General features: G+C 37.1%; 1 protein-coding gene across 1 annotated transcript; it reads right to left on the minus strand.

The window, feature by feature from the left end:
* Positions 1–22402: 22402 nt before the first annotated feature.
* LOC145662210 (uncharacterized) lies at positions 22403–60603 on the minus strand. The gene is made up of 2 exons (XM_081727544.1): positions 60470–60603; positions 22403–22932 (listed from the first exon to the last, which is right to left on the minus strand). The coding sequence occupies exons 1-2, from the start codon at positions 60506–60508 to the stop codon at positions 22474–22476; spliced, it is 498 nt and encodes a 165-aa protein (XP_081583670.1). The 5' UTR covers positions 60509–60603; the 3' UTR covers positions 22403–22473.
* Positions 60604–60948: the final 345 nt, after the last annotated feature.

Consider the following 60948-nt stretch of genomic DNA (forward strand, 5'->3'; position numbering starts at 1 on the left):
TTTCAACAAAATATAGGGAAAGGGAGTAGAAAATGGCCAGGGCGGGTAAAGTCGTCGTCAGCACTTTTCTCGCCTGTATATATCTGACACCTACTGCAAGTAGACCCAATCAGTTGCGCTAATTGCCATTAGTTCTAGACGACAAAGAGACCAGACGCAGTTGTTGTTCTGCTTATATAAAGATAAAGTGTTTTCACCCACTGCTGGTCTAAGAGTAAGTACGGTATTAGTTTAACAATGATTTTCTCCCAAACTATATAAAACTTGACTATATAGACCTAATATTTTCATTATCATGAGTAATGCTTGTTAATAATTTTTCTATTATTTAGTAGTGTTTAGATTTTGTTGCTCAGAGCGAAAAAAGAAATGTATATAGTACGGCGTGGAATCGAGTCAGAAGCAGAGGCGGGTAAAGTAACCATCCGACTGTATGTGTATGTGGCCATTTCGCCCGACGCTTCCAATTGATTCAAATATTACTAAAGCCTGTGACAAACATCTGGGCATTTCAGCTAAACGAATAAAACGCAAGCTCTGGCGCGACGTTGCCAAGTGGTAAAGGGGTGTGGCTATGGCTAAGCAGACAGACTACAACGCAATCAGGTGACAGGGGATAGACATGGATGTGTACAAAATAAGTGTGGCAATACCGCTGGCCTCTCATTTGCTAGCACCATTTAAAGATAACTTGGAGCCGCGCCTTCAAATGCCAAGATGTTTGTCACGCTGTTTAAATTATTAATAAATTAGGCTTAATATTTTAATATTGAAACAGTGGTTAACCTATTATATATACTTGCAATGCTAGGTTCGCTCATTTAGGCTTAGGTCTATATTCTTGGTTGAAATAATATTGGAGTTATTAAGCTATTTTTTTCTGTTAACAAATAAATATATTTAAGTATTTTGAAAGATGTTTTTTTTTTTTGTACCTTCTATTTGAATTCTCTGAATTCAGTATTAGCTAATTTTCTTACACCTACAGGTAACCTAGTATAATAATAGTTTCTGTGAGTCTTTCAGATTAGGTGCACTCTTAATAGATGACTATTGGCTATAAAAAATGCACTTTAACGCCCTAAATTATAAAGTCAATTGTAGTCCTTGGGGCCGCGGTGGCTCAGTGGTAGAGCGTTCACCTCTGGTGCTTGGGGTCCCGGGTTCGATCCCAGCCCCCGACAAATGAACTTTGTGGTGAACAAACACCGTGTGCGTGGGTTTCGTCGGGGTTCTCCCGTTTTCTCCTACTTTCTTCATTCCACCATTTTCATTCATTACTCATCATCACCCTGTCCTTTAGCCTAACCGGCATAAACGTGGGACGTAAAACTCAAAGATTTCATTTCAATTGTAGTCCATAAATTCTCACACCGGATCATGGCGCCGCGAATCAATAAAAGGACATTTCAATATAGACCTAATTGTAGGTTTGTGGTAGGCCTATTTGGTCATATTGTTTTCATTTTTCTTATATATTATAGTTTTTTTCCTAAATTTCCTCCTATTTTCTACAAATAAAACTGTCTGTTATAGGCCTATAAGTTCTTTATTTATTGACTTCCTAAAGCCAGACATTGTGGGAAGCGTGTCCATTTTGCCTGACTAGGTCGGGTAAGGTGGACATTTTGTATGACTTGAAACTATCAATAATTACTCCGTAAAGCTTCTTCAAAACAGGTTCCTTTAAATATATCTTAAAACTTAAAAGGAAGACCATTGTTCATATGTTCTCTTTTTGCTCCCAGCAAACTAGGGAAAATAGAGTGGTAGTTTCCCGTTGCCTTCCACCCCGCAGTATCCCAGCCGTTAAAGTTACTCTGAGCACGCCTGGGACTAATGTCCAAGTTGAAGTACCAATCACTATGATTTCCGCCAACTTGGTTACTGAAGAACTGCTGCCTTCTCCCAGAACACTCTTCGCCTGGCTACTCCATTTAGACCAATTGGGTAGGGGTGGCCCTTCTCGTAGTAAACTACCACCGACACAGCTCTAAATTTCACTGTAGCACGCAATCCTCCCCACCCGACACATAAGTGTCTTTGTAAAGGTGGTGTTTATCAGGGAGGTTAAAACTTAAGGACGGAAATATATTATAAAACTTTTACCTAATTGCTAGCATGTTTCTATTGGACTGAAAAAAAATCTTTAGTGTGGCCGCTTTACCCATCTTTCCCCTATAAATGCATACTGAATTACGGAGTTGGAGGAGGTAGAACTGGTGCCTCTGTCGACTTTGGTAGAAATTCAAAATGTAAGAAAGAAACATTTAAAAAAAAGTTAAGTATGTTAGGTAGTTTCTTTTTCCTAATAGTGGTTAGCGCAATCTACCTGTAGGTTGAAGACCCAGATTCGATTCTAGATCCAGTCACTCAGTTTTAATTCTTTTAAGTTCATTGAAAAGATGGTGAACTCCAATAACAAATAAATTATGTTTAGTGTAATATCAATTCTATTAGTAATTCTGCATGGGGATAATTTTACGAATTACCTGGGGACAGGCAAGAATAGCCGGTGGTGAAGAAGATGTGGTGCTGGTTTCATAGGTTTCTATTATTCCACTCTCATAATCATTTGTGATTTTGTAATCATTAGCAAGCCTTTGTCTCTATCTGAAAAGTTTACATCTTCTATGGTTGTCAGTTCTTGACGTAGGAATGATCTCTTTTAATACCGTCTATAAACTGTAATCTCTTTCTGCTTCCCTCCTTTTCCTTCCAACATACTTTCTGTCACATCCATTACTGTATGTTCCTTATTCGATATTATTCAATCTCTTTCTCTTTCTCTTTGCAGATACCATCCAATAGTGTTTACCCTTTTCAATGCTTCCTTATTGACTCGCTGTTTGATCTGGCTAAATTTCTTACGCCTATGTAGTATTTAACAGGTATTATTCTGTGCCTGAAAAGACAATAAGTAATTCTAAAATACTTACACCTACACAAAGGGAGAAAACGTATGTGGCGTCCATAAAAACGACGTTACATGCGTAAATCCTGTAGTTTTTGAAACTTAACTTATGATTCCAATATATAATGCCACCCGGAGTTTGGGATAGTAGAACTTTTGAACCTGAAGCGATACACAAATAATGGTTATATCAAAATGAAGCCTTGTCCATGCATATATTTTTAAACTAGGAAGCAACGATTGAAGTACACTAGGAACCACACAGTGTTGGCAGATGTAACCGAAAATGTAACTTTTTTTTTTTTTTTTTTGCAAAACATGTAAATTGACTCATAACTCATACGTATCGATGTTCTGTCGTTAATTATCAGTTTGTTTAGTTGGAGTAGCTTGGAAACTATGGAGGAGAAAAAAAATAATTTTTCATTTCCACCGATAACTAATCGTATGTGGCCTCTGTAAGGGGGAACTAGGGAAATCGTAGTTTTCATAAATTAACACTCTGAATTGGCAACTTTGCTGATGTTACAGTGCTCAAAAGATGTGTTAAGAGCCTGCCTTACTAAAAATAACAAAAAATTTACGATTTTTGTTTTGCTTGTTTTTCATAAGTGAAAAGACATAGTAAAATGCAACTTACCACAATCATCAAAAAGTAGTTCACAGCAAACCAAAACAACACAATACGTAACCAAGTGCAATTGAGATCGTTTCTCTAGTTGCTGCCTTAACTTAGATTTTAGGGAAATTGTTATTCTGGCAACACTGTAATTTCTATGGATGGCAACACTGAAAATTCTTCAGGTTCATATTTTCTGTTGTAGAACAACATTACCTATGATTGTAGTAAATTACATTTCATTATCTCGTTTCACTTATGACTAAACAAGCAAAAGAAAAATGGTAAATTTTGCATTATTTTTAGTAAGGCAGGCTCTTAAGGATCTGTCGACATTATGCAATTCCTGAAAACAATGAAAAACAAACTTTGAAATTATTATGATAAAACGTTTACTTATATGCACACGGCAACACATTGGACACTCTATATGTACCATCCTGCAACAAACGGATAATTGAAAACATTTATGATTTTATATTATTTTCCGTATAAATGTTCAATCTATACGTATTTTCTGCATGAAAGACATAACTATACCTAATATTTTCCATAAGTAGAAGCCGAGGCTTTCGCAGGAATTGTTTAAATCAGAATACTTGAAGGGGATACAGTACTTGGCCAAGAGCCAATAACAAGCAAGATGTCTCAGCTCTTGTTTGTATATTAGAATGTACACTCATGTCCAAAATAATTGTCGCATGTCTATAAATATGTTGTTGTAGGAATATAATTTGATAACGAATTCGCCCGGTATTTCTTATAATGTTAGTATGTGTATAATTGGCAAAGACATGTATGTAGCAAATTTCGTATCAAAAGAGCAGTAAATAAAAACAATAAAACTAAAATAAAACTCTCTTCTTTATTTAGCAACATTTTGTTTTACTCACTCTAATTTTCGTATTTGTATTTCTTTTCCTATGAAATTTACCACAAATATTCATTTCCCGATTATACACATAGTATCAGTATTAAAAATGCCCTGTAAAATCATTATTAAATTATATTCTTAGAAGAAGACAGTTATGCGACAATAATTTTGGACATGAGTGTACATTTCTCCTGCATCTCATAGTATCTGATGAAGCCAAAGTGTTAGTTGGCGAAACTGTAGCACGCATGTAGTTTATTATGTGAATATATTGTTTTGCTTAGCAAATAGTTTGTTTGTGTCTAAAGAATTATATATACCTAGGCGGTTAAGGATCTCATATACAGATAGAAGTATGTAACATATAGCTGACGTATATAACACGTATACGTATGAATATGGGGAAGACTTTTTGATGTCAGACATTCTGCAGCGGCACGATGTGGCATCTAAGCGGGAAAAAAGGCAATACGTATGTAGCATATGAGTAACGTATTCTGCAAACAAATTTATGTAGTAAACATATGGATTCCGTATATTTGTATAATATACCGCTGTCCGGATAACGGATTTTTATCAGTGCATGTTTTTTTTAGAAAAAAATGATAGAGCTAGATTATTTTTATGAAGATAAAAAGTACAGAGAATGCGTAAGATCAAATTTTCATCATACATCAATAATTTTCCTTTAAACAAGTACAGTTTTATTTAGAAAGCAAGGGTGCCTATCAGGGGGCCAAGGTGGGGCGATGAACCCCCCTAAGAGGAAATTATACTTGGGAATATTGAAAACCCAATAGTATTTTTACATTAGTTACAGCAAAATTTGAAACTATAATTGAAATGTCGCTTATACTTGCCCCCCTTGGAAACCACAACATGGGCGCCCTTGTTAGAAAGTATACAAATGTATATTGAGTTAGGAAGTTTTGGGGGATTCGTACCCGGTTTACCTCCCGTGGGTCCGCCCCTGCTTCTTTTACGAAACACTTAAGGTTGATTTAAAGGGACAAGTTTTGCCGATAGATGGCACTACTGTCTTCGTCTCTGTCCCATGTGTTTTTTACCTTTCACGGAAATTCACGATTTCTTTTACAAATTTCAATCTACAGACTTAAAATTTTTAGCAAAAGAACTTCATAATCTATCGAATTCAATAATTCGTGCCGATTTTAATTTAGAATTTTCTTCATTGTTGAAATGACTTAATTGTTAAAATGGATATCGAAATCTTTAACAATGGAACTGTTTCAACAATTAAGAAAATTCTAAATAAAAAAAAACTGGCACGGATTGTTCTCTTTAATAGGTTATGAAGTTCCTCCTCTAAAAATGTGAAGTCTCTAGGTTGAATTTTTAAAGAGAAATTGTAAATTTTCGTAAAAGGTAAAAAATACATGGGAGAGAGAAGACTGTAGTGAAATCTATCGGCTAAACTTGTCCCTTTACACTAACCTTAATGAGTCAACTCAAAGATCTACAATAAGTTGTTCGCTTGCTAAACACCTCTACCATCGCCATTCCTGCCCCTGCTTTTATTTCACGTTCACTCTTCATGTATTCAGTAATAATACAACCTAGCTGTGTTGCACTAATTAGAGGTAACAATTAGCTTGTATCAAGTCTTTCTTAGTGAATACGTACTTTCCCAAGCTTCTCTTCCTTATAAAGTGAAAGCAAATCGTAACTCAAGATTCCATATTCGTCTTCCAAATTTTGACACCAAATCTAATAAGAAGTACATTAATTCCTTCTGTACAACCTTTACTCTGGGCTCATTAGACTGGTTCACGAGAGATCACAGCTCATGTTTCGTTTAGGAACGCCTTGGATGAACATGAATTAAATCAACTAATTAGGGAAGAACAGCACGAAGAAGCAATGAAGGAACAGAATCCATATGAAGTCACATTTTGATAATTTGCATAACAGAGAGCGCCGGAGGTTACAACGAATAGTCTGCCATCTGTAGGAGAGATGCAGTACTAAGATGTCTATCTTGCGTCGACGTTATCATGCAACAGTGATTGATTGCCTGCTTGCAACAATGAGCGATTTAGACGGTCTCAAGTGAACAGTTGAAAGAAGCACTTGAGAACATATCCTCTCCCTGACTCAACCTTTTAAAAATGATCTGGCTTCGTTTAAAAGAAAGAAAAAAAAAGAATAAAAAAATAAGACCAAGAATTGATGGGAAGAATATCTTAGGCGCTTTAAGATTAATCGCTTGAAATTACTTAGCAACAATGACCAATAGATGGCGCCTTGTTATATGCTTGTCAAATGCGGCATCAGCGATCTTTACAAAGGCCACAGACAGTTACAATCAATACTACAAGATGTTCGTTTGTCTTCTTTTTCTTTAATTTCATTGTGGAGAAACATTTCTTCTCGTTGTAACTTAATGATCTGAGAAAGAAACCATGTTCCTGTTGTTGATTTTTAGTCATATTAGCTATATATATATACGGTACCTAATTTTTATACTTATAAATTAGTTTTCTGTTTTGAACCAAAGAGTGGAATGATTTTCTTGTCATTTGCAAAATGTGTGATTTTAGGGATTGGGTCTTATCAAAATATTTAATGTTCAGCATCAGGGGCATCCCCACGCAAGGGCGCCCATGTTGTGGTTCCCAAGGGGGGGCAAGTATAAGCGACAATTCAAATATAGTTTCAAATTTTGATGTAACTATTCTAAAAATTCTATTGGTTTTCGATATTCCGAAGTACAATTTCCTCTAGGGGGGCGAGCGCCCTACCTTTCCCCCCTGATGGGCGCCCTTGTCCCCACATAAGAGTCACCAGGGTCAGAACTAGTGATGGTCAAACCGATTCAACTCTGAGATCGCTGCTCAATAGTTCGCTCACTAAAATGAATCGATTCATTTGAACGGCTTAGTGACTCCCTTATATTTTTACAACGGGGAGAAGGGGGAAGTTAAAAACTAAAATTGTATTATCAGACTAAATGCATTATATAAAACAAATTTAAAAGGTATAACCACAATTTTACATTATAGGCATACTGCTATTAAGAAATTTAACTTTTAAAAAAATCACAGGAAGTTACAATTTTAGACTAATGCAAATTATTTTAACAGATGTAACACACTAAAATGCAATTCAGATACAAAATACCATACAAATTAGACTAAATAAAATTACTATTAATAAGTGTGAAAATACATCATAAATGCAAAAAAAACCTATATGCAAATTACAGCCTAAACGAATCAAAATACGCAATGCAAAATATTACAACTTTAGACTCAATGCTATAGCAATACAATTTTAGAATTGCTGCAAAAGTGTTACAACTTTAAACTCAATGCCAAAAATATTATAATTTTATTACAACATCGTGAGAAACTAAATTTTTCCTAAAAATGTTGGCCACCACTCCCCTCTTAGAATGCACATTTCAATCGAAGTAACCAGTTCCTCCGTGGCTAAGCGGTTAGCGTTAGGGATGGTATCGAGACGAGACGAGACGAGACTTTGTACAGTCTCGGTCTCGTCTCGGTTGATAAATAACGGTCTCGGTCTCGGTCTCGTCTCGAGTAAAAAATCACCGTCTCGGTCTCGGTCTCGTCTCGGTCAACAGATGCTTGTCTCGATCTCGGTCTCGGTCTCGAGTACCAAGTCTCGGTCTCGTCTCGAAAGTCTCGAAAGTCTCGAAATAAATAGTGTGAAATTAAAATAGTGAAAGTATTATTCTCGTACAGTCTGTCGTTTCCGCTTATTTTTTCCTTTCATTTTGACTTAGAATTATGATATGGTGTACCTCTTCATAGCTAATTTGCTAGTGCTAATGCTTTCCATGCGCGTATTCCAGGTTCAATGATCAGTGGGTATATCACCCTAAAACCCTAATAGAACCCATATTTCACTTTCAGCAATAGACTTTGTCTCATATAGCCTCAGAACTGCCTATACAATTAAACTCTATTAAATTAACTCCAGTACTATACAGTAGTTTATTTCCTTCCTTTGAATCAGAATTGTTCAATACCTCCTAACGGATAACGTAACACATAGCAGCACGAATGTATTTAATCGTACCGAAATTGAAACTTTACAATTTCTCACTTATTATTCAATACATTCTGCTTTGACTGTCATTTTAAAAACAGAATATAACGTTCATTATCTTAACAAATAGGGTAAATTATTACTACAATATACGTATTTTGTTTGAAATTGATGAAATGCTTTATTACCATTTCACATCTCCGTGTTTAATTGACACTTTATAACACGAACGTCCTGAATCTTGTGGTGGGAGCTATTACACTCATCTTTGCTATGTGAGGTCTCGAAAGTCCGATGTTTCGCATAATTCGCGTCTCATTTTAAGTGCATTCTGTTTATTATACAAGTTCATAAGGTCGTAATGCATTACGTAAGCACATATCCACTGCCGTAACATAGAATAATCTTATTCCTGAGCTCTCAACGGTGCATGCAATCTTTGTTCGAGAAAACTAATCTTGCTTTCCTTAAGTTGAAATTTTATATTGATTAAAAATTACTTGCGAAACATGGACATACATATTATATAAGTATATAGGTAATTCGAGTTATCTGTATCTATTTTTTTCTCACTCGCCAAAACAAGTGATTCTTAACTTTCTAGTTTTCTTTTGTGTTAATTTTCGTAGTTTTGCTGCAACATGATGGATTGAATAGTCAAAAATACTTTTTTCGTTCTACGACTTTCATTAAATTTTGGATCCATTTTTACCCTACCTTACCTAGTAAAAGTTATGTATATAGTCTTAGTTGAGGAACCAGTTTTTCGCTTCTGTAAAATTACGAAATTATGACTTGGTTTATTTTACCTCCGAGGTTTAGATATAATAAAATCATCACCACCATCATAATCAACCATTATCAATCCATTGCTGGATGAAGGTCTTTTCAAGTCTTCTCCACAACTATCTAACTTAGGCAATTCTTTTCCAGGCTACTCCTCAGTGGCTCTTGATTTCGTCACACCTTCTTGTATGCGGGGGTTTCCTAGGCTGTTTTTGTCTTGTGGTGTCCAGTCTAGAATTGTTTTCGTCCGTTGATCATAATTTCTTCTTGCAATACGTCCAGCACATTTTCCAGCTCATATTAAATTATTTCATTAGCATCATCAATATTCATTTCTATATATTTGGGCTACAAATAGTTCGAATTCGCTACTTTCGGAGTACAGACACGCTACTTTTTAATCTTCGAATCTGGCAACACTGACTGAATGATTTAAATTAACATAATGTGAGAACCCCCATTTGGTCTAGCGTCTAGCACTCTTGATTTCGGTTCGCGTGGTCTCGAGTTCGATTTCCGGTAGGGGTAAATTTGAACGACCGAAGTGGTTCGGATTCCACTTATAATCATTAGCTCCACGTCTCCTTTAGCCGCCCTAGCATAACTGTGGGACGTTAAACTAAAACAAAACAAAACAAAAGTGAACACTGTGTATTACTAACTGTAAGTCCTTGAATAATTGCATATAGCTATGTGGTATGGGTCGAGTTTGATGTGATCGGTGGTCAAACTAAAGCAAGTGAAATGTAATTAGTGTGTAATTAGAACCTTTAATTAAACACGGTCTTAATCTGCAGTGTACACCAGGCCTAAGGCTTAGGGGGAAAAACTAGTGTTACTTAAAATGTATCAGTTACATTTAATTTCAGTTACAATTTGCATTTACATGTATTGCTGGAACGAAGACTTAAATATTAACATTATAAGTAGCCCAAAGACTATGAAAAACGTCTTCTCTTGAAAGCATTCTTGCACCATAAAACAAACTACGAGTAATTTTAAAATATCTTGCAGTTCATCTACATTATTTGTACATATTTAGAATAATATTTAGCAATTTATTTAAGTGGGCAACGCTGCTTAAAATAATGTAACTGCGACTTGTAATTAAAACCACCAAAAAATATTGTTGTAATGTTATAGAAGCAAAGGAAAGCAATAATCATTATAAAAATTTAATACAAATACGTCATTTTAAGCAGTATAACAATCACTACCAATGTGTTTGGTATCTCTGAAACGATGTGAAATAACAGTTGTTGTAAATGGCGTTATAAGCATTTAAGTCTTTTGGAAGCATCTGCATGATGAGACGTGATATGTCAGCGCGTTTTCGAAGTAAAGTCTTTAGAAACATCTAAATTTTTCGTTTCTTGTAACTTTGTTCCCTCATTCATTCGAAATATATTATCCCATGATCACAGTATTTGAAGCTAAGATACAGTTGATGCGCACTGCACCGTCCATGCCATTTGAGTTATTAGAGATTTCCAAAATGTTGATGTTAATGATACTGTGTTGTCCTTTGTTACACTAAATAATGTATGGGCTATTGTGGTTTTGTTAAATAACTAAATTAGAAATATGTAATACTTTATGTAGCGCAATTTGAGAAAATGCAACATTATTTTGCTTTTAGCAACATTGTTTATCTAGTGATGTTGCAGAGTATCTAGAAGAATTTCCCAACTTGGTACAAAATTTAAGCATTTTTAATATATATATCTTTCGCAGATCATACAGGAGGGCTATAGGGACTATAGCCCCCCTTAACGCCCAGGTATACACTGGATAAAATGAGTTTCAATCCTACTTTCTTTACACTTTCTTTACACCATGGTTTAGCCCTTCCCTTGATCATATACTGGGTCCACGGATATCTGTATATATTTAATCTTTCCACGGAGATATCTCGAAAACGGTTGAACATAAATGAACCGAAGAAAAACTCAAATAGGAAATGCCATGGGGCACACCGAATGGTGTTGTCGCGGCGCCTTCCGGGGCCACCCTTCATGGGGTACCAGGGCCAAACTTTAAAATTTTAATGGAAACATGGGGCGAGTAATACCTCGTTCCATAGATCTTTAAAAAGTAAAAAGCGTTGTGGTAAAAGATTTTTCATATTGGTCACCGTATTCAAGATGGCCGCCATGATATGGTGCCTGTATCTGATAAAACGTCCAGTACCACTAATATGAAAACAGTTGCAGGTAAACGAACAGTCAGAAAGTGAAAGAGAAAAGGCATGGGGCGCGTCGATTAATGTTCTCGCAGTGCTCCACGGCTGCCTTTCAAGGGGGCCAAACTTAGAAATTTTGAACCGAAATATGGGTCAAGTGATACGTTGTTGGATAAATTTTGAAACACTAAACAGTATTGTATCAAAAGATTTTTCATATGGGTCACCGTTTTCAAAATGGCCGCCAAGACATGGTGCCTGTATCAGATAAAACGTCCAGTACCACTAGCCTCCTAATATGAAAATAGTTGGAGATAAATGAACAGAATAAAACTCGTATAGGAAAGCACAGAGAGTATTTATCATTCCACGGCTCGAGTATAATGCAACGGAGAAAAAGATTATTAAAGTATAATTAACATTATGCAAAAGAGGAAATGATAGAAAATTATCTTTCCGATCTCTGTCCGTAAGTGGGTGAAGCGGGAATGAATGGTAAAATCTCAAATGAGAACCTCACTTTTATTTGCAATAGATATGGTTTGTCTGAAGCACTTGTGTGTACAAATGACTGGTGCTATAATGAATAAAAATAAAGTGAAATAAGGCGAAATTCAAGTTTAACAACATTTTGCCCGCCCCTGATAATTTAACGCAATGCGTGCAAGATTTTTGGGACATATCTGCATCAGTATGTACCGTTTCGTTACTAAGGATCACAACTGAAATTACCGTTGAAAGTTATTCGGAATGTAACTGTGGACATCTCAGTGAAACTCATATGATATCACATGCAAGAAGACATGAAGGAAAAGAAGCGAACCAATATCATGCAGACGACTGTTGAACAAAACCAACGTTTGTAAACATTGTTCTAAAATTGCGTTGTTCGACAAATTGGTTTCGCATTTCAGTTGATTCATTTTTGCATTAAACTATTGCCTGCAATCAAAATGGAAGGTACCATTTAACAAGAATTTTACATACTTTATCCCATTACAGAGACATTTATCTCTTATTAAAACACATTTCAAATAACTTTGTTTCGTAGATACAATTTGCAAAAACTAAGGCTCTCATTTGCAATTTCACCGATCCTTCCCGCTTCACTCACTTACGGAGTGAGGTTAGGATAAATTTCTAGGAGTTAAATTTCTTCCTTTCCATTATGGCACTTTCACTCTAAATATCTTTTCGACTGTTGCAACATTCCCGAGCTATAGAATGATAAATACCCTCTGTGATTTCCTATTCGAATATTTTTTTCTGGTGTTTTCATATTAGTGATACTGGACGTTTTACCTGATGCAGGTACCATGTCTTGGTGGTCATTTTGAAAACGGTGACCCATATGAACAATCTTTTGCAACAGCTCTATTCAGTTTTTTGAGATATGTTGAACGAGGTATCACTCACCCCATGTTTCCATTTACAATTTTGAGGTTGCGCCCTGGGCCCCCATGAAGGGTGGCCCTGGAAGCCTCCGCGACAAAATCAATCGATGTGCCACATGACATTTTCTATTTGAGTTTTTGTTCGGTTCATTTATGTTCAACCGTTTTCATATTAGTGGTACTGCACGTTTTAACTGTATCTGATAGAGGCAACATGTCTTGTCGGCCATTTTGAATACAGTGCTCGATATGAAAGATCTTTGGCCATAACGCTTTTTAGTTTTTCAAGATCTATCGAATGAGGTACCACTCACCCCTGGCTTCCATTTAAAATTAAAGTTGGGCCCCGGGAACCTATGCAGGGCGCACCTGGGTGGCACCGCGACCATATATATATATATATATATATATATATATATATATATATATATATATATATATATATATATATATATATATATATATATATATATATATATAAAGAGAGAGAGAGAGAGAGAATTCTATTTGCATCAGCAGTGGATTTAGTTTCTGGAGAGGCTTGAGGAACCAGTAAGAAACATTTGCGTTGTACGTGCAATGCAAAAAATTATCACAAATTTATTTCGGGAGTTCGGGAGGGGTTTGAGCCCGATAACCACCCCTAAATACGCCAATGTACATCAGTCAACCGCTCTCATATTATCTAACACAGCAACGAAATAAATTTTGAGTGAAGGCAATTTTAGTATCTATCAATATCAATATTCGAGACGAGACCGAGACTTTCGAGACTGACCTAAGTCTCGTCTCGGTCTCGTCTCGATTTATAGAGGTCTGTCTCGGTCTCGGTCTCGTCTCGGTTTTTAAAAGTCCGTCTCGGTCTCGGTCTCGTCTCGGTATAAAAAAGTCAGTCTCGGTCTCGGTACCATCCCTAGTTAGCGTACGCGCCTTTGGTGTGGGAGACCTGCCGTTCGATTCCCGGCGGAAATTCATGTGGTTCGGGTTCCACGTTAATAAGTAGGTCCACGTCTCATATAGCCTCGCTGCTGAAATAAAATAAAATATTTTAGTTTAACGTCCCATGATTGTGCCTTGTAGGCTAAGGGGACGATGATTAAAGCAACTGAATGATGATGGAAGAATTTGTGAAATGAGAAAGTGGGAGGAAACGGCGTATTCTGAGAAAACTCACGGACACGACGTGCTCCACTACAAACTTACTAGGCCGGGTACCGAACTAGGGACCCTACGCATCTGAGGTAAGAGCTTTACCACTGAACTACCATGCCTCGCTACTGAAAAGGACGCTAAACTCAAAACCAAATCAAATGAGGCCTGTAGCCAGCCCAAAAATGTAGGGAGCCCGGTAGAAGTTAGGGAGAGCGATCCAATCATATTATAGATTTGACTGATTGATTTTGAGTTTTACGTCTCGTTCAGCAGCGAGGCTATATGAGACGTGGACCTACTGATTAACTAGGAATCCGAACCACATGAGCTCCCTCCGGGAATCGAACCCGGGTCTCCCGCGCCAATCATATTATAGTTCATCACCATATTATAGGTAATTTGTAAGAATACCGTGAAAATTTCAGGGGGAGAGTAAAAATTTAGAGGTGGCCCGGCTCGCTTGCCGCCCGCGAATACGGGCCTGAATCAAACCAAAGTAACGCAATAAAAACAATTCGAAGTAGGTGTTAACTATATACAAAAATTAATTTTCAAAGGTTCAACTGTTTTCCCGTGATTTGATTATAAGATTCTTGTCATTTTTATATAGATAATGGATTTATTGTGTCAATAATATAATATTACAGTCTAAGAACTGTTTTAAGTACAGAAAATATTAACAGGTGCATCGATTCCATCCATTCCAACCCTGTGTGCTTCCATATAATACAGTTATGTTGTAAATACAACTTACGGGAAATACGTTTTGAATTTTGTACATCACAGACTTAGGAATTTCCATATATATTATACAAGTATCTTAAATTACCCTTAAGTAGACCTTCGTTATTTAAGCTGAAATTACCTTTTGCAACGAAAATAATGAACTAAGACAGTCAGGATCAATATATTTAAAATTTACTGTAATTATTACGAATTTATTTGAATTATATATGCTCATTTTAACATACCATTTCCCTAGAGAACTGTATAACACATACTTTTGTTTAATACTAACAGTTGCACTCAGTTCTTATCTCTACTGGTGGTGCGATGTGCACTCTCGTTCTCATTGCTTACTGTTTATTTCTCAAATCAATATTCAATTGTCTACGTGCGATTTCAAGCGCAGATCCAGGGGAAAGAAAAGAACCGGCTCTTCCGGGCTTTTACGTACTTCACCTACTCCAAGGGCACCGATTTCTCTGTAAATTTGGCGGGGGGCCCAATTAGATGCAGAAGGTATATATATATGAGGATTTCAAGACAATTGCATTCAAATTGTACCAAATATTGTATATTCATAAATACAATAGGGGGGCCCACATCCCCCCGGCCCCCCAGGATCGGCGCCCTTGCCTACTCTCCCATTCTGTAAATTCGATTTTAATTGGTAGTTAAAAGTTTACGCTTTATATGCAAAATATTACTGTGAGTCCAATTGCCACATTAAAGTGCTAAACATTTACATTGTTGGTACTCTTTTTAATTTATTCACGCTGGAGGTACACATACACTATGACAACGCATATTTCCCGAACTCGACTGAAGAGGCGCTCGCCTTAGCGAGAACCAGGGAAACCACCCGTCAAGAACAGAAATTGACTGAACCAACCAAGATTGAAAAGCAATAGAGCGGTTCGCAAGTGAGCGATCTACAAGATTCACGTTCTCCAAACATTGTCACTCCTAAAGAATAGTTAGTCTCTTCGAGAGAACAGTGGTTCAAAAAGAATCATGACTCCTGAAGAACTACAACTCCCGAAGAACTACGAGTCCCTAAGAACCACGACTTCCGAAGAATCACTCTCCAAAAGAACAACGACTCCCGAAGAATAACGATTCTCGAAGAATCGTTGTTCATTTCTAGAGAAAGACTCGCTCACTCATCCAAAAGAGTCGGTCAGAAGAGCCCGCTCACTCGCGAGCGACACATCACTAGTCCGAACTCCTAAAAGAACTTTGTAACTCAACTTATATATAAAAGTAACCAAGAAAGTTCTGTCGCTTTTTGTAGAGATTTGTGTTCCTTCCGTTGGCTCTCACACCGTGAGTTGAATGCGAATGGAGATAAGGCGAAGGTCAGTTGTTGGTGTGGGTATATCCAACAATACTACTTGGTAGTGGCATTTCAGTTACACCATGAACTTGCGTAAGGAAAGAGTGAACATATCGTCATATGGGTGTGTATGCTGTACGAGTTCAAACCGGGGTCAAACGCCGCTGCAGCGGGGCGGAAGATATGGCAGGGCTTTGGTGAGGGTGTCATGACTACGCGGACAGTGCAGTGATGGTTTAACAAGTTTAAGGACGGTGACGAAACACTTCGAAGATGCATCACGTGCCGGAAGACCAACACATGTACAAAATGAAGATCTGCAGGCAGCAATTGAGGCGAACAGTGGGCAGACACGTGAGGAACTGGGATTATAATTCAGTGTGGGTAGAGAAACCATTCGGCAGCATTTCCATGAAGTTAGAAAGCACTACAAGTTGGGTCGATGGGTCCCACATGACTTGACTTTGCGCCAGAAGGCAACGCAAGCGAGACACCTGTGTTTCTTTGCCGTCTGGTTTGAACAAGGAGCCATTTCTGGACAGGGTGTGAACATGTGATGAGAAGTGTGTCCTGTGCGAAGTTCCACGGCGCCGTCATCATTGGTTAGCATCCCATGAACCGGTTCCAAAACAGCCGAAACCAGCACTGCACCAGAAGAATTTTCTCCTGTGTGTTTGGTGGACTACTCGCTGCATCGTGCATCAGCAACTGCTACCAGCTGGTCAGAATATCAATGCAACTGTGTACTGTCAGCAGTTGAGCCGTGTCCAAGAAAAACTCAAAATTCTGGAGCCAGCACTTCTGAATCGCAAAGGGGTCCTCTTGTTGCAGGACAACACTAAGCCCCACGTGGCTAGGTTGACTCGGGACACCATTCTAGGCCTTGGATGGGAAACACTATTGTATCCGCGACACTTCCTGGACATTGCAACGTCCGATTATCACCTGTTCCATTCCTTGGACAAATACCTTAGAGGACGCCAGTTCAAATCTCTAGTAGAGGTGCAAAATGCACTTGATACCTTCTTCGCTTCACGGTCCACCAATTTCTACCGCGATGGAATCCATGGCCTTCCAGAACGTTCGCAGAAGGTCGTCGATACTGATGGGGACTATTTTTTGATCTTCCAGGTACATCTTAGGTGACATATCGATGTTCGAAGTTGGTAGGTGAAAAAAAAAAAGAACAGAACTTTCTTGGTTACCTTTATGGTTCGACACTTCCGTAATAAAACTGTAATTGTTTAGCAGATAATTGATTACTGTAGCCTAAAGATTTGGTCTTACACTTACCTCATCTATGCTCTGTCTTTTCTTATAAAAAAAAATAGTTTTGTTTAAAATTACTTTTCTGAGAATAAGGGTGGTAGTACGTAGAAATTACTTATCGTCTTTTGGAATGTAGAATTGATTCCTCTCCTCGGACAAAAAATTTCTGAAAAAAGGCTACTTGTAGTATTGGACCTCTCCTAAGAAAAACTTCTGAGTGCGCACCTATATAACATCACACGATCAGAATTACCTACGTGATCATGCGTCAATGTGTTAATATATGATATTTAATTGGAAGTTTGTTCAATACCAATATTAGCTAATCGTGGTTGAAAAGAAAAAAATCATTCTTTAGAGTGTAAAAATAATTCATGGTATTTCAGTAATCTGTGCCGTCTTGATTTTCTTTCATGCTTCTCAGGGGTAACCTCCCCAGTTTGGGAGCCAGTGGAGTGTTGGATCTGTTAAAAGTATAAAACTATTACGAAGTGTTGTGATTTATCTCATAAATATTGAAGCGTGGTCACCCATTGAAAAAAATAAATAAAGGTCATCGCCTATGTTGTATACTATCATCATACTTACACGAAGGTAAACTATATTACATTTAGGAACATACATTGTGTTTCCGCTACTATTGGTGCATTGTAGAATTTATGATCCCTTATATCCAGAATAAAATTTACTATAGAAAGCATAGATTTCTTAAAAGCAAGACCAAGACCAAAACTAGGTGAGCAAGACCAAGACCAAGACTGGGTGTGCAAGACCAAGACCAAGAACAAGGATTCCAGTGCAAGACCAAGACCAAAACCGGATGTGCAAGACCAAGACTACTCGGGTCTTGGTCTTGGTCTTGCATTTGCTCATCACTAGTGGTTTTCAACCTAAAATGACGGAATGTTTCCAATAGCATCAGCCGATTGGGCTCCAGACTGGTAATTCGCCAATCTTAAATAAAAATGCAGCCAGCCAATTCAGCAGCGTGGCCGAACGAAACGCAATGCCATAAAAAGATGACATGGGAGACGTTCATATTGTTGTGCGAGGGAACCTTGAACACTTTTAATCCATTCCGCAACAATTCTGTATTGTGTGTATGGTGAGGGTCCAAGGGAATAGTCTGGTGAACTGGAAATGATGCTTGTGGGCATGGTGAAGGTCGAAGGGAACAGTTTGGTGAACTGGACACGTTGTTGTGGACATGATTAAGATCCAAAGAAACAACTTGGTGAATTGGAAATATTACTTATGGGCATGGTGAAGGTCTAAGGGAACAGTTTGGTGAACTGGAAAAGCTTGTGTGCGGGCATGGTGAAGATCCAAGTGAACAGCTTGGTAAATTCAAAACGTTGCTTGTGGGCATGATGAAGGTCCAAGGAAATAACTTGGTGAATTGGAAACGTTTCTTGGGCATGGTGGAGGTTCAATGGAACAGCCTGGTGAGGTGGAAACATTGTTTGTGGGCATGGTGAAGGTCCAAGAGAATGTCTTGGTGAATTAGAAACATTGATTGAGAGCATGGTGAAAGTGAACAGCTTGGTGAATGGGAAACGTTCCTTGTGGACATGGTGAAGGTCCAAGGGAACAGTTTGGTGAAGTGGAAATTTTGCTTGTGGCATGGTGGAGGTCAAGGGAAAAGCCTATTGAATTGGAAACGTTGTTTGTGAGCATGGTGAAGGTCCATGTGAACAGCTTGGTGAATTGAAAACGCTGCTTGTGGGCATGGTGAAGTTCCAAGGGAACAACTTGGTGATCTGAAAACGTTGGTTCTTCATTTAACATTATCAGCATTATCTGTGTGGAGTCCAAATGACTGATACAATTCGAAAACTCCATGATTTTATGTTTAAAATCAACTATTTCCTTCTTCTTTTCTCTCTTTCCATTACCTCGTATCTTTACTCAAACAGAGATAGCTTATTGCCCCGGTGTTTTGTTACACCCTGTATAGTAGGAAATAAAATGGTAGTTTGTGCGCTAATCATTCGACTACATATTGCAACTTCTACTAACTATAATCACCAACACTATAATAAGAATGAGTGAATTTCTTCTCATATTATTAAATTAAATATTTCAATTTAACATATTACCAGAATGCTCTTTAGGATAAGCGAGACAATGATTAGAGGAACCTAATGAAGAATTGGTGGAATGATAATGTGAAAGGAAACGAGAGTACTTCAAGAAAACCCACGGACGCGGTGTTGTCCACCACAACCTTACTTGGTCGAGGATCGAACCAGGGAGTCCACAGACGAGAGGTAAGAGCTCTACCACTAAGCCACTATGCCCCCCTACCTCTCCCTAGTTGAATAGAGAGGTAAGGAAAAGGACGAAATCTTATCTCGGGACACTGGAACGATTCTTAAGAACTACTTCTTACTATCTCTTACCGATTTTGGTCTGGTACCTGTCGACAGACGGACGGACGATGTTCTATAATGCTTCTAATAATTATGCATAGCATGGTTTATAATAATAATAATAATAATAATAATAATAATAATAATAAACTTCGCCAGACAGTAAAAAGAACCATGCACGAGAAGTTTAAATTTCGTCTAGCAGATGTCAGTCGTTGAAAGGTGTTTGCTGCACCGATACCGAAATGCGTTCACACAGCTGCGTACAATTACACCAGCAACATTGGATCTAGTATTCAGGTGCACCGCGGAGAGATGGCAGCTTTGCTTAGATATGGAGGGCGATCATGTCGAATTGCTGTGATTTCGTTAACTTACGGTGTCTTCTTTTAATATTATAAACATTTCATTTGAATTCAAGTGTTTCTTCCGAGAAATGATTAGGGACTTCTCGGGCACCCTGTATAGATATTGGATGGAATTAATCGATTCAAAGTATTCGCCTAATCTGTTTCAATCTCTATTTTTTTACTTTCACAGACGTTAACATAGTTTTCAATGTGCATAGCAAAATAATTTGTTGTGAATCAGTGGTTTCAAACTGAACTAACGTAGCATTAAGTGTGTATGAAGTGTCTGTACATAACTCAATACTTTATCTAACAGTAAGATCAACTAGGTCCTATAACCAACTTTGCTCAGAGACTTTCCGTACTCTATTCACACAACTCGTCTTAGCTCCACAAAATTCCAAACTCACGAGCCTAGCTTTCGAGCACAATATTTGAACTTGAGTACGTATGTGACCCAGAGATGGCGTGGATCAATGAAAACTTGACCCATGACCCATGAATCACTGACCTGTCACCCACGTGACCCAGCATGACACTGTGACTTACTCTGATCCACGATCCACCTTGACCCACTCTGATCCACGATCCACCTTGACCCACTCTGACCCATCACACACAATGACCCACTCTGACTCATGATCCACGCCTTCCTCTCTTTACTGACTAAAGAGTTTACACTTATAATAAAACAAGGCTGTGAAAGTATCATTAATCGGAGTTTGAATTTCTACGGTCAATCGCTCAAGCACTACTCTTGTTTCAATACCGGTGGATCTGATCTTTACGATATAAAATGGTAAAGTGTTTGTCATGGGCCCAATTATTCAATTACCATATATAATTATTCTTTGTTGAATTACAGATAGTTTTCAGTGGAAACTAGGATGAAATTTGAGTCTCGAACCAAGGTAAAGTAAGCCAACGTAAAGAGAAAGAGAGAGAGAAGAGTGTAAAATTCGACTGTTTCTCGAAAGCCAAGTAGTGTCCTATTGCTAATATTACAATTACAAATGTCAATATCCAAAAGTGTCTTAAGTTCTTTTTTACTTAGATATGGCAACTTATCTCAGGTAAGTAAATATAAACAAATGAAAAAGGAAAAAATGGAGAACTTGAAAGAAAAAGGTAGACAAATTCACCAGTATTCAGAAGATGATCTCGACAAGGCACTAAGCAGAGTCTGTCGGTGGGTCAGAGTGGGTTATGGTGAGTTGGTGGGTCAGAGTGGGTCGCGATATGTTGACCCACGATCCACTGACCTAATCACAAATCTTGACCCACTTGATTCACGACCAACTTACCCATTCCATCCACGAATGCTATAAGTGGATAGCAAACAGGAACTTGACTTTATATTTTTCAAGTATTAAAATATGAGTCTTTAAGAAAATTACTGGTTGATATAATTTATATCGATGTTCTCCGATATTTCCACATTTATCGATGTTCTGATTTATCAATTATATTTTGATATTTTGTCGATATCGAAATTCTGATATCGAACAGTCTTGGCCTAAGTCCGAGTAAGCGAATGCAGGTGTACGCTAAGTCAACACGTGTACCCCATTGAGATGACTAAACATAAATTCATTTCAGGATATGAGCCTAAGCTCGAGTGAGCCTATTTGATAGTAACGTAGCATAATTACTAGAGACCGGATGTTAGGCAAAATGCCTATTCTTTAATAATATTAAAGATAGCACCAAAAATAATGTTTCAAAGTTTATATGGTGGGTTATAGTTCCAATTTAAGCCAATTTTATTTTGCCTATTTCGCCCCCCTTACCCAAATAATTGCTTTTGTGCCTAATGTTACCTATTCTATGCATTTTCTTCAAAATAAGACTTTATTGGGGAAAGTGTATAGTTTAGTATTTCAAGAAAGAATTCTGCCTCTTTCGAGGAATGCAAGTGTTGTTTGTAGTGATAAGATGTCGTAAAACGTTGGACTGCTATGTGCACTGATATAGTGCTGTAAAAGTTTGGACTCCTATGTGTACTGATAAAGTGTATAAAATTAAGACTGTTATATGTGGTGATAAAGTGCTATATAGGATGTATTTACCAAATATATATGGAACACATGTCAAGTTTCGATTTTATATGTACAGTAAAAGAAGATATTAACCAACAGGTATGTTTCTATATTCTTTGAATTATTTATGACTTGAATTTATTTTTTAATTGTATTGAGTATTTAGTGCTAATTCTACTGCCTATTTTTTTAAAAATTTTAAGTGCCTCCTATTTTCCAGACTTTTAATGCCTAAACATACGGTTTCTAATAATTACATTTAAAAACAAGAAAAATAGGATATCATATTAAAAAAAGGAAAGGTGAAATTTTAGGAAACATCCATTAAGATAATGACATTACACCATCCATCTTCGTAAGTACATTTATTAAGCGACAAAGTTCTTGTATGACAAAGATATAACTTTAAAATCATTTGAGATATTTCATCAAACATCCAACCTTCTATTCCGGTCTTCATACTTATAGCTACCAAAAGGTTTGCTATTTTCAAAGTTGTTAGTCGCTGTAAAAGATCCATAAAGACCATATGGACCAATTCCAAAAGGCAAATAACGACCATATTGACTTAGAATGAGTCCTAGATATGGGTTTCTATATAGGCCAGCACCATACAATCCAGCATTTCCTAGCAATCCATTCAGAAGTAAAGTTAACAGAGGACTGGAAGTAAAAGATCCCAAAGAGCCTCCAAATCCTCCATTTAACAACCCAAGACTGCCACCAAATCCTCCGCCAAGTCCTCCCAACAATCCGAGTCCGCTGAGATGTGAGCCTGCAGGTTCCAAATCACTCTTTCCTGTTGGAGGTGGGGGTTCCACCACACGTTCCTGTTTTTCTGTTTCTCCATTAGATGGGAAAACAAGCATCCAGAAAACGAACACACCCTAAAAAAAGTAATAAAAATAATTATGGATGATCTGAGTTTGTTAATTGAAGCGCTTGGAGGATAAAGGTGTTATGTAACAAATTAAATATGAATATGTAACAAATTGAATTGACGGGAAAATTGACTTTCACAACTTTGTCCCTTAACATACCGCCTTCATCCTTTCTACATACCTGCACCCAGACAAGGACTCACTAAATAAGGTGTTACGTGGCATGATTAACATATAACACGTGCATGAACCGCCAGAATGCAACGTTTCAAAAAATGTAAAATAACACTTTTATCCTCCAAGCGTTTCAATCGTTTTCAGATTTTGTTTTGTGTCCAGATGAAGAGTCTTTACTATGACGTGAAAGAACTGATGTGATTATCGAGGATAAAGTTAAATACAAACCATTAGTTCTAAAATGAATCAATTGTATTTTCGTTCCACAGTGAAGACCTTCTTCAACTCAGGACCAAAGTGTTAATATGTTACATTACAAGAGAACAAGAATACACTGTCCAAAATGAAGGAAACCCAGCTGATTTCTTTGTACTCATATATCTTGTTATAGCAGTAAAATAGAATATTTCTATAAAGTAGAATATTTTGGGCGGGGGAGTCATTTGGGGAGTGCATGGGACAATCCTCCTACCTTTCGAATTTGAGAAATCCATAGTATTTATTAAATTGTATATTAATTAATCTATATATTAAAATGCTAGAAAAGTTTATATGTTTGTGAACGTTTATAAGTTTGTGGCCAATCCTTTCGACAGTGCGTTCTCGGGAACTATACGCTCTAGAAAGATTCCGTTTTCACTGATCGATTGCAAATTTTGTGTAGATTATTCAGTTCTAATTGAATATTTAAAAAGTGACTGTTATTTCCGTATTGCATTTTTAGGGATACACTAGAAGTGTTGAATTTTTTTAAAAAGTTAAAGCATTATATCCTATGAGTTATACATTCCAACACCACACATTTGTATAACGGGTTAGCATATGTCTCCAGCGTTTGTTTCATGGCCAAATGATAATGAAAAACAATGGATATCAATTTCTCCAGTCTAAGATGAAAGGGTTTTGCCCAATCAACACCATATATCACTGACATAATTACTTGTGTGTGTAATGTATTTTCTTATTACATACTGCATGCATGAAGAAAGAAAACACTGATGAGACATGAATTAGAAACTCCAACCAGAAGTAGGTTCAAATCTTGCAAACGGTGCAAGATATTGAAAAAATAATCAAAAAATCTCTCCTTTATGATACCCCTTGCCGATTTTTTATCAAGATGTCTTTCACTGGTGTCTGTAAAGGGACATGTACAGATCTTGTGTGGAATGACAAGGAGATTCATGCTCATATGTAATGATGCACTGTGTAGAGAGCCTAAGAGCCTAAGTTCAGCTAATATATTAATAAAAATAAAATCTTTGAGTTTAACTTCCCACGATTATGTCCGTTAGGCTAAAGAAGACGATGATTAAACTAAGTTAATGATGATGGAAGAATTGGTGGAATGATAAAGGGGAGTACCTTGAGAAAACCCACGAGCACGATGTTGTCCATCACAAACTTACTTGGCCAGGAATTGAACCAGGGACCCAAGGCAGCAGAGTTAAGCGCTCTACCACTTCTTTTTTCTAAATTAACACATTCACGTATCTCAGTAACTTGTCTCTCTTTTTTCTACTAGTGTATACTCATTCTAATTACTTCCAGTAACCTTGAACGATAGGGACACGAACACAGACACATCGAGGACAACTAAAATAACCAAGGCTCTCCCACCGGGAATCGAACTCGGTACCCCATACACCAAAGGCATACGTGCTAGCCAGTAGACCAGCGGGGAGGGCACCACTGAGCCATTGTGCCCCCAATAAAAAAACGTGAAACTCTTGTCAGTGCACAATTCCACCCCCCCTCTTCCCTGACAAAATCTGAAATCACGAAACTGATTCTTAGGGGTATAATATGGGAAGTGCTATCACTACTCTAATGACTACTTCACGTCTTTGGTGCATGTAGTACTGGGTTCGATTCCCGGTGGAAGATCATTGGATACCTTAAAGAGCTTTGGATTCTGTCTTAAACTGTAAGCCCATGACTCATATAGCCTCGGTGCTGCAAAGGGACGCTAAACTTTAAAATGAAAAAAAAAAACGAACTAACTAACAGTACTGACACTAGATAATAAAGTAATAAATTCCATTCACGTATGTGAAACGCGAATTAAAGGATCAAGTACTCAAGGTTTAAAAATCAATGAAAGATCTAAATTCAAGCTTAAAACACATTCTATACACGCTATATTACTCACACATTTATATCTTGTTTCCTACAAACTTTTAAACTGATTAATAACAATGGTTAATTAAATGTTTAGAGTTAGGTTTGGCAGATGATTTTAGAAACCGTATTTTACGCTGTTGTATTAGAGCATGAGAGGCAGGTTTTATTATTATTTTTTTATAGAAGTAAAGTAAAAGAACCCTAATTTACCTTAATATACTTAGTCACAATTTTATTTACATTATATACATAATGCGATTATTTGCATAATATTTACGTTACAAGTTACTAATATGATTTTCGCTAGAAAACCAACTACGATGGCTCAGATTTTTTTTATTTTTTTTTAGCTGAGTTTTTTTACTAAAGGAGATAGTTAAACTTATAGGTAAATATGGAAACCTCTCTCCCAAAGTCCGTGGTTTCTTTCTCTCTACATGGCTAACTCAAAATCATTCTTAACGTCTCGGCTGCCTCCGTGATTTTTTTCCTTTCTCCCTCTCTATCAGCCTAAATCCCATTATATTGCCCAATTTTATCAGTCTTTTAACTTTACATTAAAAACTTGATGATTTTTTTTTTTTTTTTTTTGCAATTAAAAAGTTTCATTGCCTTTTATATCCATTGTCCCTTAGGACAAGTCGTTATAACCAAAAAACATATTAATGGTTACTCTTTTCTTTTTATTATTAAATCTGTTTTTAACACAAAACAATGTTTCGCCTCATAACTGTAGAATATCATTAGTGTGTTTGGAGTTATATAATTAAAGAAAATAATTATTCAAACTAAATGAGCAACTATTATAATTTATCAACTTGTTATAAAGTCGTTAATTAAATTAATGTGCACTATCTCTCTAACTTCTCATTGTTTTATTTTTAATTTACACACAAACAACTATCAAATATACTTTGTAAGAGGTGTCCATCTTTGTAGGATAGTGAAAATTTATTAAAAATAAAAGAAAAGCTACATTTTTGATAAAGCTAATATATAACTTCGTTTTCTGAAACTTCCATGCGGTGAAACCTCAAGAACAAAATGTAAATACAGAGTGATAAATAAAGAGAGGCAATATATATATATTAAAGAACATAGGAAAATATGAAAATTAAAAGTCCAAAATATGAAAAAAATAATGAAATTCTCATAATATACTCTCTAAGTGATGAGGTTTTCGTATATAGAGTATATTACCTTACATTTATTTCAGATATTCAGTTACCTGTTAACAAAAATTATGTATATCTACAGTATTTGTATGGTATTATTATAAATATAAAAAATTGGAAGGGACTCCCCATCGCCCACGCCATACTGAAATAGATAGAAACCTGAGATTTGGTCGGAATGCTTGTTTTGTCACGGGAACCAGAGATAAGGATTTTTTTTTTTTTTTTGAAACATGTCTTAAGGATGGTTTAAAGGGACAAGTTTTGCCGGTAGATGTCACTACAGTCTTCGTATCTTTCTCATGTATTTTTTTACCTTTCACGAAAATTCACAAGTTCTCTTACAGATTTCAACCTAGAGACGCCAAATTTTCAGAGAAGGAACCTCATAACTTATCGAAGGCAACAATCCATGCCGATTTTTTATTTAGAATTTTCTTCATTCTTGAAACAGTTATATTGTTAAAGGTTCGGATATCCATTTAACAATCAGGCCATTTCAACAATGAAGAAAATTATAAATAAAATATCGGCACGGATTTTTGAATTCGATATGTTATGAAGATCCTTCTCTAAAAATTTTAAGTTTCTATTAATAGGTTAAAATTTGTGAGAGAAATCGTGAATTTTCGTGAAAGGTAAAAAATACATGCGAGAGATATACTAAGACTCTAGTGACATCTATCGGCAAAACATGTCCCTTTACACCAACCAGATGGGAGTTCAGATTTTCTACCAAGAATTTAGTATCTCACGAATCCTTCAAGTTAGAGAGACGGAACCCCTTCATTAAAAATAAAGGAACATATACGGTATTTCAACGTTCTAAACAGTTTCCTTATTAAAAGAGAAAATGTAGAAATTTCTATAATCCTTTTAAATTATGTCTTTTTTTTTATAGGTAAATTATAGACTTTCAGTCAAGCAGCTCCAGCATCATCTATATTTATCCTAGAATCACTGTTCGTACCTCATTCTATTCAGAATAGAACATCCTTTCAAACGGTACTATTCACATGTCTCCATCATGTATCTGAGGCGGGAAAATCACAAATAAAGGGATTTTCGGTACTATAATAATACAATTTTCCTCTCTTATACTAGTTATACTAACTTATACTCAAGAGTTCTATTTCCCTTTATATTTCTTCGCTGGCATGATATTCTTATTTCAATTTTTTATCACTAATTCCGAAAAGATTTGACTAGGATATTGAACTTAGACGGACTTCTTTCTTTTTAAAAACTTAGTGCTAAACTGTGGTCTCCAGTTCCTGTTCTGTGTTCTAGTAACATTGAATGTTTTTGTCGTTGTCGAAAATGGAGTGCTAGGTGTAGAAGTGTGTGATGAAATAGATTTTTCTTTTTTTACGCTTATCAGATATTTAAACATGATATATGCGACTGTTTCACAAAATGTAATACTAAAACAAGAGCGAGTAAAAGATAAACTTGAATAAATAAAGTTTTATGTCTTATACTAACAATATTTTCAGATGGCTTTATATTCGTTATATTCTGTGTTTCTAGACTGTAAGTTGACTTTGAATTCTGTTGTTATAGGAATCAAGGTCAGGTCAATCGATTAACTCTTCAATGAAGAAGAAGAAGAAGAAGAAACCTTTTGGAACGTAGCCGATTCCCTTGTTATAGCTTGTTAGTGAAAGTTGAATTTTGCTCGCTTCTCAAGAGTTGAAGAACCACTTCGTTCAGAGAAGGATTTTTCGTAATTTCCGTAGTTTTGTGTCCTCTGCTTGTTAAATAACCGTTGGAGTTGGTTTCGCTTCACAATTTTAATTAAGTTACCAAGAGAGACTCGTTTAGAAGACAATGCTTATGCTTGTATCGGTACAGAATCTTGTTAAAGTAGGTTACGTTATATTACCTATTCTATTTCACATTTCTGCCATATTGAGGAGCGAATCAATAAGCTTGAATATTTGCGTAATACTTAATTCAATCACAACGGAACTAACACTATTCAAGTTCTCTTATCATCTACAAAACCTTGACAAGTATACGCCGTAGGTCTAACAATATTTTGTGTTTTATATTATACGTTATTTCAGGGCCGCACCCACGGGAAAAGAGAGATGGTGTGGGTCAATGAAAATTTGACCCATGACTCACTAACCTTCCACCCACCATGACCCATTCTGACCCACCACACACTAAAACCGAAGGTCATCAACCCTGACCCGTGATCCACGCCCTCCTCTCCACTAACTAAAGAGTTTACACTTGTAATAAAACAAGGCTGTGAAATTATCACTAATTGGAGTTTGAATTTCTACGGTCAATCGCTCAAGAACCGCTTAGTTACAATAACGGTGGACATGACCTTTAGGATTTAAAATGGTAAAGTGTTTGCCATGGGCCAAATTACGAAGAATTTCAATTAAATTATCACATATAATTATTTCCTTGTTGAATAACATATACTTTTCAGTAGGAAAATAGAATGGAATTTGAAAGTCTCAAATCAGTCAAAGAACAAAAGTGTAAAATTCGACTATGTCTGGCAAGCCAGGTAGTAAGTCCTATCGCTATTATTACAGTTACAAATATCAATATCCAAAAGTGCCTGAAGTTCTTTTTTCACTTACAAGTAACACTTCCCAAGTGTAACACTCCGATTTTGATAAACTTTGGCAGGAGATACTACACATAAAATAAACGAATATGTTTTTTTTTTTATTTTCTAGGAAAAAACTGTTTTAGGGGGCAGAAGGCCCGTACCAAAAAATTTGAAAGTTGACGCCCAAAAGACAAAATCAAGTGGACCGAAATTAACGAAATTTTGCACAGATATTGCAGACGTAAAATGACCTCTAAAACCGTTTTTCCGCAGAAAATGAAACCATGTATTCGTTTATTTTATGTGTAGTATCTACCTGACAAATTTTATCAAAATCGGAGTGTTACACTTGGGAAGCATTACTTGTTAGATATACTCATCTCAGATAAGTAAATAGAAACAAATGAAGAAGGAGAAAAATGGAGGTGTTGAATATAAAACGTAGATAAATTCAGTAGTGTTCAGAAGATGATGTCTACAACACACTGAGCAGAATGAGTCAATAGGTCATAGTGGGTAGGTGGGTCAGAGTGAGTCAGAATGAGTCATGTCCTGTTGACATACGACCCATTGATCCACTTAAATATTGACCCACGTAATTCACAACTCACTCTATCTCTGCGGGGCAATCCACCGGGTTTAGTCTCTCCCCCAAAATTTCGTAACTCGACCAACATGGATAGACTTTTTGGAGTATGTTTAGTACAAGGGGTCCAGAAGCACGTAAAAACACAAATCTTACAGGAGAAATGAATGAAGCAATTACGTAGACGTAACATAACGTAACCAAATCTAACCTAACCTAACATAAACGAACTTAAGCTAACCTGAACTAACCTAAACTAACATAATATTAGTACAAATAAGCGAAATTCTATCTTTTTTGGGGGGGGGGGGAAATTATGCAGGACCCCTACACTAATATAATGCAAACTAAACTAATCTAACCTAACGTAAACTAACCTAACCTAATCTAAACTAACCTAACCTACCCTAAACTAACCGAATGTGAACAGAAATTACCAAAATTGTAACATTTTTTAGAGAAAAGAGCTGGACCCCTTCTGCTAAACATAGGCCGACTTTTTCAACAGAACTATACTTGTTCAGAGATGTTCAGAGATTTAACAGAGATGTAAATTAATGTAGGCTAAGGATTTGATTTTAAAGTTTATCTCTACTCTTGCTTTTCTTATAAAAACAATTTAGTTCTATCATTTAAAAAAAAATATATAGATGACAGTAATTAACAATTAGTTATCGTCTTTTAGTGTGCAGAATAATAACCCCGAAATACTTTGAACTCCTCCCACCAAATATTTTTGGTGCACGCCTGCTTTATTTCTCTAGTTATTATCCACTTATTGTTTTGCTCTTTAAGAAAAAAAAAAGGTTTACAGTTTTACTCGTAAATAAATATGAACGACTGAAGTCTAAAATTTTACGAGATGGAAGTTGAGTTGAGAGAAAGCTTAATTTCTATACCAAAATGTAAATTAAGTAATATAACGCGTAATTATTATTTTTTTTTAAAAATAAGACAACTATATTCAATTGAAATGTTACGCATAAAATGTATCTCTCTAAATAAAAATTATAATAATTTATAACTAACATTTTGGTCAATACTAGTCAGTCAAATATTCATCCATTGCACAATTTCATGAATGCACTCTTTTGTATTCTAACAGGGCTCCAAGTGTCTAAACCCGCTCTGAGTAGCCTCAGAGCAGAAGATTAACACCCTTCTCGCAACTAACATCATATCCTTGTGTTCTGTTACCTACACTTCATTTCATTATATACTGTATATTACATACCATGCTGAGGGCACCTTCTTTTGTATGCCTAATCAGATAAATATATCAATAAATAAATAAATTCTGACACCCATCTCCCAATGAAAATACCAAAAAATGAATGGTTACGACTCCAAAAAAATTCGTTACCTTCTGCGGCCCGCCCAGGCCCGTATCCAGGTTGGTTTAGGGGGGAGGGGCCCCTAAATTTTTGCTGCCCCCCCTAAAATTTTCACGGTAGGCTTGCAAATTAACTATAATATGGTGATGAACTATCATATGGTTGGATCTGGCCCCCCTAATTTCATCCGCCCCCCTACATTTTTGGGCTGGCTACGGGCCTGGGCCCGCCCATCTTCCCATCTTCGAATGGAAATAAAAATTTCACTTTAAAATAATGGTCAAAGTTGAGATAACTTTATACATTACAAATACACACAAGAAAGTATAGCTAACTAGTATAATATTAATTACCAGAGATGTAGAATAGTTTCTTTTCTTTCAGTTTTACGTCCCACGATTATGTCGGCTAAGCTAAAAAAAAACTGATGAGAAATGAATGAAATGGTGGAATGAAAAAAGTGAGAAGAAACGGAATAAGCCCGAGAGAACCCATACACACTGTGTCTTTCCACTACAAAGTTCACTTGACATCAGGTAGAATCGAACAAAGAACCCCACGCATCAGAGGTGAACGCACAACCACTGAACCACCGCGGTCCCATATACGATAGTTGTATATAATCGCACTAATTTTTAGAAACTTATGGAATGAGTCAACTTTAAATTCATTTTGATGGGAAACGAGCCAGTTATGGTGTTCACCCATTCATTTACTAATTTATTGATAGTTCCGTAGAGAGACCATGAAACGCCTCAAGAAACACTAGTACTAATACAGTAATTAACCGTCTTCTTTGTGCTATTTTCACGTATTAGATCGACATACTTGCACAGATTTTAACGTTGATTTTGATGTCATTTGCTTGAAAGAGTATGCTTCTCCGGTGGTCTCACGTATATTTCATTAAGATCTGATGATAGTCTTAGAAACTACAGAATTTATAGTAAAGTAATGAGATTGGCCTCTGCGCGACGCTCCAGTCGCCAGCAACGCGCTCCCCGGTGGGGTGTAAGGTGAGCAACGCACCGAGCGGCAGTCGAGTCCGTGCTCTGACGCAATGAGGATCACGCGTGACACAAAAGCTGTTTTTGAGTTTTTGTTGCCTCCGGAACGAACCATCAATCCCGTTTTCTTCAAAGAAGTCCTTGGCGCGCCTTCACAGAGCCGTCAAACGGAAACGATTGGAGATTGCCAATCGCTGGAAGCTCCACCACGACAACGCTCCAGCCCACACCGCCTTCATTGTGACAGGATAGGGGCTGCAACCGTACCGCAGCCACTGTACTGCCTCGATGTGACCCCACCAAACTTTTTTCTTCTCCCAAGGCTCAAGAAAAGCCTGGAAGGTCACCGTTTCGACGATGTTCTCGCCATCCACCGAGCTGTCACAGAGTCTCTGTAAGAGGTGACTTCCAGGCAGCCTTTGCAATGGTATATCTACGTCCAAGGAAATTATTTTGAAGAATTTTAACAAATGTACCGATCGAATCAATAAATTCTTTTCACGAGACCCAGTCTCATTACATTACGGACAAACCGTGTAGACCCTGAAACTTCTCAATCGCTGACAACGTTAGCACAATCACACATGGGACAACAAAATACCAGACCGGAAGCTCTCTTTGTCTTCATATCGTACAGCAATTTGCCGAACCAGCACATGTCGGGGCTGTCGTGCGGCTCTCGCACCGGCAAGAAGACGATATTTTCTAGCACAGGGTTAGGAATGGAAATTGAAATGAGTGCTTGATATTGATGTTGTTACTTCATGGGAGACGGAAAATTAGGAGAAGAAGTAAATGTTTTGGGGCTCACCAATTATATCAGATTATAGGCATAAAGACTTTTTGTTGAGTTCATGGCCACAATTTCAAGCAGACGATGTTTTGTTTCATAAGTTTACAAGGATGTCTCGAGCATCATTTTATGATTTTATGAGCTTCTGAGCGCCGTAGAGAACGAATTAACTAAAGAAACACAATCATGAGAGACAATATTTGTCCAGAAGAAATAATTGCTATAACTATTAGGTAAGAAGCTAACAGTATAGTATCCCCATTAGGATCCTGCCGCCTACAGTCGGACAATTTGTCCATGCCGACCAGCCGGAAATGAGCATTAAAAGCGCCGTCGCCGCCGTCGAAAAAAGGCCGGCATAAGGAGTCGACAGAGGGTTGGAAAGAGGCCTTTCCAACTGTTTTGTCGACTCTGACTTCCTGATGTGGATATGTTTCTATGCTTTGTATGTCCTTTTGGTTCCACAATCCTCACTACTGCCTAGACCAGCGTTCCCCAACCTTTTTCAACTTGCGGCACACTACGGGTGTTATTTGGATTCTCGCGGCACACTTATAGATATTATTATTTGTTAATATAAAACACAGTGGTATTTTTTTCTGTGATTATTGATCTCCTTCTCACAGAGAAGAAAGCTCTATCATTGATTTTCCCCCGTGGTAATCATAATGCTTATTTTTTATTCTAATTTAAAAATAGAAAACAATTGCAATGAACTATTGGACTCAGGTTTTTAGAAATACGCTTTCTTTTTAAAACCTGTATCGAACCTTCTACGAAGAAGGAAGATCACTAAATAACGAAAGAACAACCAAATCTCTTTTACTTTTAAAACACAAATGTAGGTAATTTATCGAAAGGATTGCATGATATTTTAAATTTTCAAGTTACGAAATAGTCTGCAACAATAAAGAAGCAACAATGGTCATAACAATGATAACAAATACTTTTTTCGACATTAGAAATCTACAGAACGGTAACAGAGTATGAAGCTTAAAATTGTAGATTCATAGTAGAGGTTCATAGTAATGTGAAATACAAATACACATTTTTCCCTACGTTTTGCAACTTGATTGCTATGAAATTAATAATTTTGTTTCGATTCCTCGCGGCACACCAGCAGCCCATTCACGGCACACCAGTGTGCCGCGGCACACCTGTTGGGAAACGCTGGCCTAGACTGTTATTGTCAATTTCGAAATACACGTGAAAATTTGACCCTCTCAGATTGAGGATAGGACAACATCAAAGTAACGCATCTAACTAGCATATTTATTAGAAAATAAAGTCATAATGCCTTAGGAACTGATAATCTGTCAGAACGAATTCGTGAAGGCAGGGCGGACCTAAATCAGCCTGGTGTTGGTGTACCTTAGCTCCGAGACCCCCCAAAAATTGTAACTCCGTTTACATAATGTACTTTTGTTTTATCTTCATTAGAGGTGCACTCACGGGTGTGTACCAAGTCCATACCCTTCCGTTCTTTCGACTTTGCACCCCCACCAACAAAAAATTCTGGGTGCACGTCTGTATGAGAATTTGTTTTAGGATTAAGATTAGGAATTAGATTGGTAGGATTTGGGCATCTCTGGCCATGTTAGCCAGTCACGTATGATGGATGACGTCTGTTGGACATTACACTATCCGAGGAAAGGGAAGGAAGGAAGGAAGCGGCGGGACCTGTATGTTATGCACCATCTCGGCATTTGCGTGGTGTGAATGAGGAAAACCGAGGAAAGCCTCACTGAGGACGGCTGGCTTGAAAAGTTTTTACACTTGTTCGACCGAATGTTCCCACCAGGAATCGAACCCGTAATCGCTAGCACCAAGGACGAGGGCGTTAGCGATTACATTACGAGGGGCCACCAGGATTTGTTTTTGATTAACATAAAGAGAATTGGTGTTCGTTCAAAAACAAATCGTTTTCTAACGCCTTAAACTATCGTTTTAAAATCAGTTTATATTTTTACTAAACATACATGCACAAGAGTGTAGTTATTGCCTCGGGAGCGTTGGATAGGGAGGCAGACGTGTAGCACACAAAATTAGAGTGCCAAGAACAATGGGACGGGCGTTATTTTTAATTAACTAGAACATAAATAGCCAGCTTTTCCGTTGAATAGAGCTTCCATTATAATCAACTACGTAATAATTTGTTTTTCATTACAAAGAACTTGATATATTCACGATCATATAAGTACATAATTCATGGGCATGAAGAAAGTATGATGTTACAGAAGGAAGGACTTTTCTTAACGGCTGAGGTATAAGAACCAAATTTGGTATTTAAAAAAAGTTATCTTGGTACAGAATAAACAAATACCATGTTTTCTTACACTTTACTTTTGCTAATTCGTCTCGGAATAGAAGAAAGATAGGAAAGATTGATATGGGGTCATAGGACAAGCGTAGAAAAGTTCTAAATTAACAACATTACGCACGTAAACAGGGAATGAGTCCTGGGGGTTTAAACCCACCCTGTAAATTTAGTCCAGTTTTACAAAGAATTACAAATTTTCCATATAATTAATCTTCGTATTGAATTTGGACCCCCGAATAAATTCCTGCGTCTGCCCCTGAACTAACACCGTTTTCAAGAAAGAAAAAAAAAAAAAAACGTGAACTAAATTATTGTATTAACTTGTAAGTTGGCTTTATGGGAGGAGGATATGAATTTTGATGTGTTATTTTTCATAAATTAACTTAATATTTCAAAAGTTGTACAAATCCAATTATTATTTTCGTAAACTGACACTAAATAAGTAAAATAGATTTGTGTCGCTGGCTGCATTTTGCAAACTATGTTCCGACACTGTAAAAAAAATCGCTGTGTTATTTCAATGACATTCCTATGTGTTAACACGATTGTGTTAAAATATAACACAAACAAGTGGTTAGAACAACTCACTCTCCATTTGGAGTTGTGTGTCAAATGCCGGTAGTTGAAATGACACACAACCTGTGTGTTAAATTAACAAAAGTGTAGAATATTCGGTGTTGTTTTCTATGTGATTGCCAAATATGTCGGGCATCTAATTATAAAGGCTTATGAATTGAAGCTACAGACAAACACAGTAGAAAGAAATACTTAAACAAATCCAGGTATACTCAACATTTCATCTCCCACATTTGATGCATTTATTGCTTCTTTTTCTAAGCGTTTGTGTACTAGAAGCAACAAACGCATCAACTTTATTAGATGGCAACTGGCGCCGATCATTTGAAAGTGAATATGGAAGAACTATAAAATAAAGTAAATAGACAGTCGTCATTTTGTTATAAAATTAGGTCTATATGGCGAGCAGATTTTATCTTATCCCGAACGGTTATTGTCGAATATACGAGGCTTAAAGGAGCACTCTGATTAGCAAAATCCCAAAGACCTCAAGAGTTTATCTCTCTACAAGCGACGTTTTCTTCATCGCCTCCGTGGCCAAGTCAGAAGAGAACGCGGCTAGTAATCGAAAGAAGGTAGTTAGGGCTCTCCACCTGCCACTGGAGTATTTTTTTTTTTACTTGTTTAAAGTGTTTTTTCTAGACTCAGCATAATGTAAATACATTACGCGTATAGGCGATTTAACATATTTTGAGGGAGTAATTTTGTGGTTCATTAACGCTTACGGCACGGCTCAACACCGGTTGTGTGTTAAAGACGTAACACACACCCTGTGTTAAACGCCAACACCGCGGGGTATGGGTTGAACTAACACCGCATAGTGATAGTCACGCTGGAACCACTGCCCTGTGTTGAAATTGAGTTGAATTAACACAACCAATTTTTACTGTGTAAATACATAAAATAGATTTGTTTCGCTGGCTGCATTTTGCAAATTATGTTCCCATCTTCATTTGAAAATCATCTTCCCACGATTATCTTCTTTAGGCTAATGAAGACGGTTGATTAAGGCAAGTGAATGATGACAAAAAAATTGTTACAATGATAATGTGGAAGGAAACGGGAGTCTTCCGAGAAAAACTCGGATACGATTAATGGCATAATAAAGTGTATGTTTACGGATACCAGGAGCTATTTTATCTGTATATGCGGCATGAGTACCGCAGCATATATTTTCAGGATTACAAAAAAAAAAAAAAAAAAAAAAAGACTGATAGATTTTTATCGAAACATACGCATTATAATTTACAGTCACCAACTTAATTGAATCTTTTGAATCTATTTGTTTTATTTTTGACTCTTTTAACATTTAATACTAATTCTAATATTCTCAAAAATCGAGTAGTTTATTCTGCGATTGTTTAATTTAAAAAGTTTCTATTTTTCAGAAAACAATTGCCTTTTTTAAAAGCCCAATTTGTCATTAATTTATTTCGTAAGTAAGAATCTAAAAGAAAAACGTATTTATACAGCACAACGTAAAAATTAAAATACAGCAATTGTAGAAAAAAATACACTGTAAAGCATCTAATTTCTTACATTTATACAAAACAATACAGAATTGTAATCTCTGTGATTGCTGTGATTGGGTTATCAGAAAAAAGAATAGCACAGTATTTCATGTGTAACTGCTACATTGTTCCATCATAGAAGCTTCCTTCCAGAGATATGTTATTCTTTCTTGTTAATGTCATTTAAAGTTTACACGAGGTGGTATCAAAAAGCTTCGAGAGTAGTTCTGTAACACTCCAACAGATGGCAGCGCAAGGTTGCACGCATAGACACAGGGTGTACTGGATTTCAAAAGGCAGTGCCCAAACAGACATCGTTCTGTGTACATCGGGAGCTGTGCAGTTGATGCTATTCTGCCCACGTGCGTTGCCACATTTGGAGTTTCATCATGGAGAGAAAATTAACACAACAATCAAACGTGGAATTCTGTGTGAAACTGGGTAAATACGCCACAAAGACGTTGACATGATTCGGCAATTGTACGGCAATGGTGCAACTAGTCATTCGAGGTGTTTTGGGTGGCACAAGCGCTTCAAGAACGGAAGAACATCTGGAAGACGACGAGAGATGGGGACGACTTTCAACGGACACACCTAAACATGTCAAAACCATTGTGCATAAAGATTGTAGGAGAACAGTCCACAACATTGCTCCCATTGTCGGTGCGTCGTACGGAAGAGTGCAGGAAATCATCACTTGTGATTTGAACATGCGTCGTGTTGCTGCCAAGTTCGTCCACATGCTGTTGACCCAGGGGCAGAAGGAACACCGAGTCCGTGTCTACTAAGAACTCCGTCAGCGTGCCGTGGATAACCTGTACTTCATGTCGAGGATCATCACCGGTATCGAAACTTAAGTGTACGGTTACAACCCTGAGAGAAAGTAAAAGCTTTTACAGTGGAGGGGCCCATTATCACAACGACCGAAAAAGGCGAGGCAGGTCAGCAGCTCGACCAAGTACATGCCGATCATCTTTTTCGTCATTCGAGGCATTGTGCATCACGAATTCGTCCCAAGGAGCCAGATCGTCAATAACGAATTCTACAACCACGTTTTAAAGTGTCTACCTGATCTGTGTCGCGCGAAAAACTGGCTGTTCCACGACGCCAATACACCCTGTTGCCATGCTCTCTTTACACGTGAGTTTCGGACTAGAAACAACATGATCGCACTTTCGCATCATCCCAAATCACAAAATTTGCCTCCTGCGGACTTCGCTGTCTTCCCGAACCTGAAGACGTGGGTAAAAAGGTCGCCGTTTGAACACCAATGCGGAGATTCAGCGCGAATCGCAGAAGGTGTTTGATGAGCTTTGAAAAGGAGTCTTCCAGAATACATTGCAGCAGTAGCTGACACGCTGGAAGCCCTATATTGCTGTACATAGTGATCATTTTGAAGGTGATAATGTGTAAATGTAGATAAGTACTTTTTCTTTGTAAACAGAACTAGCCTCGAAACTTTTGATACTATCTCGCATATTCCATGATATATTTGTATTTTTTCAATTGTATTATTTTGCAGATAGTTTTAATAATTTACTGTTTTGAGTACACTATTTGTGTATTTATGTTGTCATATTTTTAATATGGTATATTTTAAACTACTTTTTGAATTAATCAAAATGGTGAACTTATGAAATTCTAACTATTGTATCTACGTTACGAAATTTAGATTTTGTTAAATGTTTATCCATAGTTTCTAATTTGAAAAAGATACACGAAAATTGGTGAAATTCGAGTTAATATAAACAACTGTTGCAAAATATTAAAGCACTATATTTGTGATTTTTAGGAGTATCTGTGCCACTGCTAGGAAAAGACGATATCTTATATTTAACAGAGTCTCTCTCTCTCTCTCTCTCTCTCTCTCTATATATATATATATATATATATATAGGGTGTTAATGAACTATACCGACAAATTGTAAGAGGTGATTCCTTACATCAAAATAGGAGAAAAAGTTCATATGGACCTGTGGGAAAAAGTGCATAGTTTCAGAGCTAGGGCTGTACAAAATCGCGAAAAAGCCAGATTTCAACAGGCCCTATTTCGAATTCCAGAAACTGTGGATGGCGGTCCTTATCAGCGTAAAGGAAGTCATGCATACAATTGTTGCGGAAGTACTACAGGACTCTGAAACATGGATATTTGGATAGAGCACGTAAGTGAAGTCTTGACCCGACTACGGTAGGCCCCATAGTTTTGTAGCTATGGACCTTTAAAATGCATTTTTTTTTTCACGTTTTTGGCAGCCTATAACTTCGAAAGGAAGCATTTGTGCACCCAGGTTGGCCTATACTTTTTGTCTTATCTTGGTGACAGGAATCACCTCCCAAACGTTGTCGGGGTTGTTTTGAAACACCCTATATATATACCGTATACAAAAACTTATGAACAATCTGTTACGCTCCACCAAATAGTCCATCCGCTTCCACACAGGCCCGTCTCCACGAAGGTCTAAGGGGGCCCGTCTTCCCAAAATTTTTACTGGCCCCCTAAAATATTCACGATAGGCTAGCAAATGAACTATAATACGGTGATGAACTATAATATGGTTGGATTGCTTCCCCCTCCCCGCCCGGAACTTCTACTGGCCCACCTACATTTTTGGGCTTGCTACTGGTCTGCCTACACATACAGTGCCGCTTAGAATATTAAAAAAACGACCACTTTCTTAACTTTAACTATTCCACTTACCTGACTTTCACTCATTCTTCCGCACAAACTTAAATAAATTCTCCAATTGACACGGTAAATTTCCTTAAATTAGTCCGGCAATACACCAGTTAATCCCCCCCCCCAAATATATATATATATATATATATATATATATATATATATATATGTTAAGATTAAATGAAAAATTAAGTAAAAAATAGTAGCAACTACAGATTCAACTATTTGACGAAGGGTCGTATCTCAAAATGGCACTTTTTCGGACATAAAGAAAGAAAGAATAATTACTTAGACAGGAAAGCAGTTCAATATGTAATAACTCATCTGATCAATTATAACATATTTAACTTTTTCCTCCTCTGTGGAATTATATTTCTTTCTTTATGTCTGAAAAAGTGAGATTTTGAGATACGACTCTTCGTCAAATAGTTGACGGTTTTATACCGGTTTGTAATCTCTGAACGCCGTAGAGGAATAAACTACGATATTTATCAGTAGAAAGAAAACCAAAGTGTCCCACAAGATGTCTATTTTAAAAAATTCAATTTTATGCTGAACGAAACAATTATCCTCTTGCACAAAATTATAGTTTGAATTATAACTTTATTAGGCATTAATTTATTTGACATGGCACGATCTTCAATTTTTTCATAAGTAATACTTGTAATACCAAAACTAGATCAATCTTTTGTAGCTAGGTATCATATGATTAAAATAGGGATCTCATAAAGCCATTGGGGTATTACTATTGCACACCATTCCATAACAGCCTGCAATTTTCTAACTTACTCATCATCAACAGTCGTTATATATCTCTGGCCATAGAGAAGGCATAAACTTCCGGCCCGCCCATCCCAGCATGGTAATGAAAGACATGTGAAAAAAAAAATTACTATTGCAAAGAAATATTACGTTTTGCTTTAATACTAGATCTTACAATAAGTAATTACACGGAAGTAAAATTATTTACTTTGAAATAATAGTCGAAATCTGGTACTGGTTAGGACGACAAGTCGAATTTTCTCTCTGTTAGGAAGCGTTCTTTATTCAAGTTACTGCGGTTTCTTCATACGAACGTTAATTTCACTTATTAGCTCAGACAACAGTGGTCAGTAAAGCCGTAATCAATAGCTGAGAAGACCAAGTCCTTCAAAATAAAGGATTGTTTTTCTTCGAAATAGTTTTAAAAAAAATCTCTGTTTTTCTTTCAGAAAAAAATGTACCAGGGAACATACTTAGTATTCGGATGGGCACTTTATTTTCACATGGTACCATTCTATTTATTATGATCAGTGGCGTATTTACGATTTTGTTTCGGGGGCCCTTTGCTAACTTTCGGGGAGGGCTTTGCCTAAAAATGTGAAAATTCTGCAAGATATTTAACATACTTTACTATAGTAAGTAAGATTTCAGGGGAGGGGATTAAGCCCGGAAGCCCCCGAAATACGCCACTGATTATGATATAAAGCAGGGTTCTCAACCTAATTCCTATCACGACCCTTATTTTATCACATCATTTTGCCAGCGACCCTCTTATAATTTCAGGTTTGTAATAAGCTTGTGTGAGATTTTTAATATACCTATTGCGGAGATCTCACGATATTCATCTATTTTTATAATAGTAGAATCCATTTCTTGTATATAGTGGAAACAGTTAACTTCCCTTAAAGAGAACGGATTAAAACCAAATTTGGTCAGTTCATTCATATTACAAATATCGAATCCGATCCGTCATACAGTTTCAAAATAGATGCCGTTTGAAAAATTTTAAAACTTCATAACTCCCTTATTTTTTGATCATATGATAAAGAAAGGAAAGTATTTTTTATTTTGGTTAGAAAAACTTGGATAGTTTTTTTTTTAAAGTTATTATTTTAAATGACTCGATAAAGTGCATCACGACGCTTGAACCGGATATTGCCTCACTAGTAAAATCACACCATGCTCAGGTTATCTCATTAGCTTTCAATTTTAATTGATTTTCAATGTGCAGTTCTCATTAGTTTCAAAATGTGCTTCTTTCATTTCAATCCATTTTTAAAACAACTCTGCACCTGTTGAAAATGTTTAGTAGACCTATTTTTTGTTGTTCTTAACAGTATATATAAAAATAAAAATATGCCTATCAGAACAAAATTTAAAATAATATTTAAAAATATTTTTCGGTATTATATTTATCTCTTCCGCTTATCTTCGCGACCTTCAGGTTGAGAAACCTTGTTATAGACGTATTATTTTGGTCTTCTCCGGGGGAGGACACTCTCGAAGCACCGGCGAGGCAGTGTCCCCCAGAAGCATGTCTGGAAGAAACTCTGCTCTCAACTTCCTGGTGAAATCTTAAAATCACAACATTGGCAATTTTCTTTGAAAGGAAGCGAAGTGTCCCGTCTATCGTTTGGAGAGCGAAAATGAAAATTAAATCTTTTAGTGTAACGTCCAACGATTATGTCCTTTATGCTCAGGAGGACGAGTGATTAAGAGCCTTCATTCATCCCGGCGAAATTAAAATACCGCTAATTTTACAGTAATTATGTGATATCTTCAAATAGATAAAAGATAATCGAAATGTGGAACAAGAGCCCCCTAGACAATATTATTTTACATGAGAAACCGATATCACGACTCACTTATCTGCTTTCGATTTCGAGCCATTTTGAAAGTCGTCATTTATTTTCGCGTTTCTAAACAGATGAAAACGGAAAGCCACTAGGTGACTTGTGATAACGGTACCTCACGCAAAATGATATTGTCTAGGGCGCTCTTGTTCCACATTTCGATTATCTTTTATCTATTTGAACGTATCACATAATTACTGTAAAATTAGCGGTATTTTAATTTCGCCGGGATGAAGACTCTTAAGGCAAGTGAATGATGGAAGAATTTGTGAAATGAAAATGTGAGAAATAACAGGAGTGCCTCGAGAAAATCCACGGACATGGTATTATCCACCATGTCCACCACAAACTTACTTGGTCAGGGATCGAACCAGGGACCCTACACACCAGAAGTAAGTGCTCTATCACTGAACCACCGTGCTCCCTCCCAGTTTGGAGAGCGGTACCGGGTTCGATTGGGGACATTCGATTGGAAAGGTGTGAAAGCCTTTTCAGGCCAGCCATTCTGAATGAGGTTTTCCCGGGGTTTTCTCATTCAAACCTGAAAGATCCCAGGCCACTACTTTCCTCCCCCACTTTCCCTGGTAGTGTGATTGCAAAGGGATGTGATTGGCTAAAATGGCCATAGATACCGAAAGTCCAAAAATTTATAATTTCTAATTCCCTAATTAAACAAATCAAGTCTGAATTGCTGAAGATACGTGAATAGCAATCGAACTTTGAATTTTCCTCATTACATTTTGAGGATCTTCTTATTAAAACTAACGTATTAGCCGGTTTTATGATATAATTCTTCATATGAGGTTATCCTCGCTCGCAGGTTGATACAGCTCCATGATAATTTCTCCGAAGATTGGGGAAGACATCGCAGAGATCTCTTCCCTCCCTCTCTCTCTCTCCTCCACCTTCAATTATCTTGTGCAGGGCGCACCCTTTCCGCTTTGACACTCAAATTACATGGAGAGCGCTACGGGGCCTCATTCAACCGACCGGTGGAACGGGGATCCACCGACATACAGAGTGGCCAACTCATCAGATTAAGAGAACTTATTCAAATTCAAAGTGAGACAATTTTTACTTTAAGTCGCAAACATTTAGAAACAAAGAAATTAAACAGCCCTGTAGGAATTAGGAACACTACCTAACATTCTATATTTTAAACGAATAAAAGAGTGAACCAGAAATAACAATAAGGGAAGTAGTACGGTGTATAGTTATCGACAAAAGTATAGCAATTTTCATATAAAATCTATGTATCTGAGGCACATCAATTTAATTCTGGCACTATTTATTAAGACCAATGCGTGATTGTGTACTGAGCGGCCACTTTTGACCTTAAGGTAGTTTCTTTGTGAAGCGACACATTTTGGTAATTTCTGAAACTTATTTCCAGGAACACTACACATTTGATTCTTGTAAAGTGCTTACTTAATGTCTGGAATGTTGTTAAGTCTTATAAACTTTAAGTCAGGAAGCTACTGCTCGTATCCTATCTTAGACAATTGTATTTAGAACGAGGCAAGCATTTTAATAATATAATATACAGATGACACAATCCATAAATTCGGAAGAGATTAAGGGGAAAAGCTCAACATTTTCCTGAAAAGTTTTTTTTTTTTTTTAATTAGGCACCTTGATGGAACTCCAGGCTAAGGTAATTAGCCCAAAGAAACCTCGAAATCGAAAATTTCTACATGCCCTAACCTAAGTTTCATTGAGGTATGATTGATAAATATGAATCGTGTGGGTCAATGAAAAATTGACCCACAAACCACCATGACACACCACCCACCGTGACCCACACTCACCCACCACACACCAAAAAGCATCGTCATCAACTTTGACCCATCATCCAGACCCTCCTCTCGACTGAATAAAGAGTTTACACTTTTAATAAAACAAGGGTGTAAAATTATCACTAATCGGAGTTTGAATTTCTACGATCTATCGCTCAAGCACCGCTCTGTTACAATACTGGTGGACCTAACCTTTACGATATAAAATGGTAATGTGTTTGTCACGATGAATTTCAATTAAATTATCATACGAGGGTCACTACGAAAGTTTTGAGATGTGAAATAACTTACATACTTAAAATCAATTTAACACTTACATTTCCTCAAAGTATTCACCATTACACTGTACACACTTTTTTGCATCCTCGAAAACCACTTTTGGAAGCAGTGTTGCCAGTCTTTTTCTTCAAGTGTTGAAAGTTCATTCTCATAAGCCACTACAGCTTCTTCAGGGCTGCAAAATCTCTTCCCACGCATGCGATCTTTGATCCTGGGGAACCGAAAAAAATCATACGGAGCCAGGCCAGATTTATACGGCGGATGAGTCATAGGTTTGACTTCCGTAGATTCTAAAAACTGAATTGTGATGTTGATCGTGTGTGCGGACGCGTTATCATGATGAAGCAGGATCCCACGCAATCCAGTTCTTGGACGCCGTTCCGGAAGCTTCTGGAACACTTTTGTTAGGCAAACAGTAGTGTACCACTGAGCAGTAACAGTCCTTTGTTCTTCAAGTGGAACATTTGAAAGAGTGCAAGATTTGAAAAAGAAAGTTGCGACCATTTTCTTCCCCACACTTCGCGGTCGCTTCACTTTCGTGAATGGATTTTCGTCTGGAAAGATCCAAGTTGTAGACTGGTGTTTATTTTCAGGGTCAAATTGATAGATCGAAGTCTCATCACCAGTAACAATGTCAGAGACGCGTCGAGAATTGCCTCCATCAAATCTTGCAAGCAATTCTTCACACCATTCCACACGCATGCGCTTCTGCTGTTCAGTCAAAGTGTGAGGTACCCAACGAGATGAAACCTTCCTGAGCCGAAGATGATCATGAAGAATTTTTGTTACTACTCTCGATCCAATGTTCACTGTAGACTCAATGTCCTTGAAAGTTGTTCGAGGATTTTCTCGAATCATTTGTTCCACAGCGGGAATGTTTTCATCTAGCACAGCTGTTACCGGACGTCCAGCTCTCTCTTCATCTTTAAGCGATGTCCGGCCTCTTCTGAATTCACCAAACCACCGAAAAATTGTAGCACGGGAAGGAGCAAGGTCCCCAAATGCCCCCTGCAAACGGTCAAGGCTTTGTGTCTCGTTCAAACCGCTTTTGAAATCGTAAAGGATCATTGCCCGAAAATGTTCCCTTTCGAGCTCCATTCTAGACAGCCGAATACTGCTCACATCACCAAACAAGTGAAGGCGATACGGCCACGCCGATAAGCGAGGCGAGTTGAAACTTGCTTCGCTTCTTCGCTCTGGATACCACTACCGAACGCAATTGTTGGAAATCAAATACTGTGCCACTACAATGCGTATCTCAAAAATTTCGTAGTGACCCTCGTATATAATTATTTCCTTGTTGAATTACAGGTATTTTTCAGTGGAAAATAGGATGAAATTTGAAAGTTTCAAATCAAGGTAAAGTAGGCCAACGTAAAGTAAAAATAAAATAAAATAAAATAAATAAGTGTAAAATTCAACTGTTTCGAAAGCCAAGTAGTAAGTGTCCTATTGCTATTATTACAGTTACAAACAGATCAATATCCAAAAGTGGCTGAAGTTCTTTTTCCACATACATATACTTATCCCAGGTAAGTAAACAGAAACAAATGAAAAAGGAAGTAAAATAGTGGCCTCGAAAGTAAAACAGACAAACTTTCCAGTGTTCACAACATGCTCTCTACAATGTACTGACCTGAGCAGAGTGGGTTTGGTGGGTCAAGTGGGTCACGGTAGGTTGTGAGTAGCAGTGGGTCATTTCCTGTTGAGTCACGACCCACTGACCTACTCGCGAAACTTGACCCACGACCCGTTGACTCACTCCATCTTCGGAAGTTATAGCCGAAGGCTTAATAGGTATACGTTTGATAGGTTTTGAGACTGAAAACATCATTTTTTTTTAAAGAAAATTTTATCCTCCTCTATCGTACGATTCGTACGATTTTTCGGTAGAAGAGAAAAGAGACAGGGCGCTAGAGGGCGAAAGCCTATGTTTTTCATGTACTGTGTATTTGATAGCAAATAACCTGAGGAATAAGAAAATACATAGGCTCGACATAACATGTATTTAAGTACACTCAAAAAATTTAACGAAAACACCTTTTTGGGAGTATATGCTATTGTAAGACTTTTAGGAGGACTAATTTTCCAAATGCCAAGTCCATGGTGCTAAGTCAGGGTGATAAGGTGGTTAGTTAAGTTTTGTAATAGTAAAAGTAAATAGTAAAAATAAAAACATACGGGACATGTATAAGGGAATCAACGAATTTAAGAAAAGCTATCAACCTCGTGCTTATATATTAAAGAAATCTGACGGTACAGTTCTCACTGACACGGATAGCATCTTAAATAGATGGAAAGATTTCTTTGACGATTTGCTTAACACGCAACCAAAAACTAGTGTTCGTGGAGAAAAGGAGATACACACCGCAGAACCGTATATTCCAGAACCCAACCGAATAGAAGTAGAAACCGCTATAAAGAAATTAAAGAAACACAAATCTCCGAGTGTAGATGAAATTCCGGCTGAGTAAATTTTAGCTGGAGGCGAAAAATTGTGGAACAAGATACACAAACTCATTCTCCTTATCTGGAACAAGGAAGAATTGCCACAAGAGTGGAAAGAATCAATCATTGTTCCAATCCACAAGAAAGGCGACAAAACTGACTGTAATAATTATCGAGGCATTTCTCTTCTGTCAACATCCTATAAAATCCTTTCAAATATTCTGTTAGCAAGACTGACCCCATACGCAGATGAAATTATTGGAGGTTATCAGTGCGGATTTAGACGAAATCGATCAACTATCGACCAAATATTTACCATTCGCCAAATACTCGAAAAAAAGTGGGAATACAATACCCCGGTACATCAACTATTTATTGATTTTAGAAAGGTGTACGACTCGGTTAGGAGAGAAACATTATACAACGTTCTTGCAGAACTTGGAATACCAAGAAAGCTAATTAGATTAATTAAGATATGTTTAAATGAATCCCAAAGTAAAGTCCGGGTAGGAACATTTTTGTCCACGAGCTTTCACGTCGAAAATGGCCTGAAACAAGGAGATGCGTTGTCGCCATTATTATTTAACTTCGTTTTGGAATACGCTATAAGGAAAATCAAAGATAGCAACCAGGGCTTACAGTTGAACGGTATTCACCAGGTTATGGCATATGCTGATGATGTAAATTTAATAGGAGATGATAGGAGAACAATAGAAAGAAGTGCAGAGATCTTATTAAACGTTTGCAGGGACATGGGTTTAGAAGTAAATGCAGAGAAAACTAAATACATGGAAGTGCGTCGGGACCGGAATACAGCAAATTATGGATGCGTTAAAATACTAAATAATACGTGTACTTTTGATAAAGTGGATACTTTCAAATATCTAGGATCAATATTAACAGAGGAAAATCATATTCACGGAGAAATTAAATGTCGACTAAAAGCAGGGAATTCGTGTTACTATTCGGTTCAAAATCTCTTGTCGTCGCGAATTCTGTCGAGGAATTTGAAACTTAAAATATACAAAACGATAATCATGCCTGTTGTTCTGTATGGCTGCGAAACATGGTCACTTACTCTGAGGGAAGAACATAGACTGAAAGTATTTGAGAACAAGATCCTGAGACGAATATTCGGACCCAAAAGGAACGGGAATGGAGAACGGCGGAAACTTCATAACGAGGAACTACATAATTTATATGGTTTACCCAACATTGTTAGGGTCGTCAAGTCTAGGAGGCTTAGATGGGCGGGTCATGTAGCTGGGATGGAAGAAAGTAGAGACGCTTTCAAAGTGTTGACTGGAAGACCAATCGGAAAACGACCATTAGGAAGACCTAGGCGCAGATGGGAGGACAATATTAAGATGGATCTCGCAGAGATTGGAATACAGAGTAGAAACTGGATGCAGTTAGCTAAAGATAGAAGTCAGTGGAGAGCTTTTGTGAACGCGGCATTGAACCTCCGGGTTCCATAGGCCATAGAGTTAGTTATGTTTTGGAATGAATTATGAAGCAGAAACTTACGAACACTTGACGCTGCTCGAGATTCCTGTCACTTATTTTGTTTTAAGAGCACGTCGCAAACGAACTGCGAAACTTCGCTAATACTCTGTGAAAAAAAAATCCCACTAATTTGCAACAAAGTAAAGCGCATATTCAATGCGTCTGAACCAATAATTGTTGTTGCGAGATAATAGTATCTCAATACTACCTGCTTATGGCAAAGGTTTTGAGTAGGAAGTAAAAGATGAAACAGGAATATTATATGAAATGTTATATTCAGTTTTTGTTTGGCTTTTAGACACATCCTAGTTTGTAGTTGTATACTGTCAAGATTGAATAATGAAATCATTAAGTTTTATGTTCCACCGTGTGGGTAAAGGAGACGGTGTTCATGAGAAATGAATAAAATGGTAGAATGAAGAAAGTGGGAGAAAACGGAAGAACCCCGACGAAACCCACGCATACGGTGTTTACCCACCATAAAGGCCACTTGGCTCGAGCTGAGATCGAGCCAAGGATCCCACGCACCAGAGGTGAAAGCTCTACCACTGAGCCACTGTGGCTCCTATTGTCGAAATTGAATATATAATTATATTTATAGCGAATATTGCTGGGAAGCATAATGAAATTAAAGTACATATCTATGTTGGCTAATTGGTATGATTTATTGGATGTGCACTTATACAGAGTCTCAGGCCGGTAGCCAGCCCAAAAATTTAGGAGGGGCGGCTGAAGTTAGGGGGGCCCGATCCAACAATATTATAGTTCATCACCATATTATAGTTCATTTGCAAGCCTACCGTGAAAAGTTTAGGGGGGCCAGGCCCCCCTAGACCCCCCTGGGTACGGGCCTGCAGAATCTGTGTTGAAAGTAATGAGACTAAACTGAGAGAAAAAGTGTTGAAGAAATGAAATCTTTTAGTTTAACGTCCTACGATTAGGTCCTTTAGGCTAAGGGAGACGGATGATTAAGGCAAGTCAATGATAATGGAAGAATTATGGTGAAATGAGAAAGTGGGAGGAAACTCATGAACACGATATTGTCCACCTCAAACTAACTTAGCAGGGAATCGAACCAGGAAACACCATGCACAACACTAAATAAATAAATTTAAGTTCTTATTCTCAGTAACTACATAAAATATACTTAATAAATGAAGGTGAGCAATGCGAAGTCAGGAAACACACAGAACTGTTACAAACGAAAAGTTTGTGCCATTTTGACTCCCAAGCTTTTGGAGCACTAGGAATACAATCCCATAGCGTATCTTTCTCATTTTTTTCTTTCGTGATTTATGCCCCGTTGGAACATGGATTAATTGTGATGGAATCAAATGTGCTTACTACATTTCTCAAATAACTTCTGAATGGAAGGACAAGTTGAGTAGGAACAGTTTTCAGTAAATTAAAAAGAATATAATTTTCGGTACATTCCAGCCTTGAAACTCGGTTAAATGATGTACGTTCCGCTGTTATTCCCAAAATAAATTTTATCAAACTGAAAGAACTTTTGTTGCTGACTGTATTACAAGATTCTTGCAATGAAACACAATACAGTCGCTGCGAAACAATTTTTGAGTAGAAAGGGAGGACACGCCTTTTATTAGTTTAAGGTGGATCACCACCCGGAAGTCAGTGCATATTTTAGCTCATTCCCTTAACTACTCCACAATGAAACGTTACATATTATAAATATTGTATTATAAGATAAAGTTATGTTTCAGCCACAACACAAGACACTGAATCATTTGGTTGTGTCTTCTGATATCGAAAAAAGTAACAAATAAAAGAAAATATTTGATTCGTTTTACAATGAGCACACTAGATGGCACTTTCTGTTAGGTCTTACTAGAAGTGCTCAATTTTATGAAATGTTTGGTTGAATGTGTAAAGTACTTTAAAGTAACGATCTTATTACGAAATAGATATATTGTTTGATCGTTTTTCGTGTTATGTTTCACATTTTATTTAAATATTAATTTACATTTAAGGAAATAGATTTTGAGAAGAAACTTGCGCAGAACGCCATAATGCGTTGTTGCCAAATTTTTACGTTAATTCCTGGATTCTAGCGTTGCAGTTCGAGAAGAGGAACTTAGCTGTGAATTGCTGTAAGGGTCGAAAACTAATTTCTCCAGTAAGTATCCAAGCAGAATTCCATGGTTACTTCCTTTATTATCTGGCATCAATAAACACTCGACACTACCTGGCAATGCCGCACTATTCAAGCGGCGATTAGCATAGCACCGAGAACACCTAGTGATCCACCTTTTCAATTCGTATTTGATTTCCAAATACTACATATTAAAATCTGTGTTTTACAACAGAACTAGCCTTCCGCTAGCAGGTGGCTTCGCCTCCAGATCCCCGCGTTTGCTTGGCCTACTATCTCGTCTCTCTTATTCCAAAATTCTACGAAATTTCAAATTTCTTTTCCTATTTCAACTCTCTAAAAGATATTATTTTGTATTCCAAGAAAACACCCATTTAAATAACATGGGAGTTTCTTCATCCCCCCTTTAGACCTCTTAAAAAAACTAAAAATATTTACTTTTGGCAATTTTCCTGTGGATTACTTCTGAAAGGCTACAATCATGCCAAATTTCATCATTCTAATCCTACTGGAAGTGCCTAAACATTTTGGGGTGTACAAGATGTCCCATATACATAACTTATGGAAGATTTTTCAATTGCCCATAAAACCACTCTAAAGTTGGAAATTTTAATTTTTGGTGATTTACTTAGGTAACACTAACGACAACGTAAAAGTATACCGAATTTCAAGTTGTTATTCCAATTTCAAGTACTGGCGTGGGAGACCCGGGTTCTATCCCCGGCGGAAGCTCATGTGTTTCGAATTCCACGTTAATCAGTAGGTCCACGTCTCATATACTCTCGCTGCTGAAAAGGGACGTTAAACTCAAAATCAACTCAACCAATTCCAAGTACCTGTAATATGAGATTTTAGGTCCAAAAAAGGTTCATTTAAATAACATAGGGAATTTCTTCATCCCCTTTAGACTCTCTGAAAACTACAGATATTCACTTTTGGCAATTTTTCGTGTAGGTTAGTCCGGAAAAGCTGTAATCATTCCAAATTTCAACTTTTCACGTCAACCAGAAGTACTCTTTTATTTTATGTCAGTTAATGTAATTTTATATGTAATTAGGATAGGATAGCGGAGGGATCTTCTCTCCAAAAAATCACTAAGAGAGAGAGAGATGCTTTAGCACTTGCCTTATACTTTGATGCTACAAAGGAAGAAAACACCCCAAACTGCAAATCAAGAACGTAGTTGATCCTTGAGTTTAGGAGTTGGCAACACTGCGAAGACCACGACTGGAACGAAGTGACTAAAACTGTAGGAAGTGTGGAGGTAGGATCATTGTGAGAAAATTTATCGTAATGGAGTGTGTAATTACTTAGCGTAAGAAACCGTGGTATTACGGGCTTAATACTCGCCGCAGGTGAAAGTTCATTTTTTTTCTCTTCCTTTAACCCTTTTCCTTTGTCTTAAGTATGAAGGAATGAAATTCCTAGGAAAGGCGTTAATGAATAGGAAAACTTTTTATCTTCTTTATAACATGGTTAATTCCAGAGAAAACTATTTAAATTACGGTATAACCGTATATATAACACTAGTGTGTATCACCTTTTTTGTAATTTTATTAAAGTAATAATATTTATGTTTCTTGATTCACAGAAAAGTACATAAGGTTACTTCAAATTAAATTATTGGAAGAGAAAGCTTTCTTCAGGAACTTAAGAGAGGGAAAAAGCAGAGAGAAATGTATGAGACAAATTCTAGGCTGAAATATACAAGAAACTGTTGTGTGTAGAAGAAAAATATTACTAATAATATTATTTGTATTACTATTGCTATTGCAATTGTATTATTATTATTATTATTATTATTATTATTAGTAGTAGTAGTAGTAGTAGTAGTAGTATTAGTAGTAGTAGTATTAGTAGTAGTATTAGTAGTAGTAGTAGTAGTACACTGAGAAAAATCCGTTTTCCAGACAGTGGTATATTGCACAAATATACGGAATCCTCTTGCTTACTACAGAAATCAATATGGAACATAGTATATGTTGCAGGATGTCTGACATCTAACAGTTTTTCGTATATCACATGCATATACTTATGTTACCTTTGTCAGCTATATGTTATATACGCACATTTGTATGAGAGATCCTGACCGCCTGTATTGTTTCATATTGAAAGTACGTATAGATGGAACAGTTATACGGAAAGTATTATAAAACATGCGTTTTCAGTTATAGGTATGCTGTACGTTGTCCAAAAACTACAGGAATTACGCCTGTAGCCTACGTTTTTAAGTACGCCACCTACAATTTTTTCTCAGTGTAGTAGTAGTAGTAGTAATAGTAGTAGTAATAGTAGTTGTAGTAGTAATAGTAGTTATAGTAGTATGCGGGAAAACGTGTGTGTGTGAAATGACAGAGGGGAATGCAATTGGAAGGGTAGTTCGACTGAGGTGCTGTCTCTCGCTAACATTATTTAATATCTAGGTTCCGCGGTGACTCAGTGCTAGAGCGTTCACCTCTGGTGCATGGGGTCCCTGGTTCGATCCCAGCTTGCGCCGAGTGAACTTTATGGCGGAGAAACACTGTGCTTGGGTTTCCTCGACAATCTCCCGTTTCTTCCCACTTTCTTCATTCCACCATTTCATTCATTTATCATCATCACCGTCTCCTTTAATCTAGCCGGCATAACCATGGGACGTAAGACGTAAAGATTTCATTTCGTCACCGTCTTCTTTAACCTAGCCAGCATAAGCGTGGGACGTAAACCTTACAAATTTCATTTCATTTAAATTCTACGCTGATATATACAATAAACTGTTGTGTGTTGAAGAAAAATACTACTAATAATATACTACTGCTACTGTATTCTTCTTCTTCTTTCTTCTTCTTCTTCTTCTTCTTCTTCTTCTTCTTCTTCTTATTATTATTATTATTATTATTATTATTATTATTATTATTATTATTATTATTATTATTATTATTATTATTATTATTATCCTATTACATTTTACGTCGTTGGTTCTCTTTCCGATTCTGTCAATTTCAATGTTCTTCTTTATATCGACATTATGAAATCTAATCCTTTTCCGTATCTTTTGCGTATATGTATATTGGCTTCGGTTGGTATTTCAGAACTTTTGGGAAGCGTACACTGTGACTAAGTGGCTGGGGCTTTATTGCAGTAAGTCTTAGTTTCAACGATCAGTTGGTGGGCAACATCATGTATGTTGTTTTAAGCTTAGTTTTTACCGTGGTTACCCATCTATTATTATACAAAATTTATCGTGGATTCCTTTTTACAGTTCGAGGGGTAAAGTCACCCTCTCGCACTTCACCGATTTTCAACCACAAAAGTGAAGACAATTGGTAAAATTAACAGAAAATATATATTCCATACTGCATCAAATGGAATTAAATTTCTATGAAAGTTGTTGGAAACTACTTTTATCACATTACTAGCTGAAATGCTCATCTTTCCTTTTCCTTCCTCTTCGTCCTTTGAATCTCCTTCCTCCCTAGAACATTAATTTCAATACGGAAGTTGCTCGACTTTTGGCATAAATATAAAAACGCTTCTACTCCCACAGAATATATCTTTAAGTAAATTGATGCGATTAAAAACAAAAAAACAGCTTGAAGTAAATACCATCTTCCAAAAGTCATTTCAAACGGGTCAGATCTTTTTCCGACCCGAAAAACTATGAATTCAACACAAACCTAATCATTTCTCATATTTTATTTTTCACCCCCCCCCCCACCCTCTGCTAATGCAAATGAACTTGGATTTGAATGGCAGTGGGAGCGTCACTATTCATTTCAGCAGAGATGGAGTGGGTCAGTGGGTCGGTGGGTCAGTGGGTCGTGGGTCAACAGCATGTGACCCACCACCCACCGTGACCCACTGCGATCCACCACCCACCATGACCCACTGCGACCCACCGACTCAGTATGATCTACCGACCCTCTCTGCTCACTGCGTTGTAGACAGTATCTTCTGAAGACTGGTAAATTTGTCTTCGTTTTACTTTCAAGACTTTCATTTCCCTTCCTTTTCCACTTGTTTCTGTCTACTTACCTGAGGTGAGTATATCTAACCAAGTGAAAAAAGAACTTCAGGACTTTTGGATATTGATATTTTTAATTATAATAATAGCAATAGGACTTATACTACTACTTGGCTTTCGAAACCTTGAGTTTTTAGAGGAGCTAACTACTGAAAAAAATACATTTTTTGATCACTGTAATATATAAATTATTATATAAAAAATTGAATGTAACTATGTGTACCTGATCATCACAGTCAAATTGCAAAGTCAAAATGAAATTACTTTTGGTATATAGTTAGGCCTTAATCCAAACTGGGATGTTATATTGCTTTTATAATAATGCATAATATCCTAAGGAGATAGAGAGAAGCCGAATTTTTGCGGGAAAAAATAAGTATCTCGCAAGCTGTTAAACTTACGGAGCTGAAATTCAGTGTATTAACTCTTTATTGAAAATAAACAGAATGTGTCCTAGCATTTTTTAAATTCCCCTTTATTGAGGGGGAGGGGCACTTTCTATATATGGAAAATTGGTAGTGAGTTGGTTTGTAAAAATGATCGAAAACGACCGATTATTTAAGAAAAAATCAGAAACAAAAAAATACAGTGCTTAGCTTCATATATCCATTGCTTTCTACTATAATAATTGCTAAAACTTATGTTTATTATATGGAGCGCTTACAGCACAGGGCAATCAACCCAAAAACTTTTGACTAATATAGGCATAAAATTTGTACTGTAAGCTTAATTACACGGAAATTTTAAGTTTGGATTGTACGCATAAATATATGAAAAATTTTACACTTTTTTTTTCCTTTACGTTGGTCTACTTACCTTGATTTGGAACTTTCAAATTTCATCCTTTTTTCCACTGAAAAGTATTGATAATTCAACAAGGTAATAATTATACTATGATAATTTAATTTAAATTCATCGTAATTTGGCACATGGCAAACAGCAGTGTGGTAATTGAAGTTGAAGAAGGAGGGAAATTCCCATTCTCTTCTGAACACTTTCCAGGAACCCCGTTCCCTTTCACTTTCTAGACGGGGTAGGGAACTTGGTAATAGCATCAAACCTTCATGTGTAAAAATTAAATTTATAAACAAATACGAAATCATCAGTTTATCAGGCTTTAATTGATAATTTATTCACAAGATTCCCTATCGAAGGCGTGGTAGATGAGGTTTCTGTTCTCCATGAGTCGACATTGCCAACTGGCATGGTCGATATGGAAAAGATGTTGTATGGTGATAGAGAGATTATACGTACTTCTTGCTGAGTATTTCAAAACTGACTAAGAAAAATCGTTATCAGACTTAAGTCTAACAAGCAGATTGTCGATGAGGAGTTGCAGAAATCGGGTAGAAGTATTATCAATTTCCACGATAGAGTGCGAACGGGGATATTCCCTTATGAATTTACAGATGACTGATATTATAAATAGACTAAGTGCTCAAACATTGTCTAACTTGTTGTTCATCAATGTTAATGGCCCACCGCTAGACAAGCTCAAAGTACACGAACTAGTTATTTCTTGGCTGAAGGATGGACATCATTCCGCTGCGGATTATTTACCACGAAAAAGTTACCAACAGGAAATAAACCCGATTTCAGGTTTGTTTTTAGGTGGAAAATTACGAGTTATAGAAAATGTATACTTGTATTAGTAATGGCTTATTTGTGTTATTCAACTTTGTACTTATTTTTTAATAAGTCTCTTCTATGCTTTAGGTAAACTGCTTTGAATAAATATTCATAATAATTGCAATTATGCACATTTGTAACTTAAATTTAACGTGGTGTTCGGTGATTACACAAATTACAATTATGAGCATACTTTATAGAGATGCTCTCACATAGGGTACCCGAGCACCTTTATACACTATGAAAAACTGATTTTTCAAGTCTTTTGTGAGAAAAATACTGTGAACTGAGAAACCATAACCTTTTCTATATTGTACAGGGGTATTTTCCTGCGAATAGAAGTTTCTTTTGGAATGCGTTTAGAAATTAACACTTGCAAAAATACTCTCTTAGTACAAGTATATTTTAGGCACACACTAGTTTCCCCCCACCTCGAAGTGTTTCAATTTCCTCACTGACAAACACTTTACCATTTGATATTGTAAAGGTCAGATCCACAGTTATTGTAACAGAGAGGTGCTTGAGCGATTGACTTGAAATTCAAACTCCGATTAGTGACAATTTCACAGTCTTGTTTTATTACAAGTATAAACTCTTTAGTCAGTACAGAAGAGGCCGTGTATCGTGTTGAGAGTTGATGACGATGGATTTTGGTGAGTCAGAATAGGTCACAGTGGATGAGAGTGGTTCATGGTGGGTCAGAGTGGGTCACGGTGGGTGGTGGGTCAGAGTGGGTCACCGTGGGTGGTGGGACCATGGTGGGTCAGAGTGGGTCGTGGTGGGTGGTGGGTCAGAGTTGGTCACGGTGGGTGGTGGGTCATGGTAGGTCGTGGGTCAGAGTGGGTCATGGTGGGTGGTGGGTCAGTGGGTCGTGGGTCAAGTTTTCATTGACCCACGCCAACTCTGCATTTCACTATTGATTCAACACTAATATCGGCCATTTTCAATTATTTTTACATACCACAATTTCACTGCCTCTCCAGGATGATAATGGGGGCTGAACTTGAATTTAAACGGCATCTGGAGTGACATTCTTTACGTAAGTGACCCCGAAAATTATTCATTCGACACTATAATATCTATCTTTTCTTATCATTTTTATGTCTGCTCTTCCACTCCCCCTAGCAGTGCTTAGTGGTCTTGCCCCACTGGAGGCTGACTGCCACCATATAAATTAGCTACGCTGAAAAGTAATGATTCGACACTAATATTGGTCTTTTTTATATCTTTATATATGTCACTACTTCACCTGCCTGGTGCCAATGAGGGTTTAAATCGGACTTAAACGGCATTGAAAGTGTCACTATTTATCTGAGCGTCCTCGAAAATTCTGACTTTGACATTAATATCTGTCTTTTTCAGTTATTTTCCCATGACACTGTCTCCCTCAAAAGTACTAATGGAGCTGAATTTGGATTCAAACGGATTTTCCCCCCATATCACTGTGTCCCTCAAAAGTACTAATGGAGCTGAATTTGGATTCAAACGGATTATTTTCCCATGTCATATTCTCTCACAAAAGTACTAATGGAGCTGAATTTGGATTCAAACGGAAACAGATACCGTTTGTATCAGTAATCCCAAAACCTACAGATTCCACACTCATGTCAGGCGTTTCTGGTAATTTTTATTTCACTCCTTCTACCTTCCTATGTCTGATAGAAGTCTTATCCTAATTGGGGGACCGAAGTTGCACTTGAAGGGCATTGTAACTGTCATCATTTATCTCATGAATCCCAAAAACTATGGATTCGATACTAATATCGGTCATTTTCGATCGTTTTTGAGTCTCCCCTCTCCTTCCCTTGGGTGTGCTACAGAGTCTTACTCCGACGGTACTCTTTCCCATATTGTAAATGATATGTGCACCAAGATTGGTTAAAATTCCTCCAGGTATTCCAGAGCTATATTGGAACATATACATACACATATAAACACATGCATCTATTTATAGATATATAAAGATAAATATGAGGCAGGGGCGGATCCAGGGCGGGGCGATCGGGGCTATCGTCCCCCCAGAAGACGAAACTTTCTTATTTCATATATAAATAAAACCCATCATAAAGTTTGGAGCTCTTAAAAGTAGCTCTACGTAGCAGTATTACAACACACCGCCCCCCAGAAGTCCGTCCTGGATCCGCCCCTGATATGAGGAATCTTTCAAGTTGCGAATGAATGTACCTGCTTTTATCCTTTTTATCTTTAAATATTTGTCAACTTCAAGGAATGATCGGTAAAGCACAAGGGAAAACATATACTACATTACATTAGGTCAAAATCAGGTAATATTTACCAAAATTGTACCGAAAATTGTTTTGTTTTCACATTATCCTGACACTCAACATTTTCTGATTACGTCCTGCACTCCCTTATTATTGCAATGCTTTATTAGGTTATTTTCTGTTTGTTCGTTAGGCTAAAATCTTTAAACTTAAATTCCCAGTTAAATCTTTAAACTTAATTTGCATCCATATTAAGAGTTCTGAAAGTTTGTAAAAATGACGAGAATTCAATATTTTCACATATTTTTCGATATAGCTTATTAGATTAGAGTTCATCGTCTATTTCAACAGCGAGGCTACATAAAACGAGGACGGGGGCACGGGACTCAGTGGTAGAACGTTTACCTCTGGTGCGTGTGGTTCCTGGTTCGATCTCAACTCGCCCCAAGTGGGATTTGTGGTGGACAAACATCATATTCGTGGCTTTTCTCGGGGTTCTCCCGTTTCCTCCCAGTTTCTTCATTTCACTATTTCATTCATTTCTCATCATCACCGTCTCCTTTAGTCTAGCCGGCGTAACTATAGGACGTAAAAGTGGAAGGTTTAATTTCATGTTCATTTTAGAAGACCGAATCACATGAGTTCCCACTTAGAATCGAACCCGGATACCCGGAGTCAAAGTTAGAGTTTTGATATAAAATTAATTATTTAGAATTAACTGTCAATTGTCTGTTGGTTTCTAACTCAGTTTCATAGAAATGCAGTTGGTTGGAGAAGACTAGTCGTTGTGACGTCTACATGTTTAAGCATCTACATTTTTATACCTTTTTGAAAATAAATAAATAAATAAACTGCCCCAAACCTGAAAATAGAGCAGGGATGCAAATAACCACTCGCCCGGGGCGAGTAGTTCATCGGTGCGAGCGAGTTTTTAAACAGTAAAGATTATAAAAATCAAGATTGGGATGTGGACTAGTAGTTTTTTTTCTTGGGCTAGTAAAATTGTGTTTCTTATTTGCATTCCTGTCTTAAGGAATAAAAAATGCAAGTGCATTTATTGAAATCATGTAATATTGAAGTTAAGGAAGTTGGGCTCAAATAATTGGTTTAAATCGATATTGAATGAAACAGGGCTGGCTTATCTCATCTGGAGGCCCGGGGCTAGAAAATATATGTGGTCTCTGCTGACGTCACCTAATACATTTCTGTAAAAGTACAGTAGGAAAGTTAAGGGATATGTTTCATATTTTTGGTCATATTTAATTTTATGATGACGATTGTATCTTTATGAATCTTTTTTAGATAGCCAGTTGAGATTTTGATCAGAGTGGACGCCCCTTGTCCATTTGGAGACCGGGGGCTATAGCCCCTCCCTTAATCCGGCCCTGCAATGAAAACTAAGAAGTAAGACGCCTTGTAATAAAATAAAAAAGAAAGTGCTCTTTGACTGATTTCAACCCCAAAAATATGCTTATTTACTAAGTCTCAACCAAAACACAAGCCAAGCTTTACTTAAAACTGAGATAAATTTTACGAAAGTTACCCCAAAACAGGCAGACGTACCGACAAATCAAACAAAATTGTATCATTCATTTAACGTACAACGTTTATTCCCCTTTGCCCAGGGGCGGATCCAGGAGGGCGATTGGGGCGATCCCCCCCCAGAAGAGGAAACTTTCTTATTTTATATATATAAATAAAACCCATCCCAAAGTTTGGAGCCCTTAAAAGTAACAGTATGACAACTCACCGCTCCCCCCCCCAGAAGTCAGTCCTGGATCCGCCCCTGCCTTAGCCTAAGGAAGATGATGATTAAAGCAAGTGAATGATGATGGAAGAATTGCTGAATGAGAAAGTGGAAGGAAACCGCAGTACCCGAGAAAACCCACAAATACGATGTTATCCACCACAAAATTACTAGTCCGGGGATCAAACCAAGGACCCATACACCAGAGGTAAGCGCACTCCCACTGAACCACCGTGCTCCCACGTACGAATACTCAAATGCCGTAATTGAATAGTACATTTGTTTCAATACTCTAGTAAGGAAAATATAAAATAATATACTTACTAAGAAAATATTAGTAGCGTAGCTCCTTTGAGAGATCATATTTCTGGCAACCCTTCTTCTCAAACGTATTCTTCACATATATGTTACTCAGCAACTGAATTTCTGGAGAATGGCTCAGGCAACATCTGATTGTGATGTTTCTAAAATGGAAACTAGAAGGAAATGAACCCTGTTGGGTTTCTCTAATTTCATTTCACTGGCGTTATCAAAAGTTTACTGAGAAAGTAACTGATAACTGAAAACGGATGTACCATGTAAAACAGTTAATTTCTTTGTACCTTTAGTTTTCTTACTTTCGATTTTTTTCCCCGTTTAAGAAGAAACTACAAAAGCTTCCGGTGAAGTGTTCGCTTCTGTCATCTAACGTACGGAGGAAAGACCTGCTGCGTAGAGCAAGAAAAATTGATAATTTCTGGGACAAGGAAGAAATTTAATTTCTTTGACTTGCATTAATGAATAACGTGTTAAAGAGTTATCAC

The sequence above is a fragment of the Thermobia domestica genome, chromosome 10, assembly GCF_964235325.1.
Source record: "Thermobia domestica chromosome 10, izTheDome1.hap1.1, whole genome shotgun sequence".
In the NCBI taxonomy this organism is placed as follows: Eukaryota; Metazoa; Arthropoda; class Insecta; order Zygentoma; family Lepismatidae; genus Thermobia; species Thermobia domestica.

Excerpts from the sequence above, each read along its gene's own strand:
- LOC145662210 (XM_081727544.1), bottom strand. The coding sequence starts at position 60,508 with ATGATCTCTCAAAGGAGCTACGCTACTAATATTTTCTTA. Across the intron at positions 22,933-60,469 it reads ACGCTACTAATATTTTCTTA|GGTGTGTTCGTTTTCTGGAT; the intron begins GTAAGTATATTA and ends TACTTTTTTTAG.